Raw genomic sequence first — 64,807 nt, forward strand, 5'->3', positions numbered from 1 at the left:
GCAGTAAACCATTTATACAATTTAAGGCACATGGTGTGTGTGGGTGTGTGTACAAAATGATAATTCAAATATTTATATTTTACCATTGGATTAAAAAGGGTGGAGTTAATTTATAATCATAAATTATATGGCCAATGTTCGTACTGCAGATGTCCTGCGATGTTGACATAACTCAAGCATAAAGAATCCACTGTCTTTCAAATTTTTGATACACCTCTTAACTCCCACCAGTTCCAGCAAATACAATAAGCTATGAACCTTGATAGAAAAAGTATTCAAGAATTCCAGGGACTGCCAGGCTTTAAAGTATGACATTAAAAAGTGACCGAGAGATTAAAAATTAAAATAATTTATGTAGTACAGGTATAAGATGTTATTAGACATACTGTGCCATTTTAAAAGCACTGCACACATTTCTGGACATCTGATCTAGGACATGGCCTCTGTTCTGAAGTCCATTCCTCTTCCTGAATAACTCAAAAGTTGATATCTTTTTAACAAGCACAAAGGTTATACTTACAAAAGGCATAATTTTCAAGGCCAACCACATTTTATTGTTTTTAAACACCAGCTTATTTGCTTAAAATCTCACACAACAAGTTTTGGCTTTGGGAGAGGCCTGCACAGGCCATTCCGAAAGTGTGGTCTCTGTGGTTAGGCTTAAAGTGACAGAATGGAAAAGCTATTAAATTCTTAGGGAATAATATCATGCTATTGAACTCTCTTTAAATTTTGATTTAATTTCTGTTCTGGTTCCTTGGTGCCAATACTTTTTGGAAAACTGCCTGGCCATTCTACCAAAAGCCAAATGTGATCCTCAGATTAAAGAAAAAAAATCATCCTTACACTATTAGACCTGAAATTAGAGTCAGCCATCATTTTATATTATCCATATTTGTCATATTACCCATGGAATGCCTTTTCCTTTCCCATCTTACATCTTCTCTGCTCCCAATCACCTTTGCAGCATTGTAGTACTGATCCAGCTTCCCCATGTCACCACCTTGGTTCTCATTAGCATTACTATGAGCAGAGAAGAAGTGGGTTCCGGATCCTGTTCCAACCGGTACGGTTGGAACGGGCCCGGCGGTGTCCACATGGACGCATGCAGTGCACTCACACATGCGTGCAGTACGTGCATGGATCTTAGCACCTCCGCAATGCTCCAGCTGCTCAGCGGAGTGGAGCGCAGGTGCTGTACGTGCCATGTGCATGTGCAGAAGCACTGAAGACTTTAAAAGACCATAAGGAGCTCGGGCATTTGCATTTGCTAACCTCAACTGACTGTAAGTAAGCAAATTGTACCTGGTTTGCCAGCTGTGTCCTTTCCTGGAAAAATAAGAACTGGCCCATTGTAAATATCCGGGTCACTTCTAGACTTCATCATTGCAAAATACACTATACCTCTGTTCATATTAAACCATAGTGTGATCTATACTTTTTTGGTTTGAAAAAACCAAATTAGTCAATTACATTATTATTTTTTTCCAAAAATGCTTAAGCAGCAAACCATGACTTTCTACCTATGTGCGCCTGCCTTTACAATTGTTCTGAAATTATTGTAATGCAAATTACAATAATGAGCTTCCTATTGCTATAACAGTGAATACATTGGTCAATATTACATTGACATCTATTCTAGCCGAGGTGGCGCAGTGGTTAAATGCAGCACTGCAGACTACTTCAGCTGACTGCAGTTCTGCAGTTCGGCTGTTCAAATCTCACCGGCTCAGGGTTGACTCAGCCTTCCATCCTTCCGAGGTGGGTAAAATGAGAACCCGGATTGTTGTTGGGGGCAATATGCTGACACTGTAAACCGCTTAGAGAGGGCTGAAAGCCCTATGAAGCGGTATATAAGTCTAACTGCTATTGCTATTCCAATCAGTTTTTTGTGCTAGTCTTAATACCGGAAATGTGTGGGATTCTTTGCTTGTTTACAGTTCTTTGTCATCAGTAAGGTATTAATCACTGGTCTTGCTCTTATGAAGTTGGTGGATGAGAACAAAGAGTAGGCCTTTTTTATAATTAAGGAAAACCTGATGACATTAGCAGGATTCTTTTAGTTCTCCCATTCCTTATATATAGGGACATTGTGATTTTGGTGCAAGGAGTAAGTTTTGAAAGGTGGCTATATTCTAAAAAGAGATGAGCAGAAGGGCAGGAAAGCTAAGAATCATCCTGAGCTAATATTTAACCATTATTTATTTATTCTTTAGAGCAATTTCAGCAAAACCACAAAGTCCCTATTTGGGGAAGTGTTTCCAAATAACGCAAAAGGTGCACAGCTTTCCAAGATGGATGAAGAAAAATTTGCAGATGATTTCCGGACATATAAAGGTATCAATATATCTTCCCATTCAAGATGTAGTGTCTTTCTAACTGAGATATAGACTTATCCTGGAGGATCCCTTGCCTTCCTATCAAGCTTTTCTATAATCAGCTTTTTGAAGCCTCTTTTCCAAATGACTCAAGAAATGTATTGTGTGGCAACTAGGGAGTTAAACATTTTTATGACAATAACTGATAGAAGTTTGTCTGGTGCCTATCCAGTTGCCTTTTCAGCACTGGGTAAAGATCTTCCTGCTTTTAGAATTCTTTTATACGCCATACTTCAGGTGGCTTTCCTGCTTGATATGAAGTTTCATATTTTATGTTCCGAGTTCCTTCCTTAATTTGTTTTTCCACACATAATCCCATCTTTTTTTTTCCTTTGAAAGCAACTAGGTTTCAAATAAATAAGTTGCTTGAAGTGAGACTTCCAAATTCCCACTTATCTAAAGTATTTATTTATTTGCCAAAAAATAACAAATAGGATCTGTAGATAGAAATATCTGAAGAAAAATGAGGGGTGACAGCATCCAAGCAGTAGCATGAATAGGTTTTTTTTTAATGACATGTTTAGACACAACAATTCCAAACTGCATCAAGAGTTTGTAGGGCAGTGGCAATTGACTTTAGATTTTTGTTCCTACTAATCCCACACAATATGATTTGGTACCCAGGTATTATTATTATTATTATTATTATTATTATGGTGGCTTTGCGGAAGGCTGGGAGGGTAGTAAGGATCCGGATCTCAACAGGGAGCTCGTTCCAGAAGGCCGGAGCTGCAACAGAGAAGGCTCTCCCCTGGGGAGTCGCCAGCCGACATTGGCTGGCAGATGGAATCCGGAGGAGACCCAACCTGTGCGATCTAATTGGTCTGAGAGAGGTAACCGGCAATCCTCAGGATTCCCTACTTTGGTTAATACTGACCTGATCAATTAGCTCTAACAGGAAGAAGATATTGCAAATCCCACATCGAGAAGTTCAGGGAGCTGAAGTGAGGCGGTGCTACATTTCTGTAGCATTGCTGACATTGTGTGTATAAACAACTCTTTCTCACAATCTTAAAATTTGTAGACCTCATCCCCAGAATTCAACAGCCAACAATGCTGGCTAGGAAATACTGGGAATTGAAGTCCCCACATTGGACGGAATTTGCTACGGTTGAGGAATATTGATATATAGAGTAAATATGATTACCTTGATGGAGATATATAGGAACTGTTACCCAGGCAAAGGAGACTAAAACATTGGTTGAGTGCTAAACTACGAGATAACATTCAGAGGCAGCTCAAAGCAGACATTCCTCCCTAATTCAGGAAAACTGTAAAAAGGAGGAAGCCGCATAGCTGTCAATCTCAATAAAAAATAATTTTAGCCTGTGGAATCTAATTTGCCTAGTGAGGTTGACCCTGAACAACAGTCTCCCCATAGAAATCAAACTGACTCCCTCTGTTGGTGTTTCAGAAGCTCTTCAAGACCCAACTGTTTCAAAGAGCCTTCCCTTAATGTGAACATTACTATTCTGTTTTTATTTCTTTTGTAGCATACATTGTACAGGAATGGAGGCAAATATATATTGTACAATTTCAATTTTTTTGATTGTTTTAAAAGCTGCTTCTTGATATTGTGCATGCTTTGACTTTTAGCTATTCTGTTAGCTGCCAAGGGACTTTTTAATTGCAGTAGCATAGGAGTATCTTTAATATACTAAAGGTAAATAATGTGGTCCTGATGCCGATTAAGGATGCCATATATTTTACATTGACCAAAAAGGCTTCATTCAGCCAGGTGAAGAGTTCTTCCGGTGTAAATAATAGCAAAATAGGTGATCTAGTTGAGGCAATGGAACTCTGTCATTAATCATCATATCCCAGCCTTGAGTTGAATAAGCATAACTATGATTTGCTTTTTAAAAGCCATTTGGGCAAATTGCTAGTTGTTTTGAAAAGCTTTGCTTGTAGATTGAAAATCTAGCTAGCTAAAAATGTACTACTATAGAATGAGGCCCATTTCTCCTCCTATGAAAATTCCAGTAAGATAGTCAATAAGGCATTTATTTATGTTGGAAGAAATGTCCTTCTGGATTCAGTTCCAAGTGGGGAAAAAGACACTGGAAACATGGAGGCTGCTTGGAAAGATGGTTTAATGGTGAACAGGATCAAATGACTTGAGCTCCTGAACAGAAAAGGGGGAATCACATGCTTCCAGATATTGGGTGAAGGAGAAAAAGAAACCGGGTGCTGAAAGTTCCTGGTTTTATGCCCTCTCTGGCCTTTGATCTTGAGCTTGTATTCTGATTGATTGTCAGACCCCCATGGGGGCCATGCAAGGGCAATTCCGGAGGCTGTGAGTCCATGTTTGGTTGAGCATTGCTTCTTCCCAGGTGCCCTGTGGTGAGATGGGTAAAGGGCTAATACTACCATGCCTTAATCCCATCACTCTGGAGCTGAAGGGGAGATCTTTCTTATGTAGAACTGAGGGATCCAGGCTTTTTTAAAATGGCCCATTGACAAAGGTGGGAGTTATTAAGATTGAATCTGCTTCCTGCCTAAAAACATGTTTCTCCATTTCTCATCCAGGGAAATATAATATTCTGCCTTTTCAATATTTCCCAGGATATTTCATTTTTCTAGGAGAATGGTGGCCGCTAACTTCCTACATTTACTTACCATTAGGACAAATAGGACTGGTTTCGGTTGCAGCTTTGTGCACATTTCCAGATCACTGCAAGTTTCAGCAGAGCTGAATTTTTGAACTGTGACTTTCATGTTTTGCCATGGAAAGATGGCCTGTTAACTTTCATTTTAGTTCATTTTTCAGAGTGGTTTAAAGGTGTGTTGAGCTAGTATGACTCCTGACAACCACCTGTACCAATTCCTGGTTCCACCACAAATGCACGAACGACAAAAGCACGCCTGACTAAACCGCAGTGACAAAACCGCGCTGACAACAACGCGCTGACAGAAGCGCACTGTAACATAACCCTAAACCTAACCCTAAACCTAACCCTAAACCTAACCCTAAACCTAACCCTAAACCTAACCCTAAACCTTACCTTAACTTAAATCGCGCTTCTGTCGGCGCGCTGTTGTCGGTGCGCTGTTGTCGGCGCGCTTTTGACATCGCGGTTTTAGCGCCGCGGTTTTGTCTGCGCACTTTTGACGTTCGCGCTTTTGTCGGGTCACGCCAATTCCTGAAGTTTTCTTAGTGTGGTTTTGGAAGTGCTCTTGCCCTCTTCACAAAGCTGACACAGGACGATTAACACAACGATACCCAACTAAGGCAGGACTAGGACTCACATTTTCCTGGTTTCTAGCTTGGTGTCTTAACCACCATATCAAACTGCCTCAATTTTTAGGGTAGTGTTGCAAAAAGAACTTGTTATAAAGTTCTAACTTCACGGGGAACTTCTAGGGAAGGTGATTTAAACACACATCTACATACCAGGGGTGAAATTCAGCAGGTTCTGACAGGTTCTTGAGCACCGGTAGCGGGAATTTTGAGTAGTTCAGAGAACCAAGGTTGAGAAACACTGCCATAGCCAATTCCCCTGATTTTTCTGTCTTACCAACCATAAGAGATGAATCAATCTCACAAAAAGTGAGGAAAATGAAACTTTGTTTACAAAATTGAAATGATACAATATGAAGCATAATTTGCAAAAAAATTTCATTTTCATCTCTAAATTAGTGATCATGGGGGAAGGGCAGCTTTAAAATTATTTTGTGTTTATATGACAAATCAAAATGGCTTATTAATGGCATATCCCCTCCCAAAAAATGAATAAAAAGAAAATAAATCTTGAGCTCAGTTTGAAATTGAAATAAATTTGAATTTGAAATACTGTCTGCCCCCTATTTTATGATGATTTTTTTAAAAAAAATCAAGGACACATACCAACTTACACTTAATTTCCACTTGCTTTTCTGGTATACCAAGAGTTTGGAATGCAATTTCCAGCATGCTGTTAAAAATAAGCCCCTTAACCTAAAGCCCATTCTAAAAATAAATGAGAAGACCTTTATAGAATCCAGTTGGTCTACAAAACAAGGTCTGTAAACCATTTATTAATGAAAGGTTCATTCTCCGAATTGTTGAAATAAACATAAGGTTTCTGAGAAAGCACATAGCTTAGGCCAATTCTCTTTTTTGCTGTAAGGAACATCCACAGAAAATCCTACTCATTAATTGGATAACATTTCTACATTTTCATTCTTTCCTTTCATGTAAAGGAGGAAGAAACCTGATCCCAAGATCATTCTTTCCAATTTATGTGCTATTGGGTCTCTCTTATTTGCTAATTCTCATTGGCTATGCATTGTCCTTCTCCAAAGGTATGTTTTCTTCCTATATGTTTTGCAATACTTCATGTAATAAAAAAGGGAATTTCTAAAGAAAGCTGAGAAACTCAGAGCAGGTTTCCAGTTTATTCTCTTTGATTTTTAGCTCAAATGGCCAGAAGAATATTGAGCAAGATGGAGGATCTTTCTGGTAAATTAGGTGTAAAGAGAACACTGGATAAATTTGCAGCATTGAGCTAAAACAGCCTTTCTCAACATTGTATCTTCCAGCTGTGTGATACTCCCTGCACAATCTAGGGATCTTGGGAATTGTACTTCAATAGATTTCAGGAAGGCTTCTTAATACAGTTAGTCCTTGACTTACAACCATAATTGGGTCCAGAATTTCCATTACTAAGCAAGGCAATTGTTAAGTGAGTCACACCTGATTTTGTGATCTTTTTTGCTATGGTTGTTAAGTGAATCATTGCAGTTAAGTGAATCATGTGGCTGTTAAGTGAATCATGTGGCTGTTAAGTGAATCCAGCTTCTCCCATTGACTTCGTTTGTCAGAAACTGGCTGTGAAGGTCGCAAATGGAGATCACATTATCCCAGGATGCTGCAGCCATTGTAAATACATGCTGGTTGCCAAGTGTCCAAATTTTGATCACATGATCATGGAGATGGTTCTGAGTGTGAGGACCAGTTGTAAATCTCTTTTTTCAGTACCATCGTGACTTCAAACAATCCCTAATTGAATAATTGTAAATCAAAGACTACCTGTAAGCAGCCTCCTGGCTTTATAAACTCTATAGGCCTCTCTGGTACTGAGATGGAAATGAAGGCATGGTTTTGAGGAAACTCAGACATGGAATCTAAGGTTAGATCAGTCATTCTCAATCTAGAGCAAGGGTTCAAACTCACAATGTCACGTTGTCATCATGGGACGTATTGCGACTTTCCCCCCCTTCATTAAACTGGGGTGGGTGTGGCCCGCACATGATGCATCCCACCCACAGGCCACGAGTTTGACGCCCCTGATCTAGAGCCTTCCCGTTATATTGGATTTTAATTCTCAGTTGCTCCAGATGGGACAGCCAGATCAGACAATCTGGGCAGTGGTGAGTTGCAGGCGGTACGCCCCGGTATGGGTGTACTGGAGCCTACCCGGAGCACCAGGTACCATTCTGGTATGATGCTCCGGAGGGCCCACCCACCCGCCCGAGTTCCTTACCTGTGTACAGCACCTGTGCGACACTCTGTTGAGCAGCTAGAGTGCTGCGGAGGCTTGCAGAGGCATCGCTGGCAGGTACGGCGCATGTACGTGCCGCATGTGTGTGCGCCCGCACCGCACACTTCCATGTGGACGCCGACGGGCCCATTCCAACCGTACCGGTTGGAACGGATACCGGAACCCACCACTGAATCTGGTCTGAAGTGGGCTTTATCTGCTTGCCTTTTCTTCCAGGAAGATTCCAAAGGGCCACTAGTAGCAGTAGTGACCAGAATGAAACAGTCCTACAAGTGAAGCTTCTCTTCTGATTACAATTCTGTTCTTACTATAAAAAATGACATGCATTTCTTTCCCTTCCTTTACAATATTAGTCTCAACAATTTCATCCGAAGTCAACAAGATGGCAATCAATGTTTCAAAGGATCATTTCACCCATGACTTTCTCTGTAAGTTTCTCTGTTTCCCTTTCTGGTCTCTACTTCATGGGGCAATTCTGCTCCAGGGTCTTTTTTTTGGGGGGGGGGACAATTCTGCTGCAGGTCAAGAAACAGTACTGCAGTGGTTCCCAAACTTGGCAACTTTAAGACTTGTGGACTTCAACTCCCAGAATTCTCCAGCTAGTTCTTCTGGCTGGAGAACTCTGGGAGTTGAAGTCCACAAGTCTTAAAGTTGCCAAGTTTGGGAACCACCGCAGTACTGTTTTAATGCATGTCTCTGCAGGACATATCTAGCTTTGTCTATGCAGATTGTTTTTATCAGTCCTTATCATCAGAACAATCTTCTTGCTTTTGCATGCATTGTCAAGCCAAGCCAGTATCAATTTTTGACTTTATTTTTTTTCTCCTCCTGTTACTCAGTGTTCCCGTGTGGTGCTGATACTAGACAATGGGAATATTTTGGTGGAAAATGTTACTACTTTTCCCTGAAGACAGTTCCTTGGAATGAAGCCAAGGCAGACTGTGAACGCAAACAGTCACGGTTGGCCATCATTGATAATCTTGGAAAACAGGTAAGATGGGACACCTACAAATGTGATGTAAACTTTCTTCCCAGGACATAACAAGCACGGAAAAAGCTAAGGTAAAATTTGTTTCCTATCTTGTGTGCCTTGCTCTGGTTCAGATGGCATTCACTTCTAGAGTTTATAATGTTATGCAAGTTGGCAGGTCTGACTTGGTGAAAAATAAAAGAAGGAATCTGGGTTTGTCTTAATAAGTCAAATGTGTTTATTCAGCTGAATAAAGTTGGATCCTCCTAAAGGTGGAGGAACAGAGTGTGAGGCAGATTATATATATATATATATATATATATATATATATATATATATATATGTATGTATGTATGTATGTATGTATGTATGTATGTATGTATGTATGTATGTGTATATATATATATATATATATATATATATATATATATATATATATATATATATATATATATATATATATATATATATGTGTTTTTATTTGTGCTGATAAATAAATAAAGGAAGACTAGTATAGATCTATTTCAAGCTATTTAGCTCTCATCAGCTAGCCATATCCTTACTGGGATTCAAATATATATATATATACATTTCTTTGCTTTCACTTAGTTACATAAGGGAAAGCTGGCACACAATAGATCATAAGGTGTAGAAATATAGAAATTATAAAAATAGTCAAGCATGCCTTCTGTGGTTTTGGTCACAGGCCTAACCCCTAGGCTAGAGGTTTCCCGTGAAACTTTCCTTGGCCTCAAAGGTCTGCTGAGGCCTAAACTTTAGCCTTGCCATCTTAACATTTGAGCAATCATCAAATTCATCAGATTCCTGATCAACAATAAGAAGTAATAAGAATAAGAAGTAATTTGGACTTCCTGGGAGGAGCCTGCTGATGGTGGCAGCTAAAAAATTAGCTGCCTCCGAATTCCTGGTCACGTATCTGTTTAGATGATCATCCATCTGACGTCTTAACAGGTTTTCTTATCCTTCAGGCAAGAAGGGAAGAAGAATAGTTTTTCTGGCAAATGCCCTTCGATTTTTGCAGCTTTTGTGCCTGCAGAGAGAGGGGGACCAGCCCAAAGCAGAACGGCATCCGTGCTGGGAACTTCAAACTGTCTTGTGCAGTACAAAGTAGGTCTCCCCCACTCAGTTCAAAGCTTTGATTCATTTGATCTTATCACGAGCTGAATCCGTTTACATGGACATTAATTGTTTATCAAGATTTTAGCTTCTTTTTTTTCCTCTGAAAATCTATTTACTTAGAGGCTTTTAAAATGGCTGCGAGTAGGCTGGATTCTCCAGTAATAATGATTATCTTCTTAAACTTTTTGTTAAATGCTACAGAACTCTAAAATTTCAAAGGAGCGTCCTTATCACTTGTTTTACAATCCGCCAGCAGAAGCCTTCTAATTAGTTTCATTTTTACAAGACTTCCATTCTCTCATTAATCTTGCTTATCTGGAATTTAAATGGTGATGAATCTGCTGAACTGTCTTGTTACAATGCTTACTTTCTGAAAGTTTTGCCAAGCCTCAAATTTCAAAGTAAAGAGAGAAATTCAGCGTCTTTACTTATAGCTGCATAGTCAGGCAGCAGAGTTTTATTAATTGCTGGAAGATAAATTTTGGAATGGCCTCAAAACCAAATCCTAATTTGAAACCGTCGCCCTCTATTCCCAGGGGCACATCCCCAGTGCCTGGTACAAGGTTGCAGCCTCCGCTCCCTATGCCCCCTGCTGGGGATTTGTTAACGAAAGAATTCTTCTTGAGTGAATTAAGTGTGGCACTTAATGAACAGACAATTAAAATGGAAGATAAACTTAGAGATCTTAAAGAGGAGATAAAACAGGAGATAAAAGAGGAGGGAAAAGAGGAAATAAAAGAAATAAAAGAGGAAATTAAAGGTGAAATAAAAGGACTTAAACAGGAGTTGTATGAGAAAATCAATGCCAGGGTTGTTAAAATTAAAGATGAAATGTTGAGACTTGTAACTGTATTGACAGAACATGTTTCTGGAATTGAAGATAGTCTAGAGGATCTTAATGAGGCTAATACCAACTTGACATTGAAAACAGAGGCGATGGAACAAAAAGTGGAAAATGCTGAAAAAGAAATTATTATGATACAGTATAGACAAATGGAGTTCGCATTAAGAGTAAGGGGGCTGCGTGAGGAGAAACAGGATAACCTGAAACAGATTCTATCAGAAGCCTTTGACCGCCTGGTGGGAAGACCAGGGACCAACCTCGACTGGCAGATCGACAAAGTTTATCGCGTTAACTCTTGGGTGGTAAAGCAGAAGCAGCTTCCTCGAGACATCGTTATATACTTCACTACAAGAGAGCTTAGAAATATGGTACTACAAGAGTCTTATAACACTAAGCTTCAAATTGGCGGTCAAGACCTGATTGTTTTGAAAGAGATACCACCTCAAATGTTAAGAGCCAGGAGAGACTACGCTTTTTTAGTTGAAGAACTCAGAAATCGCCAGATACAGTATAGATGGGACGCACCATTTGGCATTATACTTAAACTTGATAGGCAAAGATATCGCCTCAACTCTGTATGTAAAGCCCGAGATTTTTACCATAATATTTTGAAGGCTGGATATCCTGGATCATCTGGACCTGGAGAAAGACCACAAGAAGGACAGGACAGACAGCAAACTACACAACCACCAGATAAGATGGAGCATCTCTCTCTTCTAGAAGCGCAAGGTGTTATGGAACAAAGACCTAGCTGCATGATTACTAGACGAATGGAGAAACAAGCTAAAAAGCAACAACATCAACAATCACCAGCCATTGATCAAGGAGCTACAATAACAAGTCTGGAAGCAGTGGGAGGAGCTAGGCCTAAGGTTAAACAGGCCATGCAGGAAGCTCTAAAAATGCTTCAGCCAACCAAAGATGACAACTAAGATTTTAACATGGAATGTCAATGGATTGAATTCCCCACAGAAGAGAAAGAAAATATTTCACTATCTCAAACAGTTTAAGAATGACATAATTTGTTTGCAAGAAACTCATATTAAATCAACTAATCAAAAATATTTGATTAACTCGAAACTTGGTCAACATTTTGTAGCTTCTGCTATGGAAAAGAAGAATGGTATTGTTGTATACTTAAGAAAAGACATGAAAGCTGAATTAATTGAAGCAGATCCCTTCGGAAGATATATCACTTTAGACCTAATCCTAGAAGGGAAAAAGATATTACTTTTGGGAATTTATGCCCCTAATCAACAGCAAGATGGATTCTATAGAAATCTTCATGCTAAATTAGTACAGTGGGACTATAGTTCCTGTATACTATTGGGTGATTGGAATGGTGTGATAGACACTAAGAGAGATAAGAAGACTTCTCGCCCAAATACTAAGATGCGAGCAAAGTTACCCAAACCTTTTTTTGACATTATGGATGACTTTGAATTGAGAGATATTTGGCGAGAAAGAAATGCAGAGGAACATGATTTCACTTTCTTCTCTGATAGGCATCAATCCCTTTCAAGGATTGATTTTATACTAACCACTAATGATTTGCTTTCTAGGGTCAAGAAGACAAAGATTGCGGCTAGGGTCCTTTCGGACCATAACCCAGTTTGGATGGAGTTGGGAAGGGTAGTGCAGGCAAGAAGGTCTTGGAGATTGAATGAAAACTTATTTAGATATGAAAAGTATATTAATGATTGTAAAAAATTGTTATCTGAATATTTCATTTTGAATATGAATAAGGGTACATCTATGGAATTCGTATGGGATGCAAGCAAAGCGTATATGAGAGGAGTGCTGATGAATATAAATAAAACACATAGATATAAACAAGGGTTAAAACGAACAGAATTAGAAGAGGAAATTAAGAGAAAAGAGTTGGAGTTAACAATGAACCCAGGCGATACAAAGGTTAAGGAAGCTATTACCATATTAAAATCTCAATTTGACATGTTGATCTCTGACCAGGTAGCGACTAATTTATTATATGCAAAACACAATACTTTTTGTAATGCAAATAAACCTGGCAGATGGTTAGCTTATAAGATTAGGAAAAAAAGGAAAACTCGAAATGTATCTAAACTGATTTACAGAGGGAAGGAGGTGTTTCAACAGGAAGAGATTCAAAAGGCATTTCGGGAATTTTTTACAGAATTGTATAAAGGGGATAAAATTAATGGTCTAGATATACACAAATATTTAGATAAAGAGAAAATACCTTCAGTTAGAGAAGAGCACAGGCAAAAATTGAATCAACCAATAACCTCGGGGGAAATCTTGCAGGTAATTAAGCAATTAAAGTTAGGGAAAGCACCAGGTACAGACGGTTTGACAGCGGTTTATTATAAAAATTTACAGTTAGAAATGGTAGAGCCTCTTAGAGAATTATTTAATATGATTCAAACGGAAGGTAAAGTGCCTCCATCTTGGAAGACAACCCTAACAGACTCTTTTCAAATTGGAAAAGGCACAAGACAGGGCTGTCCTTTGTCCCCATTATTGTTTATTATAACTTTGGAAGTATTGTTGAATAAAATACCGGGCTTGGATGGTCTAAAAGGGATCAAGATTAGGCAGCAAGAATATAGAGTGCGCGCTTTTGCGGATGATTTGGTCATAATATTGGAACAACCGCAGGAATCCAGTATGGTCTTAATGAATACGATTAATCAATATGGTCAAGTGTCTGGTTTTAAAATAAATTTAGGAAAAACCAAAATATTAGCTATAAATATGAATACTAAACAAAAGGAAGAACTAGGAGTGATGCTAGGATGTGAGGTAGTTAAAAAAGTCCAATATCTTGGAGTTAACATCTTAACTTCAAATGGGAAACTATATAAGCATAATTATGAACCACTTTGGCATAGTATACAGACAGATAAAAAAATGGGAGAAATTGCACTTATCTTTGTTGGGTAGGATAGCGGCAGTGAAAATGAACATCTTACCAAAAAATTTATTTCTTTTCCAAATGTTACCTATACTTAAAAAAGATGCGAATCTTTTAGAATGGCAGAAGGGTATCAACAAATTTGTATGGGCAGGAAAGAAGCCGAGGGTAAAGATGAAAATAATGCAAGATGTACGTGAGAGAGGAGGCTTGAAACTACCTAACTTAAAACTATATTATGATGCAGTGGCACTATCTATTAGTGATTGGACTCATTTAACTAATGATAGAATATTGAATATTGAGGGACACGATCTGGTATATGGTTGGCATGCTTACCTGTTATTCAACAAAAATTTGGATAAGAATTTTAAAAGTCATATTTTAAGAAATGCTTTACTGCGGGTCTGGAAAAAATACCAATATAAATTAAATGACAAGATACCCATGTGGGCAATTCCTAGACATGCAATTGAAAATATGAATATAGCACAAAAACAGGATAGAATTACCTACAGACAGCTTCTTATCTCGGAAAGGGGGGTACTACAATTAAAATCTTTAGAGGTATTAAAAGAGAGCCGAGGTGGCACAGTGGTTAAATGCAGCAGTGCAGGCTACTTCAGCTGACTGCAGTTCGGCTGTTCAAATCTCACCGGCTCAAGGTTGACTCAGCCTTCCATCCTTCCGAGGTGGGTAAAATGAGGACCCGGATTGTTGTTGGGGGCAATATGCTGACTCTGTAAACCGCTTAGAGAGGGCTGAAAGCCCTATGAAGCGGTATATAAGTCTAACTGCTATTGCTAAAAAAAAAAGAGGAGAAGGTAGTTCAAACATGGTTCCAATATGGGCAATTACAGGCTAGGTGGAAAATAGATCAAAAAAACTGGTTTTATTCAAGTTGAGGATAATCTGTTTAAACAAATAAGAGATCAAAGCTTAATGCATATAAAGAGATATATAATGTATTAATACAGATGGATTCGGAAACAGATAGTTAAAGATTGTATGATAAAGTGGGCTCAAAACATTGAAGAACCAATAATGCTGGATACATGGGAAAGAATCTGGGTAAGAAATGTGAAATTTACACAAGCTCAAAACCTGAGAGAAAATTTTTATAAGATGTTCTATAGATGGCATTTAGATCCTAAAAAGCTGGCTTCTATGTATCCGAACTTACAGCCTAAATGTTGGAGATGTGGCTCTCTCGATGCTACATATTTTCATATATGGTGGACCTGCCAAAAGGTTAAGGCATTTTGGATAAAAATATGGTGGATTATGCAAAATACTTTAAAAGAAGGATAAAGTTTACTCCTCAGTTATTCTTACTAGGTATATGTACTGACTTTACAGTGGTAGAGACTAACTTGATTCTGCATCTAATAACGGCAGCAAGACTGTTGGTGGCGCAATACTGGAAGAAGGAAGACTTGCCTACAACTCAAGAATGGACATTGAAAGTTACAAACTTAGCCGAGATGGCTAAAATATCGGCATATCTTAAAGATCACTCAAATGAGAGATATAAACAAGACTGGAAAAAATGGATTGACTATATACAAAATAAATACGGGACCAAGAAATTCCAGTTAGCCTATGCTTAAGATCAGAAATGATTTAAATTGTTTAAAGTTAGTTCAGCAAGAAGAAGCTAAGGTCAATGTAGAATGTTATTAATTTCTTAATTTCTTTTTTTCTCAATAGATTTTAGACTGTGTTTGTTAGAAATCCATACCGTGTACGGGTTCTGAGAAGTCAGGGGGGGAGGAGGGGGTTGGGGGGGAGGGGGGAGGGAGGGAGGGGTATATATTAGGCTAGACAAGAATTTGGTGGTAAACTAGAATTATTTTGACATACAAAAAATTGTACTTCGATGTCTTACTGATTGAGGAATGATGAAATGTTTGTCTTAAAAGAAATAAAACTTTTGACACCCCCCCCTCAAAAAAAAACCTAATGCAGAAGGTCTGTACTTTTCCAATGGGGCTTTGGGTCAGTCATGTATATCCCACTGTTTTCCAGTATGAAACTTCAGAAACCATATGTAGGTTCAGCAGGGGATCTGCCAGATTGGGACTAGTTTAATATTAACACAATATCTATCTCTACACCATGCTCTGCAAGAATTTGGTGGTAAACTAGAATTATTTTGACATACAAAAAATTGTACTTCGATGTCTTACTGATTGAGGAATGATGAAATGTTTGTCTTAAAAGAAATAAAACTTTTGAACTTAAAAAAAAAGAAGAAGTAATTTGACCGCCATTTTTCTCCCTTCTTCTGTTTTATGTTTACAAAGGAAATAGCATTTAAAACTCTTATACTGCCACAGTCCAAATGCCATCATTCAAATTTCTTGGATTTTTCTCTTGCAGAATTTCATACAGACTCGGACCAGAAATGAACGTTATTGGATTGGTCTCCATGACCAACATACAGAAGGAGATTGGAAATGGTTGGATGGCAGTAATTACAGAAATGGCTTTCAGTGAGCACTTCCTCGTTGTTGTTGTTGTTGTTGTTGTTGTTGTTGTTGTTGTTGTTGTTGTTGTTAGAAAAGTTGGGGAACACATGGCTCTTCAACTGTTGCTGAACTTCACTTCCCAGCTGCCAAGCTAGCACTGTCAAGGTTGAGGGACATATTGAGAACTGCTATTCATTACCAATTGAATGGCTACCATTTGCTCACCCACATCATGAATTCAACTTCAATTCCATTTTTTCCCAATATCTCTGAATTCTGACAGGCAGAATAAGTGAAAGACTGGCTTCAAACATCATACCAAGCTATAAAATGATTTTATGTTGGCTTAATATGAACTCAACCAGCAATCACTCATAGCAACGTAATGCCTCTAAACATCCTTTAGATTTGTAATCCTATAATCACAATCCTATAATCGCTAAAATAAGACACATAAATCCATTTATTTCCAGGGAAGGTGAATTGGGGTCTATACAGTTTAGGAAATCTATTTCACGGTGAGTCTGATGAGGAATTTTCACTCTCATTTAGAAACATTTATCAGTAAGATGTTTACTATATAGAAATGTTTAGGAAACAATAGCTTGATGGCTCCAGAGATAAGTTTATTGAATTTGAGATTATTTTTTGACTATTGGAGATAAAAACATGCACCACCTCTTGCTTCCATCTCAGGAATTGGAAGAGTGGTGAACCCAACACTTACCAGGGTCGTGAGGAGGACTGCGCCCAAGTTTGGCTTAATGGTGAATGGAATGATTACATCTGCTCATCCGACAGCTTTTACGTCTGTGAAAAGCCCAGACCGAGCACACCCAAAGCTGCCTCAAAGCGGCCCTGAGCCTTGAAGCAAAATGTCTAGATACCAATTTGGGAGGAAAGACTGCAGCCCTCGCATCATGACTGACAAAGAAGCACTACACTTTTGTTAGATAAAGATCTCGATTTAACATGGAAACAGTACCATATTGGTAGCTCTGGATTATCTGGCAATTTCTGTAGCTAAATCAAATTATGTATGTAAATTTTCTAAGCAATTGTTTCCTGCAATCTGGAGGAACCAAATACTAATCTATCCCAGAAATCATTACATAAGGGAGATAAATTTAATGCCAGTGGGCATAATATAAATGTTCTTGCTATTGCTATGTCATTATACGAGTCACTGAATAATGTGAAAATATTAAACTATTTTAAAAAATCACTAGTTATACCTCATATTTGCACAATTGTAAATACAACCACAGGGGGAAGAAGATGATGCTGTTAAAATTACCAGGGTTCAAGCATTGTATTAAGACATATTTACTAAGCTGTGTGTTACTGAATAAGCCACAGTTGACTTTGTACAACAGGCTACAAGCTAAGCCATAATGTATAAACTGTAACAGTTTATTACATGACATGCTAACACAAAACCAGTGGTGGGTTTCAAAAAATTTTAGAACCTCTTCTGTGGGTGTGACCTGCTTTGTGGGAGTGGCTTGCCAGCCATGTGACTGGGTGGAAGTGGCTTGGCAGTCAGGTGAGTGAATGGGAGTGGCTTGGCAGTCATGTGACTGGGTGGGTGTGGCCAACTTGTAAAATGTGGTGAAACTCACTTAACAGCGCTCTTGCTTAGCAACCAAAATGTTGGCTCAGACACTCTGGCATTTGAAGCACGCAAGTCTTAAAACTGTCAAGTTACAAGACCCTTGCACCTCTAACCCTTTAGGGAAAAAAACCCCAGGGGTGTTCAAACTTGACAGCTTTAAGACTTGTGGACTTTAACTCCCAGAATTCCTCCTCTCGCTCTTCATCTTGATAATGTGCAGATGGGCGGGGGGGAGCTGGAACCGGTTCTAAACGGCACTGTAGATTTGTGGAACCTCTTCTATAGAAGAGGTTAAAACTGGCAGGAACCCACCCCTGCACAAAACCTAACACAGCACGTAATGGTGTAGTCATCCTGGCTGCTTCCTGTGCGATTCTGCACTCCAGATATACAAATGAAAGCCAAGAAAACACATTGTTTCTTAGACTGCAAAAGGCCAAAGTATGTATCAAGCATGAGTTAGGTTTTGGTCAGGAGGATTTGATGCCGTGTTAGTTGGTAGGTTTGGACCATACATGAAGGAGCGACAAGGTCACATCATCTCTGGAAACCGTTTTGGACATGTGCAAATCAACATCTCCATCTAATCTCACACATTAGCAAATCAAGGAACTCTTCAGGAATGGACACATTCCCAACACACACTTTCATCATGTATGAAATCACACAAGACACCAGTTCAACCAATGATCTCCATCCACTTTTACAGATGAGTTTCAATATGTTTTCTTTCCCAATAAGCATTGCTTTGAATCTTAGCATGACAAGGGACTGTAGACAGCAACCTTTCAGCTCTTAGAGCACAGCTTCCTTTGTTACCCACACTTTTTTTTTCTTTTGTTACCCCAAAATCTCCTATCAAAAATACTTTTTCACCACTTATCAGAAAGTTCTTACTTAAACTTTCCTGTTGTGATTAGGCCATGGGTTCATGTGTCATTATGGCTTTTACCAAATTTGGGATAGTTTACTCAGGTTTCAGAACCACTGTGTTAAGATGCTAAATCAGAGACTTCACAAGCATCTTGGATCATAGGTTCATGATCCATCTGATGGGGGGGGGAAACCTTTTTTTCTTAATCAGGCTGCTGAGAGAGAGACCAGGACACACAAGAAGGGGAGTTGATGTCTCACCAAATATATTGGGAAAGGATTTTTTTTTTAAAAAAGGAAGTAATTTAAGTACCTTTAGCAGAAAAGAGGGAAACTATTACCTTTTATACATAAAAGGGGGGGAACAGTGGATTTTTTAAATGCCTCTATATCAATTTTGCTTCTGTAATTTTGGAAGCCCTCAAAGGTTTGAGTGCCACATACAGCCTTTCCTCTATATGAGGTGTGTGGAAAAGGAGTTGTTTTTATTGAGTGACAGTCTGATCCATAAGTGAGCATTGTCAAATCTTAATTCCTGGAGTTGTGAGTGCTCTATCACTGGAAGTTTTCAAGAATACACTTGACAACTATTTCACTAGGATGGTATACAGTTACCTGCCTTGAGCAGTGAGTGGGACTAGCAGACCTTCGAGGCCCCTTCCAGCACTATGATTCTATGTTCTAATTTACAAAGGCTACTCTGTCACCTCCAGAAAGGATTGTTTGAGAGCATTTAGCTGACCTTAGCTCATCTAGAAGAGTTAAGGAAAATATTTGGATAGAAGACCACAGGAAATTCCACAACTGTAGGGTCTGTTAAACGCAGATATTAATTTAACTAAGACTAGACTAGTGGGAAAACAGACACAAGGGAAGTGAATGAAGATACTTTCCCTTACTTGTCCTGCTGGTAGAATTAGCTCATAAGTGCAAAGAGATGATGCAATCTGCAGCAATTCTCAGAGACACAATGAGAAGCTGAGGTCACACTGAACTGAGTTCCATTGGAACACTCTGCATCCAAGGGCTGATTGGTTGGCTCCATCGTATTTGGAGTGGGATCCTGCAAAGGAAAATGGCTCATAAGTGTTTGGTTGGCAGCGGCTGGAATGGTAAGGGTGGCCTTTCACATCAAAGGGCTTCAGAGATCAATGCTTTCCATATGGAGCCTATGGTTTTGCCACTGGGTTAAAGCAGGAGATAGAAATATAGCAATAGCAATAGCAGTTAGACTTATATTGATTTTGATTTGATTTTATTGTCATTTATAGGCTGCCCTTTTCCCTGAGGGGACTCGGGGCGGCTTACAATTAGTGGGAAAGGAGTGCAAGACAAAACATGAAATAATATGTGAATAAAATAAAACAATAAAACACAACATTCATTCAACATTCGGGTGGGGCGGATGAAAATCTTATCCCCAGGCCTGACGGGATAGCCAGATCTTAAGGGCTGCGCGGAAGGTCTGGACGGTGGTGAGGGTGCGAATCTCTAGGGGAGATCGTTCCAAAGGGTCGGAGCTGCTACTGAGAAGGCTCTCCTCCGCGTAGTCGCCAGTCGGCACTGACTGGCGGATGGAACTCGGAGGAGGCCCAATCTGTGCGATCTGATGGGTCGAAGGGAGGTAATCGGCAGAAGGCGGTCTCTCAAGTACTCAGACCCACTACCACTACTGCTTCATAGGGCTTTCAGCCCTCTCTAAGCGGTTTACAGAGTCAGCATATCGCCCCCACAGTCTGGGTCCTCATTTCACCCACCTCGGAAGGATGGAAGGCTGAGTCAACCTTGAGCCGGTGAGATTACAACCACTGAACTGCAGATAACAGTCAGCTGAAGTGGCCTGCAGTACTGCACCCTAACCACTGCGCCACCTCGGCTCTTATATAATAGAGCCCACTCTTGGCCCAGAGTCACAGATTAGGGAAGGACTAGAAGTCATAGTCCCCTCAATATCTTTAGCTAAAATGGCAAAGGAGTTCCAGGAAGAGAAATATAACAGCAGCAGTACCCTCCCAGAATGCTTAATTTTATCTCCCATTATGCCAAACAGGATGAGGGAACATGGAAGATGTAGTTCAAATAAATACAAGAGAACAGGTTGCTAATTTCTGAGTTAAGCATTTCTGCTGACGTATCACCAGTCAGTCTAAATTTCCTCAGTCTGGGTCTACTGAGGATAATTGAGCTCTTCCACTGAATGCTTGTAATATTTTAATTTTAATATAATCCCTACTTTCCCATTAATTATTGCAAGCATCTTATAATTGAGAAAAAAAATAAAATCTGAGCAAAACAACATTGCCAATAAAAGCAACAATAAGTATTACAGTTTTTGCTTTTATTTGCTGCCAAGATTAGGAAATGGCGTAATATTTACAAGATGCCTAAACCAACAAGCACTATGGATCCTGACTCAGTTCACCTTCAAGCAGTGATCTTTGCCAACTGCCAGAGGTCTGAAAAACAGAGGAAGCTCCTCCTCCAGCTCTTCCAAATAATATAGTAAGTGTGCTCTACCTTCCTGGGTTATAACCATTCCTGATGAGCTAATTATTACAACGAAGCAAGCAATACGTTGGGAGGAAATAGAACATAGAACAGCAGAGTTGGAAGGGACCTTGGAGGTCATCTAGTCCAATCCCCTGCTCAAGCAGGAGACCCTATACAATTTCAGCCAATTGGTTCTCCTGTCTCTTTTTTTAAAGCCTCCAGTGTTGGAGCACACACAACTTCTGAAGGGAACCCATTCCAATGGTTGATTGTTCTCACTGTTAGGCAATTTCTCCTTAGTTCCAGGTTGCTTTTCTCTTTGGTTTTCTCTGAGCCTGCCCAACATCTTCAATCATGCTAGGAGAAGCAGTTGGTCTCTTCCATTTTGGGAAGATGGGGAGGGGAGCGAAGTCTGGAGGTAATTTTTTTTTTTGTAATGTGGTCAGTCCTCTGGAACAGCCTCCCACAGGAGGTTCAGTTGGCTCCAATGCTACCCATTTAAAAAGCTGAAGATGCAGGTTTTCTGAAGGACGTTTGAGTTTGTCATCAAACCCGGCATCATTATTTGGAACCTATATAGCAGGGGTGGATTCCTGCCAGTTCTAACCTCTTCTATAGAAGAGGTTCCACAAATCTACAGTGCCGTTTAGAACCGGTTCCAGCTCCCTCCCCTCACCTGTCCGCACATCGTCAAGATGAAGAGTGAGATACTGTGCAGTTAAAAAAAGAAGAAGCAATAAACAACTCATAACACTTCTATCCTACATACACCCTTCCTTCTACCCCTCCAACTTTCATTTCTCCCTTCCAACAATCCCCTCTTCTACTTCCCCTCCCCCTCAGCCATTCCTTTCTCCCCTTCCCACCATCTCACCCTCCTTACATTCCCTTCTCACTCCCTCTTAATTCCCCCCTCTTCTTTCCCTCTACACCTCGCTTCGGTGTATTTCTAGTATTCATTGGTCTATTTGTTTTGTACTAAAACAAAAGAAAAATAAAAGGAAAAGAAAGAAGAAAAGAAAAAAAGGAAAAAAAAGCAACAGTATCCAAGTGCATTCATTGTTCTGAAAATTGAGTCTATACTTCCACCCTCCCCCCCACCCACCCCCTGAACCCCCCTCCCTCACCCCCTTCCGACTTCCCAGGTCCCATTCCCGGCATCGTTCTTTATCAAGCAAAGTCTGGAGAAACCAAATAGATTAGAAGTTACAAAATAATAAAAAATAATAAAAAATAAAGAACAAAAAAGAAAAGAATAATAAAAAGAAAAAGAAAAAGGGGGGGAACCCCCCCCCCCAAGAAAGAGAAATCAATATACTCTCTAACATTAAACTCAGCTTCTCATTATTTTTAAAATCTTAAACAATGTCTTTACCTGCTTCCGCATATAAATTCTATACCTCCCATCCTGCCTTTACCCGTGTCCGCATATATATTTTATCCTCATCCATTGCTCCTCTCATATTTACTCCACCCTCGTGTAGACTCTCCAGATAATCTTTCTTAACCTTGTATTCAAATAACAATTTATACAAAAATCAGCTTACATTCTGGATCAAGATAATCTAATTGAACTTTCACTACCCTTCCATCTACCCCACGCACCCGACTCCATTCATCCCAAACCACAATCCAAGAAAACTATGATCTCCGCTCTCCTCGCACCAAAGAATAGATCATGCGCAGTTTAAATTAAGATTCAAACAAGTCTTATATATGTCCCATACAATATATGTCCAAATTCAGCACCGCTTCTTTCAGTCTCAATATCTCTTCATCGGTATACAGCTTTGTCATTTTATACCAGACAGGAGTCCTGAAATTTTATTCAGATTAAAAATTTAAGAAGTATTTTAAAGGCATAGCTGGATCTTTATTCTTTACTCTTCTGCCCTTCCGGAAGGGGAAAGCAACACCCTCCGCCTTGTAGCCACGTGCCCCGCTGCTTATCTTCTCCTTCTCCTTGTCTTTCTCCAAGTCCGGGTGAATCAGGAAGTCCCGCCTTCAGAGTTTTGTAGTAAAAATCTCGGGCTTCGCAAACAGAATTGAGACGATATTTTTGGTTCTCAAATGTGACTGTGATACCAGATGGCACTTCCCATTTATATTGTATCTGAGAATCTCTGAGTTTTTCAGTTAAGAAAGTGTAGTCTCTCCTTGCTCTTAATATTTGAGATGGTATTTCTTTAAAAACAATCAAGTCCTGTCCATCGATTCGCAGCCTGTTATTGTAGAACTTCTGTATTATCGCATTTCTGGATTCTCTTGTGGTGAAATATATAATTATGTCCCTCGGAAGCTGTCGTTGTTTTGCTACACACGAGTTCTGGCGATAAATTTTTTGAATCTGCCAATCAAAGTTAAATCCTGGACTTCCCACCGAACGTCTGAAAGCTTCAAAAAAGGTCTGTTTCAAATTCTCCTGTTCCTTTTCACGCAATCCTCTGACTCTTATTGCAAACGCAGTCTTATTGTAATTTATCATAACGAGTTGTTTTTGAGCATTTTCAACTTCCTGTTGTAACATTTGAATTTTAGATGTCAAATTAGAATTAGTTTTTTCCACAAGTTCCAATTTGTCCTCCATTTCAGAAACATAGCCTGTCATAACAGTCATAACTCTGATCGTATCTTCCCTTGTTTGAGCAATCTTGGCGTCCAGTTTATCATATAAGTCCGATAAAAGTTGTTTAATTTCCTGTCTGAACTCTTTAAGAGTTTCAAAAAGAAATTCTTGCGTTAAGAGATCTCCAGTAGAGGGCATGGGAGGCAAGGGCAGCGATTTTGTAACAATTTCTTGAGATGTATTATTAAGGAAACGCTTAGACTGCTTCGATTTGGGAGCCATTATAAAAAAACGCACAAACAAACAAAGTCTCTGCTCCCCTTGGTTTTAAATGGGATACTATTTATAGACTTTTAACAGTTAATAAGGAGAAGTCTTCAGGAGAATAGAACTGATTGAGTGTGTCATATATCAAACGCAGAAGCTATAAAATCGCCATCTTGTAACGCAGCTGGATAAGAAAGCCTTTTACAAAATTGAAGCTGGTATTTTGAATAGTAATAAGAAAATTTTTTACAACTTCAAGTTAATATTTGGTTTTGAAGCCATTTCAAAATTTATCTGCCTGCAGTTAATAAAACTCTATTGCCTGAATATGCAGCTTTAAGTAAAGAGGCTGAGTTCCCCTTTTATTTTGAAGTTAAGGCTTGGCAAAACTTTCAGTGAGTAAACATTGTAACAAGACCGTTCAGCAGATTCATCACCATTTAACTTCCAGATAAGCAAAGTTAATGAAGGAGTAACATTCTTGTAGAAATAAAGCTAATTAAAAAGCTTCTGCTGGCCTATTGTGAAACCAAAACATATGATAAGCAATCTCTTTTGTTTTGAATTCTTGTGAATTCTTGTGAGGATTAACAAAAAGTGTTCATTATTACCGGAGAAACCAGCCTGCTCGGCGCCATTTTAAAAGCCTCTAAGTAAATAATTTTTCGGAGGAAAAAAAGAAAAGAAGCTAAAATGTTGCACAGTATTTAAGTGATTGTATAAAGGAAAATGAAAATGTAATAAAAGAATCTTTGATCAAGATGAAGAGTGAGAGGAGGAATTCTGGGAGGTGAAGTCCACAAGTCTTAAAGCTGTCAAGTTTGAAGACCCCTGGGGTTTTTCTAAAGGGTTAGGGGTGCAAGGGTCTTGTAATTTGACAGCTTTAAGACTTGCACACTTTAATGCCAGAGTTCCTGAGCCAACACGACTGGAGGAGGAATTCTGGGAGTTGAAGTCCACAAGTCTTAAAGCTGTCAAGTCTGAACACCCCTGGGATTTTTTTTCCTAAAAGGTTAGGAGTGCAAGGGTCTTGTAACGTGACAGCTTTAAGACTTGCGTGCTTCAAATGCCAGAGTTTCTGAGCCCACATTTTGGTTGCTAAGCAAGAGTGTTGTTAAGTGAGTTTCACTACATTTTACAAGATGGCCATGCCCGCCCAGTCACATGGCTGGCAAGCCACTCCCACCCAGTCACATGGCTGGCAAGCCACTCCCACAAAGCAAGCCACACCCACAGAAGAGATTCTAAAAAAAATTGAACCCCACCACTGCTATATAGAGTGTATCTTTTATGATTTGTGATACATCTATCATCTTTTTTTGTGCTTGGGCTTTGCTTAGTCCAGTGGTAGTCAATCTGGTCCCTACCGCCCACTAGTGGGTGTTCCAGCTTTCATGGTGGGCGGTAGGGGTTTTGTCCGATACTGAAGCACTTTCCTTTTTTTTAATTTAATTGACTTTGTAAAAAAAATTCACAGCATTATTTAAAAAATTTTCATTAGGTTTTCATAAAATCATCATTACTGTGGAACCGGTGGGTGGTTAGAAAATTTTACTACTAACAGAGATACAAAAGTGGGCGGTAGGGGTCACCGACAAAAGGGTGAATGACAAAACCGCGCCCGACCAAACCGTGGTGACAAAACCTCGTGTTCTAAAGTGCTCCGACGAATGAGCGCTGAATCGCGCCGACAATAGCGCGGCGACAGAAGTGCGCTGTAAAACTAACCCTAACCCTAAAAGTAACGATAAACCTAACCCTAAACCTAACCCTAAACCTAACCCTAAACTTAACCCTAAACCTAACCCTAAACCTAACCCTAAACCTAACCCTAAACCTAAACCTAAACCTAACCCTAACCTTAACTTAAATTGCCCTTCTGCCGACACGCTGTTGTAAGTCGCCCTTCTGTCGATGCGCTGTCGACGCGCTGTTGTCGGCGGATTGATGACGTCGCAGTTTTAGCAACGCGGTTTAGTCGGGGCGGTTTTGTCGTTCGCCCTTTTGTCAGGTCACGGGCGGTAGGTATAAAAAGGTTGACTACCCCTTGCTTAGTCCAACATGGGCAAAGAGGTGATTCTTCGAATATCAGATACCCAAGCCTTTTTGATTTAGGGCCATATTTGTCACACAACAACTTGAAAAGATCCTATCCTCCTCAATTACTACCTAAGCTACTAGTTTCCATAGCTGAGACACATGAAAGTCTTCTCCCCCCCTCGAATTAAAATATTAAGGGGAAAAAATAAAGCAGGACAATTTTCAATACTGCTCACTTAGAAATCAACTGATTCATGCAAGGAGGTGAAAGTATTGATTTCTGGCCAAGAACTTTTTGAACAGGGAAAAATCATTAACAAATTTCCCAATTTCAATGAGGTTGGAGGAGGTGACCACATTAAAAAAAAAAAGAGAGGGGAAAAAAAGAAAATTGAGGCCAGAGGGCACCAGAGCTGGTGTGTAAACTGTTCTGCCACTAGCAGTTGGTGCCTGGCCTCTCGGTAAAATTGACAAGGTGAACTGCGGCGTCCTTATTTTACAAAATCAAACTCTGCAAAGAAGGATCTCAACCAAATGGAGGATGAAATATGTCACGATGATCTTCGCACCAATAAAAGTAAATATTTCTTTTTCCTTCTTGGCAATCAGTAATCAGCAGCTGAAGTGTCAGATTTCCTCCAACATTGAGATTTCAAATTTACATTTTAAATTTATAATCATAGAGTTGGTGTACTTAAGTAGTGATTAGTGTGTGTCATATTTTCTGGAGGCAGACTTCTATTTGAAAAGATGCTAGAGGACAATCCTCTATTACAGTTCTTCTTTCATTTTCTTTCACAATGGATAAACCGCCAAAATTAAAGATTCAGAAGATAAAGTTGTGTTAGAATGTTTCTGATTATGCATGTTGAGCTCTACTGCAGCTTGGGAGCACAGCTGTTTTAAGATACTGCTGCCCTGATTTGGTTGCTTTGAAGACATATTTTCATTGGTGGGTTGTTTTCTTGATCTATTGAGTAGGTTAGTGGCCGTTCCTTATTTCCAACGTGCTGATGGTATATGTGGATTTCAGCTAGAATTGCTGAATTTCCACCAAATCCAAGAGTCCCTCCCCCACACAGATACTTTTGAATATGTGTATATGCCTTCAAGTCCTCTTTGACCACCTAGATTACTGTACTCCCTGTAATTTTCGGGGAAATTTTTCAAAAGTGGTTTGCCCTTGCCATCTTCCTGAGAGAGAGTGACTGGCCCAAAGTCATCTAGTTGCAGTGGTGGGATTCAAATAATTTAACAACTGGTTCTCTGCCCAAATGATTTCTCCCAACAACCAGTTCAGGAAACTGCTGAGAAAGTTAACAATCGGTTCTCCCAAAGTGGTGTGAACTGGCTGAATCCCACCACTGCCTAGTTGTCTTTGTGCTTAAGGCGGGAGCAGAACTCACAGCCTCCTCTTTTCTAGGCTGGTGCCTTAACCACCAGGCCAAACTGGGTCTCCTCACAATTGTTTGATCACCATATAATACCATTTAGAAATAATGGCAAGTCTTACCTCACCGATCAATAAAGATCAAGAGAATAATGTGCAACCACAGTTGGTATTTGTTTGTTTGTTTGCTTGTTTGCTTGTTTATTGGATTTATATGCCGCCCTTCTCCCAAAGGACTCAGGGCGGCGTACAACTTAAAAAAAAACATATTACAAAAGTTTTTTAAAAATTAGAGTATCCCCAAAACAAACTCAATTAAGATTAACAATAACATTTAAAAAAATTGATTACAACTAACAATAATCAATCATTTGTTTTATTTTGTTTTATTTTGTTCTGAGCCAAGCTCAGCCAACAACATTGCATCATTGGCTCAGTACACAGTACAAGCATTCAACAAGAACAAAAATCCATATGTTATTTCACTGACAACGAATAACTTTCTGGATTCCTAATGGCATAATGGCAATCAAACAAAACTCCTGCTACTTCTTTGACCCTTCTCTCTCTTTCTTTTTTTTTAAAGAAAGGAATTACCTTTACTACATCCAGAGACCTGACTTCCATATCTATGTTCTGCTGGCAGTCTCTTTTCTCCTAACAGTTATTTTCTACATTGCATTTCTTTCCAAAGGTATGTGTTTCATAATTTTGTTCTTTGTTGAGTAATCCTTGGCTTGGTCTCCTTCAGTTGGGTAGAGAAGTGTATGTTGTTATTCATTACAGAGTTATCTTAAACTTCACTGAAGCATTCCCAAGGCAAAGATCCCATGAAGCCTTGTACAACATAGCTATCATTTGCTGATCCTTCTGCAGATCATCATTTTTTAGCTGATATGGCAGAAAGCCAAAAGGGTTGAGGATCCAAGGGATCCTACTGGATTCATGTTCCATTTGGGGGCTTTCTGAGATGATAACCCTTGAAGTGAGACAGTTCCTTTGAGAAAATAGATGAGAACACTTGAGTCCTGGCAAACCTGCTATAGCCTGCACAAAAACAGCTTTCTAAGAGAGGCTCCACCCCAAAAGATGTGAGGCTATCTAGTTTCTAGACATCCAAGGGACGTACAGTTTGAGACTGGAAAACAAGCAAATTGGAGAAAGGTTGATATACAGACTAGACAAGCCACAGAGTTTTGAGGAGGAACTTTTTCCAGCAATTTAGCCAGAGATTGTATTCTGCCACTATCCTTCCTTCCTATTAACATCTTGACTGGGTAAATTGCAGTTAATTTGTAAGCAGACTGAAAACACTGGAGCAGGCATGTCTAACCCATGGGCCATGGGCCCTGTTACCCTGGACAGCTAGAAATGTGGCCCCACAAAATCATAAACTTTTAACATTATTATTTGATATTTTGTGTGTGTGTGTGTGTGTGTGTGTGTGTGTGTATATGTGTGTGTGTGTGTGTGTGTGTGTGTGTGTATATATGTTTTCTGAGGTTTTCGCGGGTGTTAGTATGTAGGTCTCTAGTTGTTCGGGTTTTCTCCCGCGTAGAATTGGAGATGTCTTGGCGACGTTTCGACGAAGTCTCATTCGTCATCTTCAGGCTGCTGCTGACTACTTCAGGTTTGGTGTTTCCAGGAGTAGTGCTTTTTTTTTAGATTTTTACAACCCCTGGTAAGCCCCAATTATGGGAGGAAGCTAACTGCTTCCATCATCTGTCAATCGGCTCGTCACAAGAGTCCATCACGACAGAAACCCAATATTTTTACTGTTGCCTTTGTTATATTTGTGTTTTTTTATTTGTGCTGATAAATAAATAAAGGGAGACTAGTATAGATCTATTTCAAGCTATTTAGCTCTCATCAGCTAGCCACACCCTTACTGGGATTTGAACCTGGGCTATATGGCATACTAGGCACACCAGGCAGAGATCTTAGCCATTAGGCCACAGGCTCTTATCCTGTTATTAGTGAAGCCAGGGTGAAAGGTATCTATTAGATTTTTACAACCCCTGGTAAGCCCCAATTATGGGAGGAAGCTTTATTTATCAGCACAAATAAAAAAACACATAAAATACAATTTAAAATGAGAGATGAATAAAATACAATAATTTAATATATGGATAAAGAAAATATGGTAAAATTATATTTCACTGTCACCCCTAAAATCTACCCCAATCAGTCCCACATATGCCGATCTCAACCAAACCATTTTGCTCAAGTAATGTGCTGTATTAAATGTTGTTTCTGGCTGCACATGAGGTAAATTGTTTTGCTATGGAGTTCCCAATGGATCATTCATTTATTATATAGACCAAGGTATCTGTTTCTCACACTCTTATACAGGCAACAATCAAATAGGATGTGAGCCAGGTCTTCTACCTCTGCTGCTCCTCAAATGCAGAGACATCCTTTGTAGGGTATAGGAATCTCCCCTATCTGACCATTGTGTCAACTCTTGATGGTAGATGAGAGGCGAGACATGATTTGTAACACTGAGAACTGAAGGGGAGAAGTGGAAACAAGTTCCTGTCCCCCAAAAATGCCCACCTGGGAATTGAGATTGGCATCAACTATGTTCCCAGGAAAGCAGAAAAGAAGGGATGACAATTGTTGCTCAAGAAGCTCTGCAAGTTGCCAGAACCAGAGATAGTCTTGTTTTTGAGCCTGGGCAGTCACACTACTGCAACGTGCTCTACATGGGGCAGCCCTTGAAGAATATTCGGAGACTTCAGCTTGTCCAGAATGCAGCCGCGCAAGCAATCGTGGGTGTACCTCGGTTCATCCACGTAACACCTATCCTCCGCGAGCTGCACTGGCTGCCTATTGGTCTCCGGATATGCTTCAAGGTGCTACTCGTCACTTATAAAGCCCTTCATGGTATTGGACCTGGGTACTTGAGAGACCGCCTGCTGCCAATTACCTCCACTAGACCGATTAGATCCCACAGATTAGGCCTCCTACGAATTCCATCCGCCGGCCAGTGTCGAGTGGCAACTACCCGGAGGAGAGCCTTCTCTGTGGCTGCTCCGACCCTCTGGAACGAACTCCCCATGGAGATTCGAACCCTCACCACCCTCCAGGCCTTCCGCAAAACCCTCAAAACCTGGCTGTTCTGACAGGCCTGGGGCTAAAGAGCTGTTGCCCCCGTCTCGAATGGTATGACTGTTGTGAGTTTTAAATTATATATTGTTATGTTTGTTTTTAAAAATTTTGTCTGTATCCCCCCCCTCCCCGGTTCGAGTTGTGAGCCGCCCTGAGTCCCCCTTTGGGGAAAATGGGCGGTATACAAATACAATAAACTGAACTGAACTGAATTTGCCCTGGAGTGAAATTGTCTTGTCACTCATCTCTGAGGTTAATTTCCCTCTGTGGATATTTAAGAGTCTGGGCACAGTTGGCTTATGTGTGATGCCTCAATTTCTAGGATCAATTACTTGTTGATGGAATCATCTTTCACTCCTCCAGTTGAAATGGTTATGTCATTGATTTGAACAATGGGCCCGTTATCCAGCCAGTTCCTAGCCTCACCAAAGGGCACTGCTATTACTAGGAGATCCACTGCTTTGGCTGGAATGAGTTGTCAATCGGCTATGGCCAGGCTGCTCCTCATTGTGGAATACTTCCAATAAATAGCCTGTGCATCTACCCTCTGTAGGCAGAACTCTGCACCATGGTCTTGTACGGCAGCATCCTCAATTCCTATAACAATTGCAAACTGTAGGAAATGTGGGGGCTCATAAGTCCTACAGACCATCTTCTTGGTCTTGAACAAGTCAGTATGGACTGGGTCCATTCATCATGCTAAGACATACACAGGAGCCCTGGTGGTGTAGTGGTTAGAATGCAGTATTAACTCTGCTCACAGCCAGGAATTCAATCCTATAGGTAGCATTTGAAAAAGAAATAAAGATTTTGGTAAAATGTTCATTTTCACTGCCGCTATCCTCCCCAGCAAAGATAAGTGCAATTTCTCCCATTTTTTCATCTCTATCTGTATACTCCGCCAAAGTGGTTCATAATTATGCTTATATAGTTTCCCATTTGAGGCTAAAATATTGACCCCAAGATATTTGACTTTTTTTAACTACCTCACATCCTAGCATCCCTCCTAGTTCTTCCTTTTGTTTAGTATTCATATTTATAGCTAATATTTTGGTTTTTCCTAAATTTGTTTTAAAACCAGACACTTGACCATATTGATTAATCGTGTTCATTAAAACCATACTGGATTCCTGCGGTTGTTCCAGTATTATGACCAAATCATCCGCAAAAGCGCGGAGTCTGTATTCTTGCTGCCTAATCTTGATCCCTTTTAGACCATCCAAGCCCCGTATTTTATTCAATAATACTTCCAAAGTTATAATGAACAATAGTGGGGACAAAGGACATCCCTGTCTTGTACCTTTTCCGATTTGAAAGGAGTCTGTTAAACTTCCGTTGACTATGATTTGAGCTGTTTGCTATTGGTATATTGCTTTAATTGACCGTAAAAAGCTATCTCCTATCTGCATTTTTTGCAATATCTTCAACAGAAATTGCCAATTAACTCGATCAAAGGCCTTCTCAGCATCCAGAAATATGAACGCAGCAGGGATTTGATTGTTCTTTCCCAAATATTCTAATGCATTAATGATTAGTCTAACATTACTCTTCATCTGTCTCCCCTGTATAAAACCTATAAGTCTAAGTGCTATTGCTATCATCGTTTAGAAATTCCCAGAGCTGGGATCTTGCACAGCCTTAAACTATAACAAGCTAGACATGCAAACCCATCATTTTTAAAGTGTGAAAAGTTACCGAGTCTAAAATGCTGACCTTCCCTCCCTTCATTGTATTTTTTTCAGCCACAACTCTTTCATCAGAAATGAACAAAATAAGTAAAAGTATGCATTCTTCACTAGCAGTGGATGACCTTGATGACAAATGTAAGTCTTGATTATAAACCCTGGCTAGTTATCTTCCTAGAATTCCCGCTATAAAATGACAGCATTATTTCACTAAGTTTTCTGGTCTCTAAATAATCACAGCTTTATGATTCCTTTCTATTGTTTTCTATATTTACTACCTCTGCTTTCTTATTGGCACTATTTCATGAAAGGAAAAAAGAGAATATACTGGTGGATACCAGAAGGGCCATGGCTAACTCCGAGAACTAGGTGGAAGGGGTCTTCTTACCTTTACATTTTTCTTGTTTATAAGAAATTGTAGAAAGTTGGGCAGCAGACTGGCACTTCATCTCCATTGGTCTTTTTCTCATCCCTACTTAATAGGAAGGGAATGGAGTGAGAACTCTAACTTTAAAAAAAGATAATACATATTCTTCCTCATTGCAAGGACTATCTCAAGGACTGCAATTGGGACAGAGATGATAAAGTGATGTCTCGAAAGGGGGAAAATGTATCAAGGGAGAGATTTAGTTTTTTAGGTATGTTAACATTTTGATACTTATCATACCCCCTTTTTTGTTTGAAACCCACTGGAAAAGTCACACCTCATTTTCCAGTTACAGGTAGTCCTTGAGTTACTACCATTCATTTAGTGACTGGTTGAAGTTACTATGGCACTGAAAAAATGTGACTTATGACTGTGCATGTACACCAAAAACCCAGAAGAGGAACGGGTGATGCCATGCATCTCTGGTAACATGGCTTCGTGTGCCACTTTGTCCACGTGTGCCATAGATTCATCATTATGGCCCTAGTGGCTCTTCTCTAATGGTCATAAGACAGTAAGACCTTAAGAACAAGAGCTCTGTTAGAACAGGTCAAGGCCTATTTTGGTTCAGCACTCTGCTTCTCCCAATGGCTAACCCAATTAACCCAACAGGGGTAGGAGTAGAAGGTGGTAATGTACCTCTCTCCCATCATGATTCTCCTGCAATTGGTATTTTGGCGGCTTAAAGAAACTTGACTTGTTTCTGATTAGTCAGCAGTTTGAGATTCAGCTTGTGGCAGGATGGGAATTTATTTTGCCATGACTCTCAGAAACTGGCAGCCTAATTAAAAACCTAGCAAGTCAGATGTCTCCAGGTCTTTCATTGCTTGGCAAGATCCGAAGCGTGCACATCCAAACATGTACAAGCTGTATTTCCTTAATTTTATATATATATTATATATATTATATATATATTCTATCCTTCTGCCCCAAAAGTTTCAGATTGGTTCTGGCATTAAGTGCTTGGTTGGTTGGATCTGCCCAAGGAAAACTTAGAATTCTGACTCAAAAATGGAGATGGAAATTGCAATTGACCAAAAGTCATAAGGATTGCACATAGGGGCATGAATAAGTGTACCAGCATGCTTAATGTCCCTGTCCTAATGTCCCATTTATTTGTACCCATTTCATGTGTTCTTATTCATGTTTATTCTTATTCCTGTTATCTGGTACATGAGTGACAAACTAAATAAAATAAATAAATAAATAAACAAATCAGGATTCCAGTTTGAATAACACATTCTCTCTCTCTCCCTCCCTCTCTCTCTCTCTCTCTCTCTCTCTCTCTCTCTCTCTCTCTCTCTCTCTCTCTCTCTCTCTCTCTCTCTCTCTCTCTCTCTCTCTTACTTAACCAGTGTTCCCTTGTGGTCCTAACTATCCACAGTGGGAGTACTTTAATGGGAAATGTTATTACTTCTCTCTGGACACGGTTCCCTGGGGAACGGCCCATGATCGATGCAGGAACAGTCGTGCCCAACTGGTTGTCATCAACGATATGGCTGAACAGGTAACAAGAGGGGACTGTGGTTGCTTCCTTGGAGAGCAGACGGGTCTTATAACAATGAGATATGGAGAGTATGGAGGTTAAGAAGCTTCTCCGCCATGTCTACATGCAAGATGGATTTGGACTAGGAAGACACAAGCATAAATCCCCACCCAGCCATGAATCTTAGGAAGTTATCTTGACTCAAATGTATCCTCTCAGCCTAACCTATCTTCCTGCAAGAATAAAATGAAAGGGGAGAGAGAAAGCAAAAGAACCATAGCGACCATCTTGAGTTTCTAAGAGAAAGAGTGGCAAGCAAATTTTATGGCAAATAAGTGGAATAAATAAGACAAAATTAGTGGAAGTCAGGCTACCTAGGTGAGACATATGGCTCAAAGGATCTATGGATGGATGAGTGGGTACCTAAAAGCTTAAAAAAGCCATGGCACAAAAATCACATCCATATTTTTATAAAGGCTAAAGGTTGCATGGATGGGCAAACATTTTGCTCCAAGGGAAGTTCCCCCCACCATAGAGTCTCCTCCTAGCACGGCATCCTTTTTCCTCTACCTGTCTTAACCGAAAGCCCTATCAATTATAGCCCTATCTGGAGCCGATCAGTGACAGGGAGCCACAGCAGAAGGATGCGGCTCCAGAGCCACGGGTTGCTGACCCTGATTTATTAACTGCCTCATTTAGCAACCGTTCACAGTTACAGCAGTGATTAAAAAGTAATTACATGACCAATCCCCACATTTATGACTGTTGCAGGTCTATAAAGGAAAGTTGAAGTAAGATCATAAGCATGGTCAAGGTTTCACTTAGCAACTGTTTTGCTTAATGACTGAGTTATTGAATCCATTTGTGATTGCTAAACAAGGACTACTTGAACTCTATGTTCCATCCTTTTAATTGAAGATTTCAATTCTGTCTGCTTTTGCTTTATCCGTTCTCATCAAAGCCACAGCTTATACAGCATCCAAGGTAGTCAGACAATGTTTAAGCAAGAGTAGAGAATTTCTGGACATCCAGCAGTTGCTGAACTCTATGATTCCCATCACCTTTCACTATTGACAACCTTCCTCGAACTATTGAGAGTTGTAGTTCAACCATGCTAATCAAGGCATGGTTTTCCTAGCCCTATCTGTTGTATGAAGTGCTACATCCTCTTCCGGGATGCAGCATTTTATTTTCCTATTTTGCACCAATCACCTTGTAGCCTCTGAATATATATACTCTTTGGTAGAAGTCTTTGAAAATTTTTGTTGTTCAGGCTGTTCCTCTCACCCTTTTCTTCTTCTCAGGTTTTGTGTATGTTGTATATTTGTGCAAAATGTGGATTCCCTCAAAGATTGTTGATACTTAACTCATTTCCATGGACAATAAATTTTGGTTACAAACAAATCCAGATTTGGGTAGCTCAATAACAACATTGTGGTCCAAGACACAGATTCCACATTACCCCAATCTTCATACCTTTGCTCTACTTCTCTGTCCTGTTCTCTTGCAGAATTTCCTTCAGGCACGAGCCAGGAACGCTCGTCATTGGATAGGACTTACAGATATTGATGTAGAGGGAGAATGGAAATGGGTGGATGGTAGCAGTTACAGAAATGGCTTCAGGTAAGCACTGAACATTAAATTTCGTTTGCCTATCTCCAGCTCCCAAGCGTCAATCTGAATGTTTTCCCAGGTATAATCTCTCAAAAGCTTCTTTTAAAAACAGAAACAAACTTTTTCAAAGTCAAAAGCCACACATTAGTCTAATGGGCTGCCCTCCCCAAGAGTGAATTCAGTCACATCATCTCACTCTGACAATATGACACCATAATAATTATTAGAGAAATAAATCTTAGAGGCAGATGTCTTGAGAAAATCCTCTTGTTACACCAAAATGCAGGAAGAAGAAAGCCAGAATCTAATATTTTGGCCTATATAGAGATCCGTATTTGAAAGCAGAGTTATTTGCTAGAGTTCTTATGTTTTCACTTCAACCTTTATCCTAACAAATGTTATTAATCTAAACTCAGAATTATTCCTTGGCTGTTCTCCAGTCCTAAATGTTATTAGGGAGAGCAGATAAGGTAGGAAAAAGACCCCTGCATTTTTTTTATTTGATTTGATTTACATTTTGTTCGAAGAAGTTGTTGCTAAGATGATTAATTCGTATATTTAATAACTCTCCCTGTCTTTCAAATTAACATTTACAGTTTAGTGTTACACCATCAAAGTGGATCCTGGGGCACTGCGCTGCACTGGAGAAACAGACAATGGAGTGGCCAGCATGAGGGAAGGAAGGGAGAAAGCAGCCTTCTCCTTCCCTCGTGCCAGCTGCTCTGTTGCCTGTTTCCCCACTGCAGCGCAACACAGCACCCAGGATCCCCTTTGATAGTGGGGGTGGGTAATCTAATAACCAGTTCACCTGAACTGGTGCAAATCGGCTGAATCCCACCACTGCCCAAAGGCTTCTGTCAAAAGCTTTTACAAAGGGACGGAGGCCTGAAGCAGCACAAGAGCACTCTCACAAAACCTTCCATCCCTTTGCAAAAGCTTTTGGTGCAAAGAACAGAAGCCTTTGGCCAAAGAATCTCATGCTCCTTCAGACTCACCAAAGCTGTCCGGCACTCCAAAAATGTCTTTTGATCACACTAGATTTCTTTTCAAAGCAAAGAAAGAAAGAAATTTCCCGGTACTTTATAGAATAAAATTTTTGTTACTGCTCGAGCTTTTCTAGACTTTAGTGGACTATTGTTTAAAACACATGTTTTTTTTTCTCTCCAATCTCAGGTACTGGAAGCGAGGGGAGCCTAATAATGATCGCGCAAATGAGCACTGTGCACATCTCTGGGGCAACGGAGAATGGAACGATGTTTTCTGCACATTTTTATGCTACTATATCTGTGAAAAACCCATGCGAAGAATCTTCTAAAAATTCTCATGGCATAGAAGAACTGAGGGCGTAATTGCAGATGTTACCAGAGGTGTTCTTATATTTCACTTTAAAAGACATTCCTATAAATCCCAAATGATTTTTATTTTAACTATTAATGCCCAATTGCCAGCGTTTAGTTATTCTGTAATTCTGCAGCTGAACCCATGAATTGGTTAGTCTGGCTTTTAATATATTTTGAGGCCTCGTGGGACATGTACATTCAAACTTTCCACAGTTCATCGTCATATTTTAAGCAACATAACGGATCCAGAGGTCTACCAATGCAAAAAATCTCATCTCTTTTACTTAGCATTCTAATGGTGTTCTCTTCATTTGCTTTGCCTTTTTAATGTAAAGAGAGAAAGCATGCAAAATAACACCATCCTTTTTCCCTTTGGAAAGACTGTGTTCTCATAGTATCTGTGTAAAATGTTTCCTAAAAAAAAATGTTGACATTTACTAAGAGCCTAAGGACACAAACATACGCCTTGATTACAAAATCAATCCATAGCTGGGAAAAAGGGTGAGAGCCATCAATGAATACAGAGACAACCATGGAAGAAAAACACTGTCAGAAACATCTTCGGGAAAACCAACAGGCTATTACAATCACACAGCATCACTGTAGCATACAAACCAGGGGTGGGTTTCAACCGGTTTGCGACTGTCCCCGCGAACCGGTTGGTCGGCGAACCCAGAAGTAAGTAACTTCCGGGAACGGCGAAGGGCCCACCCGCCCGCCCGCCCGCGCTCCTTACCAGTCTTTGAAGGCTTCTGTGCTTCCACGCAGGCGCATGGCACATACAGCACCTGCGCGATTCTCCGCGAGCAGCTGGATGGCACATACAATGCCTGCGCAAGTCTCCACGAGCAGCTAAGACGCATGCATGAACTGCGCGCATGCATGAGGACGCCGCCGGCCCCGTTCCAACCGAACCGGTTGGAATGGGATTAGCAACCCGCCACTGATACAAACCAAACAAAACTCTCAAAACATCTTAGGTAAATCAAAAGATCTAGTAGGGAAAAAGGATATCTACAACATACAGCGTTAAGAATTGTAACAGCCTTTATTTATTTAGTTATTTATTTATTTATTATATTGTAAGCACTGTGATAAAGAAAACACTGTAGAGCTAAGCCACAATTGTTAGTTCAGCAATATTTATTTCCTCTTACTCTTGCACTCCCTTTGCATCCTTTAAGAGAGAAAAAATGAGCAATGTTGCAATGGGCTGAATCTGGTTCAGTGGGAAGTGGAATAGTTTTCATTTCGCAAGGCTTTTCTGTGAAAATATCACTACAGCAAAAAGTGTGGTTTTCCACTTGATTTCAAAGTGACCTGCCCTTGGAATGTGTATTCTGTTAAGAGTAGAATTCAAAGAGAGTCAGCTTGGTGTGGTTGTTAAAATTCTGAGATTGTGAGTTCTACTCTAGCCTTAGGGAAAAGCCAGTCGGGTTGTCATTCTATCTCAGCTCTAGGAAGCAAATAGTGGCAAATCTTATTTCTGAATTATTGACTAAACTGCAGGGGCTAGCCTGGGCAGTTATCAGAAGTCAAGACTAACTCAAAGGTACGTGTCTACATGGAGCAGGGGTGTCAAACTCAAAGCCCGACAGCCGGAATTTGCCCACGGGATGCTTAGATATGGCCCACAGGCCCGCCCTGGAAACAGCAAAGGATTGGACCCCTCTGCCAGTGAAAACGGAGCTTGGGAGAGTGGCACGAGGCCATTGCAGTTCAGGAGCCCATTTTCTCTGGCAGAGCCCTCGGGCTGCCCCAGGTGCCCCCGACACAAGTGACATTGAGCTGGCCATGCATATTAGCAATAGCAATAGCAGTTAGACTAATATACCACTTCATAGGGCTTTCAGCTGAAGTAGCCTGCAGTGCTGCATTTAACCACTGCGCCACACCTACTCCATCCTACCGAGGTGAAACGCAACACTGATGCGGCCCACAATGAAGTCGAGTGTAACGCCCCTGATATAGAGACACGTCCCATTTTCTGAGATTCATATGAGCAATCTTAAATATAAGTTCTAAATAAAATTCATTAATATAAAGTATGAAAATACTTCCAGTTAGAATTTCTAGCTTTTGAGCCGATTCCTCTCATTTCCTCATGGAATGCTTATTACATGCCTAATCATTTGTTTAGGGCTGGGCAATTTTTTGATAACTCAAGAACCTGTTTTTTGAGGGAACACCGAGAACAAAATGGTGCAACAAGAACTTGGGAGTTCTTATTGCACACATGGACACGACTGGGTTTTCAAAAAACACAAGGAAGTTGAAAACCTAGAATGTTGGTTCTATGTGGAATTGCCTTCTGTGATCAATAACTGAACTGAACTGAACAACTCTGAGGGGAGTTCACTTCTGCAACCAAGGTCTCACCAAGCATGATGGGTACAGTATTCATTTCCCAAAATTCCTGATTGGGAGTCTATCTCCACAACTCTTAGCTGATTCTACGTCTCAAGGATTGCCATTGGGATAAAGACTAGGGAGTTTGGACTTTGTGATCCTGGCTAGAGAACATTACCTTTTTGGTCTTCTCAACATTGCTTCCATGCAATGGATGAAATAATTTAAACTTCCCATCAGATAGCAGAAACAGAGAATATTTTCTTAACCATATTCCTTCTGTTTGTTATAGTTACTCTATGCATTAATTGAGGGGAGAGTGTGTTACCGCCCTAGTTCTCCCTGATCTTTCAGTGACTTTCAATATCATCAAACATGGCATCTTTCTGGACCACCTATGCAAACTGGGAGTGAGAAGCACCATATTTCTGTGATTGTTATGGCAAGCCTGGCTCTGAGGGTTAAAGCCACCCACTTTACTGGGAACAAAAATCCAGTGGTGGGATTCAAAAAAATTTACTACCGGTTCTCTGGGTGTGGCTTGGTGGGTATGGCATGGCTTGGTGGGCATAGTAGGGGAAGGTTACTGCAAAATCTCCATTCCCTCCTGATACGCTGGGACTCGGGAATGCAGAGAATAGATGGGGGCGGGGCCAGCCAGAGGTGGTATTTACTGTTTCTCCGAACTACTCAAAATTTCCGCTACTGGTTCTCCGGAACTGATCAGAACCTGCTGAATACCACCTCTGAACAAATCTATTTGCTGGATTCTCTGTCCATGGAGCCTGGGACATTTATTTATCCTTGTGCCTTGAACCAAGCAATTGTTTCCTGCAATCTGGAGGAACCAAATACTAATCTATCCCAGAATCTCCCTTGGAAGGAGATTTCTATGGACTTTATTGTTGAGCTCCCCGAGAGCCAGGGGCATACAGTCATATGGGTGGTCACCGACTTGTTTTCCAAGCAAGTTCATTTCGTGCCTTGCCACAAAATTCCTTCCGCTAAGGCATTGGCTAAACTTTTCATTTCCCACATTTACCGTTTGCATGGAGTGCCCGATCGCATTATCTCCAATCGTGGTGTCCAATTCTTATCTAATTTCTGGAAGGAATTTCTCAAATGCATTGGCTCTGCCCAGGGCCTTAGCTCCGCCTACCATCCTCAGACTAATGGCGGCTGTGAACGTACTAATTCCGTTCTTGAGCAATATTTACGTTGTTTCATCAATTATCAACAGGATGATTGGGTAGACTTGTTACCACATGCTGAGGTGGCCTACAACAATTCTGTTCATTCCAGCACGGGTTTCACCCCTTTCCGGGTCGTTTACGGTCAGGATTTTGTTCCTATTCCTGAATTACCTCGGGACCAACCGCAGGTTCCTTCAGTTGCAGACTGGAGTGAGCGTCTCAGTCGTGTTTGGCCGTTGACCCTCTCCACTTTGGATGCTGCACATAAGGCCCATAAGAAACAAGCGGATAAGAAACGCTCTCAGCCTTATGAATACCGGCCTGGCGATTTGGTTTATTTGTCAACAAAGTTCCTGCACACAACGCAGAAATCTAAGAAGTTGGGGCCCAAATATGTGGGGCCCTTCCCCATTGTAAAGGTCATCAATCCTGTCTCTGTTCGTTTACAATTACCCAAACACCTCAACCGGATCCACCCGGTGTTCCACATTAACCTCATCAAGCCTGTTCGGGTTTCCCACTTGCGTCCCCCTGATGACCCTCCGCCTGCTCCGTTGCTAGTTGATGGGGAGCGTCACTTTGAAGTTCGTGAAATTCTTGATTCCCGCAAGCACCGTAATCGCATCCAATACCTGGTGGCTTGGAAGCATTTCCCTCCCTCCCACTGAGTGGGTTGATAAATCCCATCTTCGTGCTCCCCGACTGCTTCGGAAGTTTTATGCTGCTTACCCTGACAAGCCTTAATTTTCTCTTTCCCCCCCTTCCTTCTTTTTATGTTTTGTTGTTTGTCTGTTCGTTTGTTTTTTTTCCCAGGCCTAACAGCCTTTTTCCGGGGGATGGCCGGATGTCAGCTTCTGCCTTGCTGTTGCTTCAGCTGTCATGAAACGGGGAGGGAGGGTTGGTATTTGGGAGGGGTAATTCGATGTGCTGGAGGAATCTTCTAGTATGTACCAGATGGTTGGATTGCGCATGCGTGAGTGCTTCCCGCCTGGACTAACGGCCTCAACATTCCATCTTCGTGATGTCTTTGAAGTTATCTCACACCTGACATTTGAAGGACTTCTGATTGGCCTGAGACTATGAGCCCAAGGGGTGGGGAATGGACTATTCTATATATCAATCGCTTTCGCGCCTAATTAAGCAGACTTTGCTTCGCAACTGCTTGCTTACCATTTGTAATTAGTAAAAGTACTTTTGATTTCCAACACATGGAATCTCTTAGTCTTTCTTTCTTAATTATATAATGGAGTGTTGCTGACACATGGGTTCATGTGTCATTATGGCTTTTACCAAATTTGGGATAATTTACTCAGGTTTGAGAACCACTGTGTTAAGATGCTAAATCAGAGACTTCACAAGCATCTTGGATCATAGGTTCATGATCCATCTGATGGGGAAAAAAACCTTTTTTCCTTAATCAGGCTGCTGAGAGAGAGACTAGGACACACAAGAAGGGGAGTTGATGTCTCACCAAATATATTGGGAAAGGATTTTTTTTTTAAGGAAGTAATTTAAGTACCTTTAGCAGAAAAGAGGGAAACTATTACCTTTTATACATAAAAGGGGGGGAACAGTGGATTTTTAAAATGTCTCTATATTAATTTTGCTTCTGTAATTTTGGAAGCCCTCAAAGGTTTGAGTGCCACATACAGCCTTTCCTCTATATGAGGTGTGTGGAAAAGGAGTTGCTTTTATTGAGTGATAGTCTGATCCATAAGTGAGCATTGTCAAATCTTAATTCCTGGAGTTGTGAGTTCTCTATCACTGGAAGTTTTAAAAAATACACTTGACAACTATTTCACTAGGATGGTATACAGTTACCTGCCTTGAGCAGTGAGTGGGACTAGCAGACCTTCGAGGCCCCTTCCAGCACATGATTCTATGTTTTAATTTACAAAGGCTACTCTGTCACCTCCAGAAAGGATTGTTTGAGAGCATTTAGCTGACCTTAGCTAATCTAGAAGAGTTAAGAAAAATATTTGGATAGAAGACCACAGGAAATTCCACAACTGTAGAGTCTGTTAAACACAGATATTAATTTAACTAAGACTAGACTAGTGGGAAAACAGACACAAGGGAAGTGAATGAAGATACTTTCCCTTACTTGTCCTGCTGGTAGAATCAGCTCATAAGTGCAAAGAGATGATGCAATCTGCAGCAATTCTCAGGGACACAATGAGAAGCTGAGGTCACACTGAACTGAGTTCCATTGGAACACTCTGCATCCAAGGGCTGGTTGGTTGGCTCCATCGTATTTGGAGTGGGATCCTGCAAAGGAAAATGGCTCATAAGTGTTTGGTTGGCAGCGGCTGGAATGGTAAGGGTGGCCTTTCACATCAAAGGGCTGCAGAGATCAATGCTTTCCATATGGAGCCTATGGTTTTGCCACTGGGTTAAAGCAGGAGATAGACATATAATAGAGCCCACTCTTGGCCCAGAGTCACAGATTGGGGAAGGACTAGAAGTCATAGTCCCTTGGTTTCTAGCTCAACATCTTTAGCTAAAATGGCAAAGGAGTTCCAGGAAGAGAAATATAACAGCAGCAGTACCCTCCCAGAATGCTTAATTTTATCTCCCATTATGCCAAACAGGATGAGGGAACATGGAAGATGTAGTTCAAATAAATACAAGAGAACAGGTTGCTGATTTCTGAGTTAAGCATTTCCGTGACCCGACAAAAGTGTGAACATCAAAAGCGTGCCGACAAAACCGCGGCGCTAAAACCATGATGTCAAAAGCGCTCCGACAACAGCGCGCCGACATCAGCGCGCCGACAGTTAAGGTAAGGTTTAGGGTTAGGGTTAGGGTTAGGTTTAGGGTTAGGTTTAGGGTTAGGTTTAGGGTTAGGTTTAGGGTTAGGTTACAGCGCGCTTCTGTCGGCGCCCCGTTGTCGGCGCCCCGTTGTCGGCGCGCTTCAGCGCTCATTCGTCGGTGCGGTTTTGTCGGCGCGGTTTTGTCACTGCGGTTTAGTCAGGCGCGCTTTTGTCGTTCGCGCATTTGTGGTGGAACCAAGCATTTCTGCTGACGTATCACCCGTCAGTCTGGGTCTACTGAAGATAATTGAGCTCTTCCACTGAATGCTTGTAATATTTTAATTTTAATATAATCCCTACTTTCCCATTAATTATTGCAAGCATCTTATAATTGAGAAAAAAATAAAATCTGAGCAAAACAACATTGCCAATAAAAGCAACAATAAATATTACAGTTTTTGCTTTCATTTGCTGCCAAGATTAGGAAATGGCGTAATATTTACAAGATGCCTAAACCAACAAGCACTATGGATCCTGACTCAGTTCACCTTCAAGCAGTGATCTTTGCCAACTGCCAGAGGTCTGAAAAACAGAGGAAGCTCCTCCTCCAGCTCTTCCAAATAATATAGTAAGTGTGCTCTACCTTCCTGGGTTATAACCATTCCTGATGAGCTAATTATTACAACAAAGCAAGCAATACGTTGGGAGGAAATAGAACATAGAACAGCAGAGTTGGAAGGGACCTTGGGGGTCATCTAGTCCAATCCCCTGCTCAAGCAGGAGACCCTATACAATTTCAGCCAATTGGCTCTCCAGTCTCTTTTTTTAAAGCCTCCAGTGTTGGAGCACACACAACTTCTGAAGGGAACCCATTCCAATGGTTGATTGTTCTCACTGTTAGGCAATTTCTCCTTAGTTCCAGGTTGCTTTTCTCTTTGGTTTTCTCTGAGCCTGCCCAACATCTTCAATCATGCTGGGAGAAGCAGTTGGTCTCTTCCATTTTGGGAAGATGGGGAGGGGAGTGAAGTCGGGAGGTAATTTTTTTTTGTAATGTGGTCAGTCCTCTGGAACAGCCTCCCACAGGAGGTTCAGTTGGCTCCAATGCTACCCATTTAAAAAGCTGAAGATGCAGGTTTTCTGAAGGACGTTTGGGTTTGTCATCAAACCTGGCATCATTATTTGGAACCTATATAGCAGGGGTGGATTCCTGCCACTTCTAACCTCTTCTATAGAAGAGGTTCCACAAATCTACAATGCCGTTTAGAACTGGTTCCAGCTCCCTCCCCCTGCCCATCCGCACATCATCAAGATGAAGAGCGAGAGGAGGAATTCTGGGAGTTGAAGTCCACAAGTCTTAAAGCTGTCAAGTTTGAAGACCCCTGGGGTTTTTTCTAAAGGGTTAGGGGTGCAAGGGTAACTTGACAGCTTTAAGACTTGCACACTTCAATGCCAGAGTTCCTGAGCCAACATGACTGGAGGAGGAATTCTGGGAGTTGAAGTCCACAAGTCTTAAAGCTGTCAAGTCTGAACACCCCTGGGATTTTTTTTCCTAAAAGGTTAGGAGTGCAAGGGTCTTGTAACGTGGCAGCTTTAAGACTTGCGTGCTTCAAATGCCAGAGTTTCTGAGCCCACATTTTGGTTGCTAAGCAAGAGTGTTGTTAAGTGAGTTTCACCACATTTTACAAGATGGTCATGCCCACCCAGTCACATGACTGGCAAGCCACTCCCACAAATCAGGCCATACCCACAGAAGAGATTCTAAAAAAAATTGAAACCCACCACTGCTATTTAGAGTGTATGTTTTATGATTTGTGATACATCTATCATCTTTTTTGTCCTTGGGCTTTGCTTAGTCCAGTGGTAGTCAATCTGGTCCCTACTACCCACTAGTGGGTGTTCCAGCTTTCATGGTGGGCGGTAGGGGTTTTGTCCGATACTGAAGCACTTTCCTTTTTTTAAATTTAATTGACTTTGTAAAAAAAATTCACAGCATTATTTAAAAAAAATTCATTAGGTTTTCATAAAATAACCATTACTGTGGAACCGTTGGGTGAGAAAATGTTACTACTAACAGAGATACGAAAGTGGGCGGTAGGGTTCACCAACAAAAGGGCGAATGACAAAACCGCGCCCGACTAAACTGCGGTGACAAGACCTCGTGTTCTAAAGCGCTCCGACGAATGAACTCTGAATCGCGCCAACAACAGCACGGCGACAGAAGTGCGCTGTAAACTAAGCCTAACCCTAAACCTAACCCTAAACCTAACCCTAAACCTAACCCTAAACCTAACCCTAAACCTAACCCTAAACCTAACCCTAAACCTAACCCTAAATCTAACCCTAAACCTAACCCTAAACCTAACCCTAACCCTAAACCTAACCCTAACCCTAAACCTAACCCTTACCTTAACTTAAATCGTCCTTCTGCCGACACGCTGTTGTAAATCGCCCTTCTGTCGATGCGCTGTTGTTGATGTGCTGTTGTTGGCGCATTGATGACGTCGTGGTTTTAGCAACGCGGTTTAGTCGGGGCGGTTTTGCTGTTCGCCCTTTTGTCGGGTCACGGGCGGTAGGTATAAAAAGGTTGACTACCCCTGGCTTAGTCCAACATGGGCAAAGAGGTGATTCTTCGAATATCAGATACCCAAGCCTTTTAGAGTTAGGGCCATATTTGTCACACAACAACTTGAAAAGATCCCATCCTCCTCAATTGCTACCTAAGCTACTAGATTCCATAGCTGAGACACATGAAAGTCTCCCTCCCCCCTCGAATTAAAATATTAAGGGGAAAAAATAAAGGAGGACAATTATCAATACTGCTCACATAGAAATCAACTGATTCATCCAAGGAGGTGAAAGTATTGATTTCTGGCCAAGAACATTTTGAACAGGGAAAAATCATTAGCAAATTTCCCAAGAACAGTTTTTTTTTTACATAGTGTAATGTTCAATCAATGAGGTTGGAGGAGGTGACCACATTAATAAAAAGAGAGAGGGGAAAAAAAAAGAAAATTGAGGCCAGAGGGCACCAGAGCTGGTGTGTAAACTGTTCTGCCACTAGCAGTTGGTGCCTGGCCTCTCGGTAAAATTGAATTGCGGCGTCCTTATTTTACAAAATCAAACTCTGCAAAGAAGGATCTCAACCAAATGGAGGATGAAATATGTCACGATGATCTTCGCACCAATAAAAGTAAATATTTCTTTTTCCTTCTTGGCAATCAGTAATCAGCAGCTGAAGTGTCAGGTTTCCTCCAACATTGAGATTTAAAATTTACATTTTAAATTTATAATCATAGAGTTGGTGTACTTAAGTAGTGATTAGTGTGTGTCATATTTTCTGTGGGGGAAACTTCTATTTGAAAAGATGCTAGAGGACAATCCTCTATTACAGTTTTTCTTTCATTTTCTTTCACAATGGATAAACTGCCAAATTTAAAGATTTAGAAGATAAAGTTGTGTTAGAATGTTTCTGATTATGCATGTTGAGCTCTACTGCAGCTTGGGAGCACAGCTGTTTTAAGCTACTGCTGCCCTGATTTGGTTGCTTTGAAGACATATTTTCATTGGTGGGTTGTTTTCTTGATCTATTGAGTACGTTAGTGGCCATTCCTTATTTCCGATGTGCTGATGGTATATGTGGATTTCAGCTAGAATTGTTGGATTTCCACTAAATCCAAGAGTCCCTCCCCCACACAGATACTTTTGAATATGTGTATATGCCTTCAAGTCCTCTTTGACCACCTAGATTACAGTACTCCCTGTAATTTTTTGGAAAATTTTTCATAAGTCGTTTGCCCTTGCCATCTTCCTGAGAGAGAGTGACTGGCCCAAAGTCATCGAGTTGCAGTGGTGGGATTCAAATAATTTAACAACTGGTTCTCTGCCCAAATGATTTCTCCCAACAACCAGTTCAGGAAACTGCTGAGAAAGTTAACAACTGGTTCTCCCAAAGTGGTGCGAACTGGCTGAATCCCACCACTGCCTAGTTGTCTTTGTGCTTAAGGTGGGAGCAGAACTCACAGCCTCCTCTTTTCTAGGCTGGTGCCTTAACCACCAGGCCACACTGGGTCTCCTCACAATTGTTTGGTCACCATATAATACCATTTACAAATAATGGCAAGTCTCACCTCACCGATCAATAAAGATCGAGGGAATAATATGCAACCACAGTTGGTATTTGTTTGTTTGTTTGCTTGTTTATTGGATTTATATGCCGCCCTTTTCCCAAAGGACTCAGGGCGGCGTACAACTTAAAAAAAAACACATATTACAAAAGTTTTTAAAAAATTAGAGTATCCAAAAAACAAACCCAATTAAGATTAACAATAACATTTTAAAAAATTGATTACAATTAACAATAATCAATCATTTGTTTTATTTTGTTTTATTTTGTTCAGGCCAAGCCGGCTTGCTGGAAAAGCCAACTTTTTAGGGTGTGTCGGAAGCACCAGAGGTCAGGGATTATATGAAGCTCCAGGGGCAGCTCATTCCAGAGGGAAGGCGCTCCCACAGAGAAGGCTTCCCCCTCTGGGGGTCGCTAGCTGACACTGTCTGGCCGACGGCACCCTGAGGAGGCCAACTCTGTGGGATCGCATTGGACGGTGGGAGGTAGTAGGTGGTCTCTCAGGTATCCTGGGCCTAAGCCATGGAGTGCTTTAAAGGTCCTAATTAGTATCTTGAATTACATCCGGAAGACAACCGGCAACCAGTGCAGGCCGCCTAAAAGGGGCGCAGCATGGGAGCACCTAGGTACCCCCATGATAACCCACGCAGCCACATTCTGGACCAGTTGACGCCTCCGGGTGCTCTTCAAGGGCAGCCCCATGTAGAGAGCGTTACAGTAGTCCAGGCGAGAAAGGTATTTCCAGAAAATGAACTGTAATATTTGATGATGTCATGCAAGCTCAGCCAACAACATTGCATCATTGGCTCAGTACATAGTACAAGCATTCAACAAGAACAAAAATCCATGTCATTTCACTGACAACAAATAACTTTCTGGATTCCTAATGGCATAATGGCAATCAAACAAAACTCCTGCTACTTCTTTGACCGTTCTCTCTCTTTCTTTTTTTTTAAAGAAAGGAATTACCTTCACTACATCCAGAGACCTGACTTACATATCTATGTTCTGCTGGCAGTCTCTTTTCTCCTAACAGTTATTTTCTACATTGCATTTCTTTCCAAAGGTATGTGTTTCATAATTTTGTTCTTTGTTGAGTAATCCTTGGCTTGGTCTCCTTCAGTTGGGTAGAGAAGTGTATGTTGTTATTCATTACAGAGTTATCTTAAACTTCACTGAAGCATTCCCAAGGCAAAGACCCCATGAAGCCTTGTTCAACATAGCTATCATTTGCTGATCCTTCTGCAGATCATCATTTCTGAGCTGATATGGCAGAAAGCCAAAAGGGTTGAGGATCCAAGGGATCCTACTGGATTCATGTTCCATTTGGGGGCTTTCTGAGATGATAACCCTTGAAGTGAGACAGTTCCTTTGAGAAAATAGATGAGAACACTTGAGTCCTGGCAAACCTGCTATAGCCTGCACAAAAACAGCTTTCTAAGAGAGGCTCCACCCCAAAAGATGTGAGGCTATCTAGTTTCTAGACATCCAAGAGACGTACAGTTTGAGACTGGAAAATAAGCAAATTGGAGAAAGGTTGATATACAGACTAGACAAGCCACAGAGTTTTGAGGAGGAACCTTTTCCAGCTATTTAGCTAGAGATTGTATTCTGCCACTATCCTTCCTTCCTATTAACATCTTGACTGGGTAAATTGCAGTTAATTTGTAAGCAGACTGAAAACACTGGAGCAGGCATGTCTAACCCATGGGCCATGGGCCCTGTTACCCTGGACAGCTAGAAATGTGGCCCCACAAAATCATAAACTTTTATTTCTTAACATCCGTTTGAACCTTGCCCAACTACGATGAATCAGAGCTGCCTATCTCAGATAACTTCAACATGAGTTTCCCTTTTCCTACATTTATGTTTACTGAGTTATTCATCCATCCGTTGATAAACAGGTACCTGAGATTACACCAACTTCTTTCCCAAACAAAGAATAGCCTTGTGTCAAAACTCTTTCTCAATGTATATTCTTTCTGAGAGAGATTTTCATACAGTAGGTAGACTCATGCTGCCAAATATCTGTGAGTGCCTTCTTTGAAATGACTTTTCTGTCCTTTTGCAGAAGTCTCTTTGCTTAATAAGGGATTCATGACCATAACTCCTCTTATTTTAATAGCATTTCTTAGCTCTAAATTCCACTGATAATGGTTTCTTTAGATACCAAAGTCAGAATTAGGACCTGCAGTGAAAAGATCTCTTCTATCCCACTGGCTGATGTTTCATTCACTCAGAATTATTTATTATTTATCAATAAATTTTGTATAGCTGCCAGTTCACAAATGTGACTCTAAGTTGTAAAGCAATAGAAGAATAAAATACAAAAAGGATAAAAATGGTAAAATCCAGATTAAAAATTAAATATAAATAAAATAATAAAATAAAAACAAATATTTAAACCCTAGGCAAAGGGAGAATAGGCATGGGCAATTGAGCCCTCTGAGCATTTATCCAGTTCCCTGGGAACCCCAGCTCCCATTACCTAACTAGATCTTGAAGGACTTCTTGAATATCAAAATGGAATGGCCCAATCTGGCCCAATATGAGCCGAGGTGGCGCAGTGGTTAGAGTACAGTACTGCAGGCCACTTTAGCTGACTGTTATCTGCAGTTCAGCGGTTCTAATCTCACCGGCTCAAGGTTGACTCAGCCTTCCATCCTTCCGAGGTGGGTGAAATGAGGACCCAGACTGTGGGGGGCAATTTGCTGACTCTGTAAACCACTTAGAGAGGGCTGAAAGCCCTATGAAGCGGTATAGAAGTCTAACTGCTATTGCTAATCTAATTTAGAAGGAAGAATATTCCAGAAGGTGGATGCCATAGCAGAGAAAGCATGTTTCCTGCTGGGACCCACCCACCAAATGTAGGTCCTTAGTTGATGGTATTCGCAACATGTTGTTTGACAAATCAAATGGGCAGGCTGATGTAATTGGGGAAAGGCAGTTCCACAAATAGCCTGATCCCGTGCCATGAAGAGCTTTAAAAGTGAAAAACAGCATCTTGAATTGGACAAAAGTGACAGGCAGAAGTAAGCATGGTAGGAACTAAGGAATTCTTCCCTCTTTAAAGGAAGAAGATTGGAAATCTAAAGCCATCACTCTGCTAAACAAATAATTCCCTCACCACTATCAAACTATTGCCTAAGACTGCATTACTATTACTATTAGTCTTCTCATCATTCCTATCACCCATCTCCTCCCACTTATGACTGCATGATTGTAACTTTGTTGCTTGTATCCTTACGATTTATATTGATATTGATTGTTTCCTGATTGTTTATTTGTACCCTATGACTACCATTAAGTGTTGTACCTTATGATTCTTGATGAATGCATCTTGTCTTTTTATGTACACTGAGCGCATATGCACCAAAGAGAAATTCCTTGTGTGTCCAATCACATTTGGCCAATAAAGAATTCTATTCTATTCTATTCTATTCTATTCTATTCTATTCTATTCTATTCTATTCTATTCTATTCTATGTCTATTTTGACCCTTTTGTCAGAGACAGTTCACTAGACCCATAGGATCCAGCTTCTGCTTTAATTCCTGAAATACTTTTCTTCATACAGACCTTGATGGTGTTAGTTGTTTAGTTAACTTTAATGATTAGTCCATGGACCATATCAAATTGCAGAGTTCCAAGCACAAATTATTACTAAAATCTGATAAAAACAATTTAAAATGGAATTGGAATAAAATACAATTTAAAATGAGATTTGAATAAAATACAATAATTTAATATATGGATAAATAAAATATGGTAAAATTATATTTCAGTGTCACCTCTAAAATCTACCCCAATCAGTCCCACATATGCCGATCTCAACCGAACCATTTTGCTCAAGTAGTGTGCTGCATTAAATGTTGTTTTCAAATTCTGGCCGCACATGAGGTAAATTGTTTTGCTATGGAGTTCCCAATGGATCATTCGTTAGTATATACACCAAGGTGCCTGTCTCTCACCCTCTTATACAGGCAACAATCAAATAGGATGTGAGCCAGGTCTTCTACCTCTGCCGCTCCTCAAATGCAGAGACATCCATTGTAGGATATAGGAATCTCCCCTATCTGACCATTGTGTTAACTCTTGATGGTGGATGAGAGGCGAGACCTGATTTGTAACACTGAGAACTGAAGGGGAGAAGTGGAAGCAAGTTCCTGTCTCCCAAAAATGCCCACCTGGGAATTGAGATTGGCATCAACTATGTTCCCAGGAAAGCAGGAAAAAAGGGATGACAATTGTTGCTCAGGAAGTTCTGCAAGTTGCCAGAACCAGGGATAGTCTTGTTTTTGAACCTGGGCAGTCATTTGCCCTGGAGTGAAATTGTCTTGTCACTCATCTCTGAGGTTAATTTCCCTCTGTGGATGTTTAAGAGTCTGGGCACAGTTGGCTTATGTGTGATGCCTCAATTTCTAGGATCAATTACTTGTTGATGGAATCATCTTTCACTCCTCCAGTTGAAATGGTTATGTCATTGATTTGAACAATGGGCCCGTTATCCAGCCAGTTCCTAGCCTCACCAAAGGGCACTGCTATTACTAGGAGATCCACTGCTTTGGCTGGAATGAGTTGTCAATCGGCTATGGCCAGGCTGCTCCTCATCGTGGAATGCTTCCAATAAATCGCCTGTGCATCTACCCTCTGTAGGCAGAACTCTGCACCATGGTCTTGTACGGCAGCATCCTCAATTCCTATAACAATTGCAAACTGTAGGAAATGTGGGGGCTCATAAGTCCTACAGACCATCTTCTTGGTCTTGAACAAGTCAGTATGGACTGGGTCCATTCATCATGCTAAGACATACACAGGAGCCCTGGTCGGCAACTTCAGCTAGTCCAGAATGCGGCCACGCGAGTGATCGTGGGCGCACCGTGGTTCGCCCACATAACACCGTTCCTCCGTGAGCTGCGCTGGCTACCTGTTGATCGCCGGGTGCACTTCAAGGTCCTACTTACCATCCACAAAGCGCTCCATGGTAGTGGATCTGGCTATTTGAGAGACCGCCTTCTGCCAATTACCTCCCTGCGTCCCATCAGATCGCACAGGGTAGGCCTCCTCCGAATTCCATCCGCCAGTCATTGCCGACTGGCGACTATGAGGAGGAGAGCCTTCTCAGTTGCAGCTCCGACGCTATGGAACAATCTCCCCGTGGAGATCCGTACCCTCACCACCGTCCAGGCCTTCCGCACGGCCCTCAAGATCTGGCTATCCCGTCAGGCCTGGGGATAGGACTTACTCTCTCCCCGCCCGAATGCTGAGTGAATGTTGTGTTTTTATGGTTAATTATTTTTTTTACTCACATTTTCTTTTATGTCTTGTCTTGCACTCCCTTCCCTCATTATTGTAAGCCGCCCTGAGTCCCCTCAGGGAAAAGGGCGGCCTATAAGTGTTCAATAAACAAACTCAAACTGGTGGTGTAGTGGTTAGAATGCAGTATTAACTCTGCCCACAGCCAGGAATTCAATCCTGATGGGACTCAAGGTTGACTCAGCCTTCCAACCTTCTGAGGTCAGTAAAATGAGGACCCAGATTGTTGGGGGCAATATGCTGACTCTTTAAACTGCTTAGAGAGGGCTATAAAGCACTGCGAAGCGGTATATAAGTCTAATTGCTATTGCTATCATCGTTTAGAAATTCCCAGAGCTGGGATCTTGCGCAGCCTTAAACTATAACAAGCTAGACATGCAAACCCATCATTTTTAAAGTGTGAAAAGTTACCAAGTCTAAAATGCTGACCTTCCCTCCCTTCATTGTATTTTTTTCAGCCACAACTCTTTCATCAGAAATGAACAAAATAAGTAAAAGTATGCGTTCTTCACTAGCAGTGGATGACCTTGATGACACATGTAAGTCTTGATTATAAACCATGGCTAGTTATCTTCCTAGAGTTCCCGGCTATAAAATGACAGCATTATTTCACTAAGTTTTCTGGTCTCTAAATAATCACAGCTTTATGATTCCTTTCTATTGTTTTCTATATTTACTACCTCTGCTTTCTTATTGGCACTATTTCATGAAAGGAAAAAAGAGAATATACTGGTGGATACCAGAAGGGCCATGGCTAGGGCCGAGAACTAGGTGGAAGGGGTCTTCTTACCTTTACATTTTTCTTGTTTATAAGAAATTGTAGAAAGTTGGGCAGCAGACTGGCACTTCATCTGCATTGGTCTTTTTCTCATCCCTACTTAATAGGAAAGGAATGGAGTTAGAACTCTAACTTTAAGAAAAGATAATACATATTCTTCCTCATTGCAAGGACTATCTCAAGGACTGCAATTGGGACAGAGATGATAAAGTGATGTCTCCAAAGGGGGAAAATGTATCAAGGGAGACATTTAGTTTTCTAGGTATGTTAACATTTTGATACTTATCACACCACCTTTTTTGTTTGAAACCCACTGGAAAAGTCACACCTCATTTTCCAGTTACAGGTAGTCCTTCAGTTACTACCAACCATTCATTTAGTGACTGGTTGAAGTTACTATGGCACTGAAAACATGTGACTTATGACTGTGCATGCACACCAAAAACCCAGAAGAGGAACGGGTGATGCCACGCATCCCTGGTAACATGGCTTCGCGTGCCATAGATTCATCATTATGGCCCTAGTGGCTCTTCTCTAATGGTCATAAGACAGTAAGACCTTAAGAACAAGAGCTCTGTTAGAACAGGTCAAGGCCTATTTTGGTTCAGCACTCTGCGTCTCCCAATGGCTAACCCAATTAACCCAACAGGGGTAGGAGTAGAAGGTGATAATGTACCTCTCTCCCATCATGATTCTCCTGCAATTGGTATTTTGGCAGCATGCTGATTGCAATGGAGTGGTAATAAAGAATTGTAAAAAGAATTTTAAAGTGCCCCAGAATCACCCAGTTAAGATGAGTGGGCACCAGGGGTGGGTTCCTGCCAGTTCTAACCTCTTCTATAGAAGAGGTTCCACAAATCTACAGTGCCATTTAGAACCGGTTCCAGCTCCCTCCCCCCACCTGTCTGCCCATCATCAAGATGAAAAACGAGAGAAGGAATTCTGGGAGTTGAAGTCCACAAGTCTTAAAGCTGTCAAGTTTGAACACCCCTGGGGTTTTTTTCTAAAGGGTCAGCGGTGCAAGGGTCTTGTAACTTGACAGCTTTAAGACTTGCATGCTTCAAATGCCAGAATTTCTGAGCCAACATTTTGGTTGCTAAGCAAGAGCGTTGTTAAGTGAGTTTCACCACATTTTACAAGTTGGCCATGCCCACCCAGTCACATAGCTGGCAAGCCACTCCCACCTGGTCACATGGCAGGCAAGCCACTCCCATCCAGTCAGCCACTCCCACAAAACAGGCCAACCTACAGAAGAGGTTCTAAAAAATTTTTGAAACCCACCACTGGTGGGCACAGAAATTAAATAAATAAATAACCCACAGCGTTTTCAAGACAGGAAACTTGAATAGGCATGTTTTCTATGAGTCTGTTGTTCTTTTATTTCTTTTTCTTCTTTCTTTTAACAAGCCACTCATTCACAGTCCACCCAGCACATATCAGTAAATAGAGAATGAACAACAACCTTTACTTTGATTCTTATGAGCCAAATGACACACCTTGATTATTATGATTTTCAGGAAAAGGCACCTTAGACCTTGTGCTGTTTTCTGCCAAAATCCTGACCCACAAAGTTAAACTCTGTCCCTCACAGGGATGTGCAGTCAGGGGAGGCAGGGGAGGCAGAGCCTCACCACTGTCATCATGAAAAGAAAAAAAATGTAAAAGGAAAAAGGCTGAGCTAGTTGCTGCCAGAGTCACAGTGGATGACTCTGCTTAATACTTAACTGTTTAAAAAAACCTCTTAAAAAGTGCCCTCTGCAGGAGGTGGGAGGAGAACGAGGTGCCTCATCTAGTCTGACTTTATGATCACTCGAGCAGAGCCAAGCAAGGGTTAAAAGCCGAAAAATTCCTGACGTAGATGAGACACGGAGAAGAAAAAGAATGAAGGAAAACTTTTTCGCAAAGGAGAAAAACAAATGCTGTCGCTTTAAATCGGAACTGAGCATGCCTGGCTGTGGAATTCTGAGAGTTGAAGTCCACAAGTCTAAAAAAATTTGAAACCCACCACTGTGAAACTGCCTCACCAGCCATAAACCTCACCACACATCACTGGTCCCTCAGGATGCTATTTGTCAAAACATCAGAGAGAGAGTAGATTTTTCCATAGATAATGACTTTTCATAGGTAAGTGATGCACGATTTGAGACAGAGGTGTGATTTTGTATTTTTTCCCCTTAGAAAATAAATTACTCAGATTAAGTATGCTTAAATGTATATGTAATAAAAATGGTTTTGGCCATCAGCCACAGAGACTGGGGAGTCAGAAGCAACTTACCTTCCACATCTATTCCATACCTATATAAGATTGGACCATTGTTGATAGTAATTAAAAATAAAAGAATCATTCCCAAAATGACATGAGATTTTGTGGCTTACTTGCAAAGAGATTTTCTCACGTACTATAAAAACATTTTATGACATTAATCAATGCTTTCTTTCAATGCAGTGCCAGTCAGCCACCTGGTGGATTAAACAAACTTGACTTGTTTCTGATTAGTCAGCAGTTTGAGATTCAGCTTGTGGCAGGATGGGAATTTATTTTGCCATGACTCTCAGAAACTGGCAGCCTAATTAAAAACCTAGCAAGTCAGATGTCTCCAGGTCTTTCATTGCTTGGCAAGATCTGAAGTGTGCACATCCAAACATGTACAAGCTGTATTTCCTTAATCCCCCTCCCTTTCATTTTATATATATTTTATCCTTCTGCCCCAAAAGTTTCAGATTGGTTCCGACATTAAGTGCTTGGTTGGTTGGATCTGCCCAAGGTAAACTTAGAATTCTGACTCAAAAATGTAGATGGAAATTGCAATTGACCAAAAGTCATAAGGATTGCACATAGGGCCATGTATAAGTGCACCAGCATGCTTAATGTCCCTGTCCTAATGTCCCATTTATTTGTACCCATTTCCTGTGTTCTTATTCATGTTTATTCTTATTCCTGTTATCTGGTATATGAGTGACAAACTAAATAAAATAAATAAATAAATAAACAAATCAGGATTCCAGTTTGAATTAACACATTCTCCCTCTCTCTCTCTTTTATTTTACTTAACCAGTGTTCCCTTGTGGTCCTAACTACCCACAGTGGGAGTACTTTAATGGGAAATGTTATTACTTCTCTCTGGAGAAGATTACCTGGGGAATGGCCCATGATCGATGCAGGAACAGTCGTGCCCAACTGGTTGTCGTCAACGATATGGCTGAACAGGTAACAAGAGGGGACTGTGGTTGCTTCCTTGGAGAGCAGACGGGTCTCATAACTATGAGATATGGAGAGTATGGAGGTTAAGAAGCTTCTCTGCCATGTCTACATGCAAGATGGATTTGGACTAGGAAGACACAAGCATAAATCCCCACCCAGCCACGAATCTTAGGAAGTTATCTTGATTCAAATGTATCCTCTCAGCCTAACCTATCTTCCTGCAAGAATAAAATGAAAGGGGAGAGAGAAAGCAAAAGAACCATAGCGACCATCTTGAGTTTCTAAGAGAAAGAGTGGCAAGCAAATTTTATGGCAAATAAGTGGAATAAATAAGACAAAATTAGTGGAAGTCAGGCTACCTAGGTGAGACATATGGCTCAAAGGATCTATGGATGGATGAGTGGGTACCTAAAAGCTTACAAAAGCCACGGCACAAAAATCACATCCATATTTTTATAAAGGCTAAAGGTTGCATGGATGGGCAAACGTTTTGCTCCAAGGGAACACATGACATTTGGCAAAGATGGAATCGGTAATGTGCAGCAGTTGTGCATATGGTCAAAACTGCCCTCTATAGAGATTCTCGGTCATCCAGGTCATGGTTGTCCCAAAAGTGCTTCCCAAAAGGCAACTGGACTTTCTTTGTTTTTTTCCCCTGGAAGACGTTTCACCTCTCATCCAAAAAGCTGAAGAACTTAATAACAGATGAGCAGAATAATAGAGTTGGAAGGAATCTCAGAGGTCTTCTAGCTCACCCCCCGCCCTGCTCAAGCAGGAGACCCCATGCCATTTCAGACAAATGGTTGTCCAGTCTATTCTTAAAGGACTGCAGTGTTGGTGCACCCACAACTTCTGGAGGCAAGTCATTCCACAGATTAATTGTTCTCCTTATTTCTCTAAGGAGATATTTCTCCTTAGTTCTAGGTTGCTTCTCACCTTGATTAGTTTCCATCTGTTGCTTCCCGTTCTGCCTTCAGGTGCTTTGAAGAATAAATTAACCCTCTCTTCTTTGTGGCAGCCCCTTAAAATATTGGAAAACTGCTATCATCATACTATATCTTGCTATCAACTGAAGAAGCTTCTTGGATGAGAACAGAAATGTCTTTAAGGAAAAAAGCAAAGACAATCCAGTTGCCTTTTGGAAAACATGTTTAGGTCAGAACTATCGTTTCCCTTTTCTCCTATCTTAAATTAAAATCCTAAACCTTTTTCTCAATCACACATTTTGAAAAACAGCATTTTCGCACTCCCGGAGGCTCGAGGAAAGCCTCCAGAGAGCCTGGGTAGAGCAAAAAGCCCCCTCCCCCTGTGGTGCAGGAGACTGACTAGGCCATGCCATCCTAGGCCATGCCAACCCAGCAACCAGGCAGAGAACCCCTTGCTAAAAATTTTGAAGTCCACCCTTGCAATGGATCTGCATGTGCCCTTTCCCCTCATTTGCATGGAACCATCCTTTCCCCCACCCCAGGGCCAGTCCTCAAAGCTGGAAATGTTTTTGGTTACAAACAAATCCAGGTTTGGGTAGCCCAATATCAACATTGTGGTCCAAGACACAGATTCCACATGACTCCAATCTTCATACCTTTGCTCTACTTCTCTGTCCTGTTCTCTTGCAGAATTTCATTCAGGGACGAGCCAGGAATGCTCGTCATTGGATAGGACTTACAGATATTGATGAAAAGGGAGACTGGAAATGGGTGGATGGTAGCAGTTACAGAAATGGCTTCAGGTAAGCACTGAACATTAAATTTCATTTCCCTATCTCCAGCTCCCAAGCGTCAATCTGAATGTTTTCTCAGATATAATCTCTCAAAAGCTTCTTTTAAAAACAGAAAAACTTTTTCAAAGTCAAAAGCCACACATTAATCTAATGGGCTGCCCTCCCCAAGAGTGAATTCAGTCACATCATCTCACTCTGACAATATGACACCATAATAATTATTAGAGAAATAAATCTTAGAGGCAGATGTCTTGAGAAAATTCTCTTGTTACACCAAAATGCAGGAAGAAGAAAGCCAGAATCTAATATTTTGGCCTATATAGAGATCCATATTTGAAAGCAGAGTTATTTGCTAGCGTTCTTATGTTTTCACTTCAACCTTTATCCTAACAAATGTTATTAATCTAAACTCAGAATTATTCCTTGGCTGTTCTCCAGTCCTAAATGTTATTAGGGAGAGCAGATAAGGTAGGAAAAAGACCCCTGCATTTTTTTTATTTGATTTGATTTACATTTTGTTAAAAGAAGTTGTTGCTAAGATGATTAATTCGTATATTTAATAACTCTCCCTGTCTTTCAAATTAACATTTACAGTTTAGTGTTACACCATCAAAGTGGATCCTGGGCACTGCGCTGCACTGGAGAAACAGACAATGGAGTGGCCAGCATGGGGGAAGGAAGAGAGAAAGCAGCTTTCTCCTTCCCTCATGCCAGCTGCTCTGTTGCCTGTTTCCCCATTGCAGCGCAACACAGCACCCAGGATCCCCTTTGATAGTGGGGGTGGGTAATCTAATAACCAGTTCACCTGAACTGGTGTAAATCAGCTGAATCACACCAAAGGCTTCTGTTCTCCACGTCAAAAGCTTTTACAAAGGGATGGAGGCCTGAAGCAGCACAAGAGCACTCTCACAAAGCCTTCCATCCCTTTGCAAAAGCTTTTGGTGCAAAGAACAGAAGCCTTTGGCCACAGAATCTCATGCTCCTTCAGACTCACCAAAGCTGTCCAGCACTCCAAAAATGGATCCGGTGTCCTACACAGGCAGCCTCGGTGAGCCAGCCAAACTGAGCAGAGCGCACTCATCCTGCTCTGCCTCTGCTCTCACCGCTTTGCTCTTGGAGCACTGGGAGCAGGCAGGGCTCCAGAGAAACCACAGCAGAGAAGCAGGAGAGGAGTCAGCTTTCTTGATCATTGAGATCTTTGAATGATGAGTCTTCACAGCCTGGTGCCTGTGGAGACCTGTGGGAAAGGATAGAAGGGGGGAGGGAAGCATGCGGGAGGCCTTAGGGGATTGGAAGCACTAGCCCCCTCATGGTCTTCCCAACCCTGAGATACTTCATGTGCACTAAACGATCTGCACATTTGATTAGCAAATGGATTGGGCAAAGCAGGGAGGGATCACGTTTATTTAACATGATCCAATTAACGAATCCTTGGGTTACTAATGTAATTGGCAGGCTCTATTACATCCATACCTCGAGGATTACCTGCATTATGTATCCCATGGACTTCAAAAGCAGCAAATAAAGTAATCCTAGGCTGAACCTCTGTAAAAATATCACCTGAAGCCAAGTTCATCAAACAGAATCTGTCATACTTTGGTCATGCTGTGAGAGCTGACTCACTCAAAAAGTGGGAATGATCAGCAGAAAAAGGAGAAGAGGCAGCCCTAGTACCCTCTGGTGGGCATCGTAAAGGATGGCACCAGAATGACCATGGCAGATCTGAAGGAGGCCATGTGAGGAAGCAGGGCACGGAGAATGCTGATTCATAGAGTGACCAAGGATCGGACACAACTGAACGGCTGACAATGATGATAATATATCTGGAACATTTCATTAAAAAAATAGAACAGTAATTGGTACATCAATCCAGACAGGATCCACATGAGAGATTACTTGTTCTTTCTCTGACTGAACACTTCCTACAAAGGTGCTATGAGCACATAGAGAAGAATTTCAGTAGAACGACATGTGACATAGATGAATTTCTTTCGCCCTCCACTGTTGTCCTGGTCAAACTTAGGGACAAAACAAGATGATTCTGCTTCTGCACGCAGGCATTTTTTCCATTAAAATCTTAGTCTGCATCTCCATTCCCGCCTCTGTTTTGCCGTTTTTTAACAGGTTGTTAGGAGTTGTAGAAAATAAGCATCCATCCCCCAAGAGAATGAAATATTTTGGGGAATATTTTTTGAAAAGGTAGAATATTATATATTCCCAGATGAGAAATGGAGAAAGATGTTTTTTAAAGATACAAAGCAGACTCAGTCTTTCTAAATAACTCACAGCAGATGTCAGCACTTAAAAGATAAATAGCTTATTGAAAGAAGACAAGTATCTATAGAGCTCTATTCATAAGCAAATACTATCACCCAAGATCCAAAACAGGATGAAAGCCATTAAGCCACAATAGGAATTACCCAACACCCTTTCAGAACACAAGCCCCTTTATTGCATCATCTCAGAGCAGCCCAAACGTCAACCAAACCTAGCTCAGACAAACACCTAGGACTGGCATTTCCTCTTTTGCCTATAGAGCCAGCTATGACCTCTATATAATTCCTACGTGGCCCATGAGAGTCTGACAACAGCCAATAGAATACAGGTGTCAGCATTCCAAATATCATGTAGAATTAAATCAGAGTCCAAGGCAAAATGATCCTTAAAGTTCCAATTTAATAAAGCAGACATCTTAGCACATCTGTGTTAATCCCAATTCTGGAAATGACATCAGAATTCCACCCAGTAAAAAGTTCATGATCTTGTCCCCACACCCACAATCCATCACATGGTCCAATCTTGTTCTTCCATGCTGCCGTCTCTACCCAGCTGCTTCCGGTCAGGTGTAAAAGTGGTTTGGTGGTTTAGTGGTTTATTCGACTTGTATGCCACCCTATTCCCAAAGGGACTCAGGGCGGCTGACAAACCAGGACAAATACAAAGAGTAAAACAGAAACAAAACAACAATACAAAACAATTTAAAAAATCACAACAAGCGCAACCAATTCGAGTAGGGGTGGAACTCAACAGCCCCAGGCCTGCTGGAACAGCCAGGTCTTAACGGCTTTACGGAAAGCCTGAAGGGTGGTGAGGGTCCGAATCTCCACGGGGAGATTGTTCCAAAGGGCCGGAGCAGCCACAGCGAAGGCCGTCCTCCGGGTGGTCAACAGCTGGCACTGGCCGGCAGATGAAATTCGGAGGAGGCCTAATCTGTGGGATCTAATGGGTCTGTGGGAGGTAATTGGCAGAAGGCAGAGACAAAAGTGCAGACACAAAAGATGACCTTGGCTTCTAGTAAAGAATGAAAACAACACATTCCACAATCCTACTCCTTTCTATTCCCCCCTCCCATCAACTATACTAATGAAACAGCATAATGAAATAAGAGAAAGTGTGGCAGGCCAAAATTCTAAAAGGAATATAATTGCAGGCCTGACAACAGGTTCTTGCACAGGAACAGGAAGCTCAAGTGCAAAGCCCAAGATAAGTCAGAACCACCACCACCCCAACCAACTCCATTTTGTCAGCTGCACCAGAACCATAAAACCATGTGGTTCTGCTTCATCATTAAACCATCTTTCCAAGCAGCCTCCATGTTTCCAGTGTCTTTCTCCCAACTTGGAACTGAACCGAGATGGATATTTCTTCCCACAAAGTCATTTGATCACGCTAGATTTCTTTTCAAAGCAAAGAAAGAAAGAAAATTTCCCGGTACTTTATAGAATAAAATTTTTGTTACTGCTCGAGCTTTTGTAGACTTTAGTGGACTATTCTTTAAAACACATGGGTTTTTTTTCTCCATTCTCAGGTACTGGAAGCGAGGGGAGCCTAGTCATCTCACAAATGAGCACTGTGTACATCTCTGGAGCCACGGAGAATGGGAGGATGTTTTCTGCACATTTTTATGCTACTATATCTGTGAAAAACCCATGCAAAGAATCTTCTAAAAATTCTCATGGCACAGAAGAACTGAGGGCGTAATTGCAGATGTTGCCAGAGGTGTTCTTATATTTCACTTTAAAAGACATTCCTGTTATAAATCCCAAATGATTTTTATTTTTACTATTAATGCCCAATTGCCAGCGTTTAGTTATTCTGTAATTCTGCAGCTGAACCCATGAATTGGTTAGTCTGGCTTTTAATATATTTTGAGGCCTCGTGGGACATGTACATTCAAACTTTCCCCAGTTCATCGTCATATTTTAAGCAACATAACGGATCCAGAGGTCTACCAATGCAAAATCTCATCTCTTTTACTTAGCATTCTAATGGTGTTCTCTTCATTTGGTTTGCCTTTTTAATGTAAAGAGAGAAAGCATGCAAAATAACACCATCCTTTTTCCCTTTGGAAAGGCTGTGTTCTCATAGTATCTGTGTAAAATGTTTCCTAAAAAAAATGTTGACATTTACTAAGAGCCTAAGGACACAAACATACGCCTTGATCACAAAATCAATCCATAGCTGGGAAAAAGGGTGAGAGCCATCAATGAATACAGAGACAACCATGGAAGAAAAACACTGTCCTACCTCAGAAACATCTTAGGGATAACCAACAGGCTATTACAATCACACAGCATCACTGTAGCATACAAACCAAACAAAACTCTCAAAACATCTTAGGTAAATCAAAAGATCTAGTAGGGAAAAAGGATATCTACAACCAGAGGTGGGTTCCTACCACTTCGCACCTATTCAGTGGAACCGGTTCGTCAAATCTACCGAACCGGTTAGAAGAGGTTCCACCAGTGGACCCGGAAAGCAGGCCACACCTACAGAAGAGGTTCCAAAATTTTTTGAAACCCACCACTGGTCCTTGGATATGATTATTCTACACTTTCAAGCTTATATTTATAAAACTCAGTGCCTCTGTGAATGGTAAGGATGACTACTGCGTTTGTGGTGCAATTAGAACATTGCGTGTGTTGAAGTTGTTTTAACGCAAACTTAAGATGCCTTTTAAAAAACAAGTTTACGTCATATTCTTATGCATGCCAGTGCTGTGTGTGAGGTAATTTAGGTTCTGACAAGTGTCATCGGCATCTTCATAACCCGTCACATGGGCGGCAGGCCACTCCCATCCAGTCACATGGGTGGCAAGCCACTCCCACAAAGGAGGCCACACCCACAGAGTAGGTTCGAACAATTTTTGAAACCCACCACTGTCTACAACATACAGTGTTAAGAATTGTAACAGCCTTTATTTATTTATTTATTTATTTATTTATTATATTGAAAGCACCGTGATAAAGAAAACGCTATAGAGCTAAGCCACAATTGTTAGTTCAGCAATATTTATTTCCTCTTACTCTTGCACTCCCTTTGCATCCTATAAGAGAGAAAAAATGAGCAATGTTGCAATGGGCTGAATCTGGTTCGGTGGGAAGTGGAATAGTTTTCATTTCGCAAGGCTTTTCTGTGAAAATATCACTATAGCAAAAAGCGTGGTTTTCCACTTGATTTCAAAGTGACCTGCCCTTGGAATGTGTATTCTGTTAAGAGTAGAATTCAAAGAGAGTCAGCTTGGTGTGGTTGTTAAAATTCTGAGATTGTGAGTTCTACTCTAGCCTTAGGGAAAAGCCAGCCGGGTTCTCATTCTATCTCAGCTCTAGGAAGCAAATAGTGGCAAATCTTATTTCTGAATTATTGACTAAACTGCAGGGGCTAGCCTGGGCAGTTATCAGAAGTCAAGACTAACTCAAAGGTATGTGTCTACATGGAGCAGGGGTGTCAAACTCAAGGCCCGACAGCCGGATTTGGCCCACGGGATGCTTAGATATGGCCCACAGGCCCGCCCTGGAAACAGCAAAGGACTGGACCCCTCTCCCAGTGAAAACGGAGCTTGGGAGAGTTGCACGAGGCCATTGCAGGTGAAAATGGAGTTCAGGAGCCCATTTTCTCTGGCAGAGCCCTTGGGCTGCCCCAGCTGCCCCCGACACAAGTGACATTGAGCTGGCCATGCATATTAGCAATAGCAATAGCAGTTAGACTTATATACTGCTTCATAGGGCTTTCAGCCCTCTCTAAGCGGTTTACAGAGTCAGCATATTGCCCCCAACAACAATCCGGGTCCTCATTTTACCCACCTCGGAAGGATGGAAGGCTGAGTCAACCTTGAGCCGGTGAGATTTGAACAGCCGAACTGCAGAACTGCAGTCAGCTGAAGTAGCCTGCAGTGCTGCATTTAACCACTGCACCACACCTACTCCATCCCACTGAGGTCAAACGCAACCCTGATGCGGCCCACAATGAAGTAGAGTGTAACGTCCCTGATGTAGAGACACGTCCCAT

General features: G+C 41.0%; 3 protein-coding genes across 4 annotated transcripts; all 3 read left to right on the forward strand.

Annotated features, from left to right (window-relative positions):
* Positions 1-2,222: 2,222 nt before the first annotated feature.
* On the forward strand, positions 2,223-17,407 carry LOC148048297 (hepatic lectin-like). 2 transcript variants are annotated; one of them, XM_087710670.1, is made up of 6 exons: positions 2,223-2,337; positions 6,488-6,662; positions 8,215-8,289; positions 8,701-8,852; positions 16,094-16,206; positions 16,879-17,407. In XM_087710670.1, exons 1-6 carry the CDS (start codon positions 2,299-2,301, stop codon positions 17,042-17,044), a joined length of 720 nt encoding a protein of 239 aa, XP_087566796.1. In that variant the 5' UTR covers positions 2,223-2,298; the 3' UTR covers positions 17,045-17,407. The 2 variants fall into 2 exon arrangements, with proteins under 2 accessions (XP_087566796.1, XP_087566797.1); XM_087710671.1 differs by having other exon boundaries at positions 2,232-2,337; positions 6,561-6,662.
* A 9,037-nt stretch (positions 17,408-26,444) lies between these two features.
* LOC148048298 (hepatic lectin-like) lies at positions 26,445-37,151 on the forward strand. The gene is made up of 6 exons (XM_087710672.1): positions 26,445-26,610; positions 28,010-28,117; positions 32,277-32,357; positions 34,002-34,153; positions 35,643-35,755; positions 36,920-37,151. The coding sequence occupies exons 1-6, from the start codon at positions 26,568-26,570 to the stop codon at positions 37,059-37,061; spliced, it is 639 nt and encodes a 212-aa protein (XP_087566798.1). The 5' UTR covers positions 26,445-26,567; the 3' UTR covers positions 37,062-37,151.
* A 9,325-nt stretch (positions 37,152-46,476) lies between these two features.
* LOC106547258 (hepatic lectin) lies at positions 46,477-62,871 on the forward strand. Its single transcript, XM_087710673.1, has 6 exons — positions 46,477-46,571; positions 48,463-48,570; positions 53,278-53,358; positions 56,654-56,805; positions 58,416-58,528; positions 62,328-62,871. The coding sequence occupies exons 1-6, from the start codon at positions 46,529-46,531 to the stop codon at positions 62,464-62,466; spliced, it is 636 nt and encodes a 211-aa protein (XP_087566799.1). The 5' UTR covers positions 46,477-46,528; the 3' UTR covers positions 62,467-62,871.
* Positions 62,872-64,807: the final 1,936 nt, after the last annotated feature.

Source organism: Thamnophis sirtalis, unplaced genomic scaffold (assembly GCF_051295495.1).
Source record: "Thamnophis sirtalis isolate CommonGarterSnake01/CBP01778 unplaced genomic scaffold, rThaSir2_p1.2 scaffold_3, whole genome shotgun sequence".
Lineage (NCBI taxonomy): Eukaryota > Metazoa > Chordata > Lepidosauria > Squamata > Natricidae > Thamnophis > Thamnophis sirtalis.

Bases quoted from the DNA above. Each gene is read 5' to 3' on its own strand.
- LOC148048297 (XM_087710670.1), top strand. From the start codon at position 2,299: ATGAAGAAAAATTTGCAGATGATTTCCGGACATATAAAG. The intron at 2,338-6,487 runs GTATCAATATAT...TTTTGCTGTAAG, and splicing joins TGATTTCCGGACATATAAAG to GAACATCCACAGAAAATCCT. The intron at 6,663-8,214 runs GTATGTTTTCTT...TTACAATATTAG, and splicing joins TGCATTGTCCTTCTCCAAAG to TCTCAACAATTTCATCCGAA.
- LOC148048298 (XM_087710672.1), top strand. From the start codon at position 26,568: ATGGAGGATGAAATATGTCACGATGATCTTCGCACCAATAAAA. The intron at 28,118-32,276 runs GTATGTGTTTCA...TATTTTTTTCAG, and splicing joins CATTGCATTTCTTTCCAAAG to CCACAACTCTTTCATCAGAA. The intron at 35,756-36,919 runs GTAAGCACTGAA...CTCCAATCTCAG, and splicing joins AGTTACAGAAATGGCTTCAG to GTACTGGAAGCGAGGGGAGC.
- LOC106547258 (XM_087710673.1), top strand. From the start codon at position 46,529: ATGGAGGATGAAATATGTCACGATGATCTTCGCACCAATAAAA. The intron at 46,572-48,462 runs GTAAATATTTCT...TTTTTTTTAAAG, and splicing joins TGATCTTCGCACCAATAAAA to AAAGGAATTACCTTCACTAC. The intron at 58,529-62,327 runs GTAAGCACTGAA...CTCCATTCTCAG, and splicing joins AGTTACAGAAATGGCTTCAG to GTACTGGAAGCGAGGGGAGC.